This window comes from Peromyscus eremicus, chromosome 10 (genome assembly GCF_949786415.1).
Source record: "Peromyscus eremicus chromosome 10, PerEre_H2_v1, whole genome shotgun sequence".
Classification (NCBI taxonomy): domain Eukaryota; kingdom Metazoa; phylum Chordata; class Mammalia; order Rodentia; family Cricetidae; genus Peromyscus; species Peromyscus eremicus.
The window spans coordinates 17,529,238-17,601,326 of NC_081426.1; the positions used below are offsets into that span (position 1 = coordinate 17,529,238).

At 37.7% G+C, this 72,089-nt stretch overlaps 1 long non-coding RNA gene across 1 annotated transcript; it reads right to left on the minus strand.

Moving 5' to 3' along the window:
* Positions 1-7,334: 7,334 nt before the first annotated feature.
* On the minus strand, positions 7,335-52,914 carry LOC131920556 (uncharacterized). The gene is made up of 3 exons (XR_009381702.1): positions 52,840-52,914; positions 11,247-11,333; positions 7,335-7,485 (listed from the first exon to the last, which is right to left on the minus strand). It is a non-coding gene; the product is annotated as an uncharacterized LOC131920556 (long non-coding RNA).
* Positions 52,915-72,089: the final 19,175 nt, after the last annotated feature.

Here is a 72,089-nt window from a genome sequence, read left to right on the forward strand (position 1 = left end):
TCTCTGCTCACCTTTCTTTCCATCTTAAGTGACCATTTAAATTATATTATTGTACTAAAACATAAATTTTAAATTGGTATGTGTTATATATATATATATATATATATATATATATATATATATATATATATAATCTCTTAGCTTATATTAATTGTACGAAGTAACAGTAACAGGTTTCATTGTACCATCTTAATAAATTCATATAATATACTTTGGTTATACTCATTCTTCCTATAATTTTAACATTTTTCAACATGTGAAATGAACAGAATTTAGAGTTAAGAGGAAACTTAGAAATCTCACAGAATCCTTTGTAAATATAGAAATATTATGAAACCTGTGGACACATGACTGTTGCACTGGGTGGGGTCTAAAATGCCTAAAGAATATTCTTTGTGAAATATATATCTCCCCAAAGTTTTGAAAGAAATAAAAAGTCAAAAGTGTTGTTTGCAACTAATTGGAAAAAATTATGTTAAAATTACATACATACATATATATATATATATATATATAGTGATACACATGTATGCACACATTTATATGATTGAATAAGATGCAAAATTTATAGCAATAATTTAATCAGGGACTTTCAAAAATTTCTAATTGTATATTGGTTAACTTAATAGTCTGTCTTCTTTGAACTTTCATTCTTCTATGGATTTAAACACTAGAATGAAAGATACCGAGAAATAGTTATTTAATCTTTCCCATGCAGAGAAAAAGCATGCCTAAAGCAGTGTCAATTGTCTGAGATCTTTCAGTACTGTTGTGAGGGTGTTAGAGGGTGTTATTGTTACTGTTTGAGTTAGGCCTTACTATGTAGTCTGGCCTGGCTGAGTACTTGCTGTGTAACTCAGGCTGGCTTTGAGTTTATGATCATCCTTCTGCCTTAGCATCCTGCCTTCAGCACTTCTATGGCTCTAAGCTCCTTTCTCCATTTTCTCTTTCAACTTTTGGTAAATAACACAATGAAGGGAAAGCCCTGGGGAGCATACTTTTCCTCAGAGGTACCAGTCTTGTACCGTGTAAGTGTGTGGGATATGCTAGAGTATTACTCTTCCACATCAGGGTAGGGAAGATTGAAAATCAAAGCCCAAATGAATTTAGAATTTTGGAAAGATTAAAATGGTAATGAAGAGCTCAGATCCAAACACTCATTTATTTCAAGTGCCACACCTTGTTAGAAAGTCTTCTAGCCACAGCTACAATCTGTCCATAAAAACAGTGCGGTGGTGCTGCATGCCTTTAAATCTAGCACTTGGGAGGCAGAGCCAGGCAGATCTATGTGAGTTCAAAGCCAGCCTGGGCTACCAAGTGAGTTCCAGGAAAGGCGCAAAGCTACACAGAGAAACCCTATCTCGAAAAACCAAAAATAAATAAATAAATAAATAAATAAATAAATAAATAAATAAATAAATAAATAAATAAATAAAACAGTGACACACTCATCATTAACAATTCCAGTGTTCATAGTGTGACTCACAGGAGTCATTCTAGCTGGAATTCACCCAGGTTCATAACCAAGTGGCACTCAGAGATCACCTTCCCTTGGTGCCTTGCAGCTCCCCTCACAAGTGGAATCAGGAGGAGGCCTGGATACTTGTATATGGCACCCATGATAGGTCAGGTGAATGGTTCTGCTTGAAATTAGGGCATCTGCAACTGTCTTTATTTCCTTTTGCAACCTTAAAATAGTATTGAATGGCCTTTCACTATTCTCCCTATGATCCACTGGAATGTGATGAGCACAAGGCCACTGCAGATTTCTGAAACTGAATATGTTTAAAAATCTATAATTAAGTTGGCAATTAAAATATGTGAAGCTTTTTTTAAGTTGATTAAAAATAAACTCTCACTCCCATATAGCCACCAGTATTTTTATTAAAATAAGAAACTACTTAAATCATAGCTTAATTTGCAATTATGAATTCATTTATTTTTTAATGTTGTGAAACATACTAGGTTCTCCTAAAAAGATGCTCACAATTAACTCTAAAATGGTTTTGAAATGTTGCTTAATAAGCCCAAGTATAAGGTACCTTGACTGTTATATTTCTTTAAGGGATAGTAGTGCAGTTAGCTCTTCACAGGCAATCACATAGCTTTGAAAAGTCGTGAGATGCCATAAATTTAATGAACTTATATTTTAATTTGCATAACTTAAAAAGTCCAGAATGTGCCTGGAGTGGAATTTGCTAGAACTCCCTTAATTTACATAGTGCTCCTTCAAGGAATTGGAATGCTGTCAAAGTAACTCTCAAGTCAGTTTGTGAAAAAGAAAGCCCTGGGAGAAGGGACTCAAGACAAAGATTTATGTCCTGCTTTGCTATAACCAAGAAAACAAAATATTATAGGCCATACCTTTTCCCATTAGAAACTGGGTATGTCCACTGGAAAAATAGTACTTCTAACTCTTGCACTGTGGAGACTGTGGTTTCCTGCTAGACAGGGATTGGGTGTTGGGAACAATATACATCTTAGTTTCCCTGCTTAGTGCCACTGGAGCAGTCAAAACCAACTGAGAAAGGAGTATAAATATAGCAACTAGAGGATCCTCAACTGATGCCCTGAAATTTCCAAACTGTCTACATGAACCAAGGAGAGCAATTGCAAGAAGAAAAACGGAATTAGCTGGAAGGCCACAGGGAAAAATGTGGCCTTGTAGAAACCAAAGCCAGAATATACATCAGGCAGAGAGACTGGACAGCTATATCAAATGATGCCTCCAAGGGTTAATTAATCTTGGGGAAGAGAAATAATCATTGGCCTATGAAGTTAAAAGCTGTTGTAATGACAAAGGTATTCTGAGATAAATGAAAGTCATGTTAATAGGAACAATGTGACTGGAGGCACCACAGATGACCCTGCTTGGAAAGTATTTTATGATTAGAAATCATAAATAGTAGGACCTGAAAGCATTGTGGAGCCCAAAGAAGGCCAACAGCTCTTAATTTAGTAGACTTTGACTATGTAATCTGCAGTTCTTATATTCCAATTTGTGTTCTATTTGACCTCAAATAATTTATAGACTGACATAGAATATTATATATTCTTTGAATAAATAGAGAATATGAAAAAAATTAAGATGGTATAGATAAAGTTTCATGGGAGTATTTTAAGAGTGAAAACAGAGTGCCCAAGAATTTGTTCAAAGAAGTGAACCTTTAAGATGATCCCTAAAGGACTGACAGATTCATACTCTGGAGAAATAGAGAAATCTGTTTTCAAACACAGAACACCATACAAAATAATGTAGAGGTCTTAGGAATGTGCAGCATATTTGCTTGGATTTCTTCAGTGAATATAAGAGTTATTGGAAATGTGATGAAAAATGCAAGCTGGGAAGGAAGATTGTGCTGTATTGTGGATGATTTTGTATGTGTGAGAATTTAGAACTGAGAATAATCAGTTGAGGAAAACTTGAGTAAATGCTATAGTCTAGATAACTGCCCCAGAGAGGCTCATATGCTAAAGTTCTGTCCTAGTGCATGGTGGTGTAAGACATGTAACATTTAAGAGATGTGGCCTGGTGAAAGGAAGTAAGGTTTTTTAGCTACTTGCCCTTGAAGGAGATCCTGAAAGCTCAGCCACTTCTTCCTCTCTTCTACATCCTGGCAATGAGGTGAATGGTTTTGCCATACCACCACCAATGATTGATATGGCAGTTTAGAATATGATGGAAACTTTCATACTCCAGTTGGCCTAGTAGCTGGGCCATGACTCAAGGACCTAGTAGCTGAATGAACACTCATAGTCCCCATAAATCAACCTGGAACAGTGGCTTTCACCCCATTGTTATGTGACAATGACAATTAAAGAAAGACTCTCATGGATTACACAAGACAGGCAGAAAGAAATTATATTCAGAATTACAGAAAAGTGAGAAATTGAGGGAAAATGGGAGACATTCTAGAAATTTCTAGGGAAGAAAAAGACACTGTACTTCTTTTTTTTTTACATTTTGTATAGAGCTATGGCAAAAATAAGACAAAAACTACAGTAATTGCTAGGAGAATTGTTGACTTTCTAGGATATTATGGGCTGAGCCATGACAGGTCCACACACATATAGCATATTCCTCTGATCCAAAAAGGGAAATGATGTGTTGTCCACATGCTGCATGCACTATTAGAGGTAGCCCAAGGACAACGCCCCCATCCGTCTCTGATTCTCTTCATGCTAATTATTGATTTGACTGTCTGTACTCTGTCAGTTAATTTTCTGCAATTACTACCCTTCAACCTTGCAGATGCATTCCTTTTAATCACACCCTCTGTTTTCACCAAGGCCAGTTTCCTTTCCTACCTACAGAGAGCTGGTTCCTGCCACAGTGTGCTTCCACCACATGCCCAACCACAGGAAAACCAACTGCCCATGTGCTCAAACCTCTAGAATCATGAGCCAAACAAATCTTTACTCTTTCTGAGCTGTCTGACACAGACGTTTGCTACAGCAATGGAAAACTCACTACCAGAAGCCCCTCCCCCTACGTGCAACCCTTTAGCCATTACATGACAAATAGCCAAAGTGCTAAATAATCATGATAATGGCAATATTCCCAAATTCTTAAAAGATATCTATTACTTCCAATATGGATTTAAGGAACAATGGCTTTCCTGGAAAACTGTAAGAGGATCAACCAGGAAGACAATTAGGTCATGGTGACAAGAGAGTTTCAAATCAGCAAAATGAATTAGTACTAAATTTAGTAGGTATCAGGAAGCCATGATGAGTTTCAAGAGAATTTTAACCCAAAAGTGTTCTTTTCACAACAAAGTCCAGTAAAAACCCCTTTCTGTGGAGATTCCTTTAGGAACTCACACTATACAAAGAGAACACAGGAGAAGCAGGGAGAAATGCCAAAAACATGGGCTTCTGGACAATGAAAAATGATAAACGCAGAACATCTGTGCTACATAGGGCATTTAGGAGACATGTGTGCATGCATAGATGTTCATGCATATTTGCATGTATACACACACCATATACATATGGATGGTGATTGAAACAGGAAGAAATGGGCTTGGACAGCAACCCTGCAATCTCCTCTTTCCTTCTCTTGATGAACAGAAGTCTTATTAGCAACAGGTCCTCTTGATTTTAGAGCAGTGTAGTCCACACAAATCTCCCTTGTGGATAGGATGGTCTGTGTCTTAGGTGAGATACAAGGAGCTCTCCCTCATGTGGACACCAACAGCTTGGCCCTCAAGTAGGAAAACCATCTGTGGTTCCTGACTACACTTGTTCTTCTTGACTATGCCTAAGCCCTTATCCTAGAAGTATATCTTTACCCTAAACATTCTGACCTTTCAACTTCCTGGTTAGATGTTTAATCATTTTAATCTCACTCTAATTTAAGAATTTCATTATATCTTTCTTAAGACGAATTACTTTGTACCTTTCCTACACATTCCTCTATTATCATGACAGGATGAACAGTTCCTAAGAACTGAAGAGTGATGTCTGCATCCAGGTAACTAGCACTAAGTTCCTCATACAGTGAATGAATGAAATGGCATGAACACTAACCCGAATGCTCATTACCTCCATGCTGTGTTTCATATTCTCATTCATAAAGAAGTTTTATGGTAAGCTGTTAGTAACAATATATTGTGGGTGAAGAAACTGAGGAATAGTGCTATTCTACAACTAATCTACTATTACTAGATAAGAAAATTATGGAGTTTCTGTCATCAGACTCCAATGTGAGTTTTTCCAAGTTTATAAAGCTCTGTGTGTTCAAATGCCAGTTTTTCTGCTATGTTCCAGGCTGATGGGTATCTGTGGCACAACAGGTAGAGAGGATCGGCAACAAGCAGTCCTGAGAGCTCAGCAAAATCATCCAACAGCCATTTAACTTTCTCTCACACTGCTTGTCCTCCTAAATCCGCCGGGCACTGAATTTGTCAGACTTTTATTGTCATAAGAAAATATCTAAGAGGATGTAACGTATTTTTAACAAAGGTTTCTTTATTCTTTAGTTCACAGTTTGGGGTACTAAAATCTAACTTCCAGCTGACTCAGTTGAGTGTCTTCTGGTGAAGGCCTCATGGTAGATGGGCACAAGTGTGTAAGGCTAGGAAGGCAGGGAAAGCACAGAAGGCAGGCCAGGCTTGCTCCTTTATACAATCTGACTATCCTAACAATCTCGGTGCAGAGCAGAATGGGGTTCTTCTCAGAACAGAGATCCCTCCACCTCTTACACATGCCCAGCCAAAGGAGGCATCATGCTCACCAGTTGTTAATGTTTGGATACTGGAGTGCATTACAAGCAAGGCAGAGAAATAAACAGGAGCTTTACCTAAATATGGGAGCGATGGGAGGAACTTGGGAGTGATGCCTAACACACCTGCTCACAATTCCTTATACAACTTCATGTGGATGGATATTGAATTATCTCATGTTCCTCATATGAGGTGGAAACAGACATCAGTGTCCATATATATCAGTCTCCATAGTCAAAGATTTACTAAGAGCATACAATAAGTGGGTTGGTGACTGTGATTATAGATGAAGAAGCAAGACAGACAAGTACTGTCTACAAACCCCACAAGTAGAGGAGCTGTATTCAAACATATTGTCTTTCTTAGATGTGATGCTGGTATCTCTTGCACTTAGCATGTCTTCATTGATAATATATGTAATTTACCATGGAGGAATCATGTTTCAGGGCCAATAAAAGCATTTTAAATCTGAGCCAAAATTGATTATACCTGTTTTTATGGCAGTGCAATCATAAGACAAGGTATATAAATGCATACATGGAGTCATGTAATGTATATGTGCAATTGAGCACTTGTGTGTGTGTGTGTGTGTGTGTGTGCACGCGCGCACGTGTTAGTAGTAGTAAGAGCAGCTGCAGTAGTGATAGGGTGGTAGTGGTGGTTCTATTGAGGCAATAGTATGCAAAGACCACCAAATTCATAAAGCAGATTTTCTGTTCTGTATATTCTATTGTGTAACATAAGCAATCAAATGCATTTTACCCTTTAGGAAAGTGCCAGGACAAACCCAGAGTACTGGACTTGATCCAGTAGTGTAGATGGTCAGATCCATTTACAGTCTTCTATCAAGGAAGTGAGATGATAAATATTAGATCACAAGGTCACTTGGTCAATGCTGTATTCTCCACTCACTTCTGTAACTCCTGTTAGGGAGAACTCAATGACATGTGAACCTCACTTATAACTTGGAGTTCTATGTGGTAAACCTGGAGTTAATTTTATTCTTGCTAAAGATGAGGTAAACCTAGTAGAGCCTGACCCGAGAGCCTCTGTGATCCTAGCTTTTGTCTTTTCAAATATAATTAGTCACAAATGACAGTGTAGCAATTGAGTGATCAGTGAAAATCTTTATTACTGGAATGAGGTCCCAGCAGATCCAGAGGGAATGAGAAAACCTCAGCAGCAAAGAAGTCAGATGTCTCTTTTCCACTGAAGAGTCTGCTTCAAATGTCCTTGATTTTGGAGGTTCTCAAACCCACTGACAGGAAAATGAATGCATAGTTTTATTATTGAAATCCATTAAATATCACTGGATACTAAAGAAAAATTGATATTTTTTTCTGTATTACTGATTACATGTAGCTTTTGACTGATGGCTTCAAGCCACATTACTATGTCATGATCTTGGAGATGTTACTCTGGGGCTATCTTGCATATGTTTCATATTACCTGGACCACAATGCATTTTTCTTTTCAAATGAAAGATTAAAAATCAACACACACACACACACACACACACACACACACACACACACACACACCTCAGAATACACTGGTCTTATCCAGATCTGTCACTAGTAGAACAGTAAGACACCTTTAAGAGCATAGGTGAGCATTCAACACCAAGACTGATACCTGTAGGCTGGGGGATCTGCCCTGCAGAAAACAACAGCATATCCTTGGAGGCAAAAAACAGAGCCAGAATGGAAGAATGTGATGTTTCCATTTGCAAACAAGCTTGCACATCAGACAATTTAAGAAGGAAACACTTCTGGCAAAAAGAATGCAAAATACATCATAGAATGTGAACCTAGGGCCATCAGCTGGTCCTTTGGGGATCCCCCTGCATATGGAAAAGCAGACAAAGAAACACTCTTCTCAGTTAATGTGTAATCAACTCAGATTGCTTTGGGGAGTAAGGATTGCTGCTGCACTCCATGGGAAGGAAGGATTTCTTTCAGGCCTAAAGCATTGCCCAGACAGGTTCAGAAATTTTTGTTAAGGACAGAAAGAGATGGGCAACTGCAGCATTTGTGACCAGTATCAACATTTGCCCGAGGACCTCTTCCTCACTTTTCAGAAAAGAAGAAAATCTTGAAGCATTGTGTGATGAAACAGTAATCATAGCCATGCAGGCAACAGGAAGATTTGGGCAGCGCAAGCTGGGTCTTGTGCTCAATTAGTGCATTGATCCACCCAGCCTGGTCTCACTGATGTCCCTGAGACCTTCCTCAAATGCTCTGGCCCACTCACCAAAACACAGCCTGATGTGCCTCACTCAACTGTCCTCAAGTTCTAACTAGAGCCAGTAAATGTGCTTTTCTGCCCCGTGTGTTCACAAGACCTAAGAAGACACAGTTTGAAAGCTTTTGGATTTAAGTTATGGGAGAGGAGTTGATGACAGCTCCTTCCAGGTTTATCCATTTGGATATATGTCCCAATAAATCTCTCTGTTTGGATATATGTCCCCTCTGAACTTCTCACTGCCTCAGAATCAATGTCCATGATGAAGAAGCACCAGCGAAGTTCTGCAGAAGCCAAGTCAGGATGCCCTCTGATGTGGCCTGCTTTTGCCCCACAGTGAGTCACTGTCTGCTACACTCATTTCTTCCTGGAACTTATCCAACCTGGAAGTATATGTGCACATAATTGATTACAGAGACAAGGCCTCACTGGTTCTTGTGCTCCTCATTTCAATACACAGCGGAGCTTGCCAGCACATTGTTGGCACTCTGTAATGTATGTTGCATGTGATAAGGCTTCTTCCCACTGCACTGAAAAAGGGAAAAGGAGCTGTTTAGGAGAAATTCCTAATGCTCTGCACTGCCCCATTAGCCCTGGCCACCCCATCTCCTCTTACTGATCTTCTCTTTCAAGACTTCAGCCCCCATGTTGTTGCCCAGGAAAGCCCAAGTCCAGTTCAGCTGGTCATGGTAATAGGGAATTTTTGGTTCTCAGAGGTTCAGGTGGAGACAACTCAGGGAAAACCTTGACACCCTCTCTAGAATTGTGCCTGTACTCGATTAACAACCGAGGCAAAGACTGTTTAAAATTTTTCATTTCACTATGATTAAGTATTAAGTGGCTTGTCTTTAACTGACAATTAAAACTTTCCCTTTTTTGAGTGGTTTCAATAGTGAGCCTAGAAATTATTGTCTTATCCTTCAAATAGAAGGATGGATGACAGTTACTGCACAAGCCTGGTGGATGCAAACAATCAGAGGCAAACACGATTGCTGTCCCAAGCCATGAGAATTTCCAAGAATGAAGGAGAGATGGGATCGATGTATGGGAAGGTATAAAGAGCAGTCAGGGAAGGGAGGAATATTGTAATTAAGGTAAGATCACAAACAGGAAAAGAAAGAAATTCCAAGAAAATTCGGTACTTATGGTGTGAAATGGGCCTTAGAAGGTGCCCCGTGAAAATACTTGTGACACTCCATCACAGGCAGGGTGAGCTCTGCTCCCAGAGTCTCTGTGGTAATCAACACCCCACTGATCTCTAACCATTTCTCTCACTACTGCCTCCTGTGGAGAGGATCACCTGCAAAAACCAGGAGTTAGTGTATTTTAAACACATTGCTCTGGTCATTCCCTGATAAAGGAATGATAGACTTTACTCATAAAAAGGCTCATTTAATCCAACAAACAACCCCAAGGACTTTGGCCCAGAGACTGTCATTAAACTTGCTTTATCTACAAGGAAGCTGCTTCTGCAGAGGTGAAGTAGTGTACCTGAGGCTGATGGTCAGGGAACATCTGGAACAATGTTCTAGTCTGTGCCCAAGTCCCATGCCTGGTGCTGACCCACAATATCACTCTCAATGAGTCACATAACCTTCTGAATGTTAGCTTCTTGTGCAGAGGGGCAAAGCAAAGGCACAAGGTAACAGAGAAGATTTAGCATGACTGTGGCCTTCCCAAACCATAGAGCCATAAAATGCAATCTCTCCTCCCTACTTCTGACATGACTAACAGGGAAATCAGTTTTGTGAAGACTGAACTTCTTTCTCTGAGCTTGTGAGCCAAGCTGAGACTTCATTTCATACAAAACACTTGTCATCTGGGGATCAGCGTTCTCAATAGTAAATATATCTAAAGTAGCACTTAACCTAAGATCTATAGAACTAGTTTTAGGATTAAAAAAAACACTTGCAAGTAAAAGTTTGAAGCCAGGCGTCACATGACATAAGTACTAATAAATCTCAGTGTTTCCTGTGTTGAAACTTGAAATGTTCCATGTTTCCCAGAGGCATATGTAAACTTGAAAGTTCACACAATAGCCTTTTAAATCCCTTGTCCATGGCCCTCTTCTGGGACTGTTGCCTGGCAAGGTCTCTAGGCCCTGGGGACAGGGGGTGAGGAGACACAGAGACAACGACACAGACTCCAGAAGGTTGCAAGTAAGCTCTCATTTATTTTTCGGAAAGAGTAAGCCTTATATACCCTCCATTCCATGCCACGCTGAGGATAGGTCTGCCTTAGTGCTCATTGCTAAGTTGGTGCTTTCTGATAAGCTCTGGAATCTGCTGGCTGTTACTGGCCTCAAGGCCCCCCTTTTGGCTATTTTTGTAGGATGCCTAGTCATTGCAGAAGTAGTATAGCACATACTCTAGCTTATCTGAAATGTGCAGCAGTTCTGCTTGCCTCACAGGACCTCCACCATCTTCCTACAGCAAATCCACTTGTGAGGAGGCAGGTGCTATGGGACTTGATAGGACTTGACAATCATCTCTCCAGACTCACAGCTCAGCCACAGCCCCCTCTACCTCACATACTTCACACAGGGTTAGGTGCTGTGCTGCAGTGGGTTTGGTCTTGCCTGTTCCTCCTTCAGCCTGCCTTATTCCTCTTCAGTAAAGGATCCAGTGACTAATTAAAATTCTACTCAGTTACATAATGCCTGAGTGAGTCTGCTCTTGGGCATCTCTCTTGACTATTGCTATGTTTCAGGTCAGAACTATAGTTTCTCCAGAAAATGAGCTGTCCAATATCACATGTGAACATCATTCTCCTTACCTCGCTGCTTTCTCTGTGACATATGATGGAGTTGGAGGCACACTGTTTCTTCAACCACTGAGTCCCTCGTGTGCTGAAAAACATTGACTAAACATAGAATGAGAAGAGGCACACCCTTAAAGACTGAATGAATGTACTCAGAGTCAAGTTCACCTTCTCTAACTTAACTCTACCCAAATATGGTAGAATTCTACCCAAATAAGGTTCTCTGTTTCAGGAGAATATAGAGGAAATCTTCCCAGGGCTGTCTAGGATCTCCATGGTCATTGTGGATTTGGACCTTTCCATTTTGACATTCTTTATCCTGGCAGAGCACACAGCCTCAAGGTTGCCTCATAGTCTAAGAGGGCTGGAGTTGCCCACAAAGTTCTACATATTTGCCCACAGTTGCAACCAGTAAAATTTTTTATTATGGTCACATATAGAGAAACAAGTGAATCTGGGAAATCTGGTCTTTTAGAAACCAGAATAAAAGGTGGAGCTGTGAAAGAATGGATAACTAATACAGGAGACCAGCCTGTCTATGACTCATGATCTGTTGATCCATTTGCCATGTCTCTCACATATCGCCTTGCATTGGTTTTGGTTTCAAGATTGTGAGGCCCTTGAGGACAGGTATCATCTATTTAGCATTAGTGTCAGTATAATCTAGTTTAGTACCTTGGTAACTAGGAGACATTACATTTGTTGAAGTATTGATTAAAAGAATGAATAAATAATTTAATCAACAAACAAACAGATGTTTGAAATTAAGAGGTACAGCTTGTAAATCCACTTCAGTAGTCTCTTTCTATTTGAGTATTTTTCAATTATTAAATCTAATATGTATTACCATTTAAAGTTTAACAAATTGCTTAACAGGAGATCTGAGATTATTCTGACATTTCAAATTAGAGAGGTTTTTTCTTTTCTTGGCAAACATTAGAGGGCTATAAATTTTCATTAGTTGAGTTTGCCTATTCCCTAATGCAATAGGGCTTATTTTTCTTTCCAAAGGTTAATTGTGTTTTTCAAATGTCTACTCTTTCCTTAACTCACATTGGGTATAATATTTAAACACAGTGACCTCATTCCTTTTTCATATTTTGTTAGCGATTATTCCAATTTTATTATAAAAGTGTTTTGAGCATAATATTCAGAAAAGCTAACTTGGTGGCTTTCAAACATTGCTGATTTAAATTTATATTGCAATTCTAAAGGTTTTTCAAAAGTATCTAAATTATGGCTTCTCTAACAAAAACAGGTATATTTAAATGAAACAAACAGATGCAAATAAAATAGGTGGGCAACACATAGATTTCTCTGAGTCTTTTAGGTTTAGAAAATAGAAGTTTAGTGTGCTGAATTTTAAATATGTTTTGATTTGAAATTAATAGCTGATTTGGATCTCAGGGTTTTGTCGTTTATGCCTACTTAATTAGAAATGTACTTGGAAATGTAACACACTCCATGCATCATTAAGCACTTTAAATAATTAATAGTTGATTATTTTCCCTTTTAAGATGGCCTCGTTTATAATTCTGCCTCAATGATAAGACTGACCTTTACGTAGAAATTAAGTTGTGCTTCTATTTAGAAAATAGAACTTTGCTTGGAGTGTATAAAAAGTGACACCCAGACATGATGCTCTGTAAAATGTGAAAGTCTTGGCCAGTGCCATGCCAGTATTAAGTGAAGAGATCAATAATCATCATAATGTGATGCTTACATCGATGTTTCTTATGGTCTGATCCCTGGGACCTTTTGCTGACCCCATGATTGAATCAACAAAACAGACTGTGGGTACATGCTCTCTCTATGACAAGGGACATAGAGACAGCTGCAGTACAGCCAAGCCAAGACAAGGACCATCTTCTCACCACTATTCTGAAAACAGAGCATTGGACATCTGCTGTGGATGACTGATTGATAAAGTGCTGACTGGCCAGTAACCAGGCAGGAAGTATAGGCGGGACAAGGAGAGAGGAGAATTCTATGAAGTGGAAGGTTGGGGCACAGAGATGCTGCCAGCCACCACAATGAAAAGCATGATGTAAGATAACGGTAAGCCATGAGCCACATGGCAAGGTATAAATTTATAGAAATGGGTTAATTTAAGACATAAGAACTAGATAGCAAGAAGCCTGAGCCATTAGGCCAAACAGTTTAAATAATATAGGCGTCTCTGCTTGTTTACTTGGCTGCAGGACTGGCAGGTGAGAGAGATTTGTCCTGACCATGGGCTAGAAAGGACCAGGAAAACTTCAACTGCAGAAATTCTTTCTTTGAGCCTTCATTATTTTAGTTTTGAGCAGAACATGGTGATCTTGGGGAGTAGAATCGCATAGACAGGTCTACATGTCATCATACCAAAATATTTCTCCACATTAATTTTCCAAGTCAATATCCACCCCAAAAAAACACTGCAGGAAAATGTAGTTTGAGCCAGTATGATCCACTGAGTCAGCTCATGGAAGAAAGACTGAGAACATAGGTCATCTCTAAAGAGAAGAGGTAATTCAGCATCAACAGATAAGATGCCATGGCTCCCCTAAGGCAAATTCACTCCTCTCTACCACTGTCCCTTAAAGAAAGCACTTACTCAAGCAGATATAACCTTGGTTTGTGTTCTCTCAGATCAAAAAGGGATGATCAAACAACCTCTCTTCCCATAAGCATGGTAATGGTAATCTTCCCATAAGTTTGACTTTTGCTTTTTCCTATAAAGGATTTGCCCATTGTCTTTCAACTAAATCCAAATATGTTGTTTAGGGACCATTATAATATGCATTATGGGTTATAGTGACCTTGGGTCCCCTTAATCAATGAAGAAAAATGTCCTGGAATTGATGTCTAGGGTGGTGAGAAAGCATCCTGTAGTCAGATGTTTCTCGGGTCCCACCAAACCCCCACAGTCCCATGGCCTGCTTATAGAATAATCACTCAAAAGCTTATATGGATTATGACTGCTTGGCCTTAGCTCAGGCTTAATGCTGACTAGCTCTTACACTTTAATTAACCCATAATTCTTTTCTATGGTTAGCTCATAAATGAAGAGAAAAACTGGCTTTCAAATTCAACATTGTAGGACTGTTACCAGATACTCATATCCATAATCTGTTGCCCAGTCTTCAAAAAGAAATCAGAAAGAAGATATTAGTCAAAAACAAAAGATTGATTTCTAATTTCTCCAAACTAAGGTAAGAAAGAACCTAGTTTCTCTCCACCTCCACTGTTCCTGGGTAGTCTCACAAGTTATAGAAAACCATGTGACAAAAGCCAGAAGAAATGTGAACTTAGCTGTGTGATAGTTTACACGGCTATCCTTCCTTGGGTCGCCTCCATTACCCCACTCTTTGCTGCCAGCTTCAAGCTTGGGAGTTATGTTATCATAGGTTATACAGTTATAGGAAGTATTTTGTTCAAACTGGGGGCTTAAGAAAGGGACCAGACATTGTCTCAAAGACCTCCTGTGTTAAAAATAGAAAATAAATGCAAAGGTTTTATGAGATGGTAAGTGGAAGATTCCTATCAGTTCTGGGTCTGAAAGAGTTTGTTATCCCTGGAATCCTCTCATAGGTACAAGCTAAAGGCTATGTATATACATAGAGGAAGAATGTTCATACACATCTTTGGATATCTTCAACTTTTTAGTCCCGCATGTCTGCTATGCAAACACTAAAGTTGCAAGTGAAAAAGGACTTCCTAGCTGAAGTGAGGAGAACAAGTAGAATTCTTCCTATGTCCCTCCCGCATCCTAACCAATTCTCTTTTAGCATGGGATCACTATTACAGTGAGTTCATTAGAATCTCTTATTAACCATATAGGATAAGTATCAATATTTGATAGTTTTAAAATTATAACATGAGCCAGGCAGTGGTGGTACATGCCTTTAATCTCAGCACTCAGGAGGCAGAGCCAGGTGGATCTCTGTGAGTTTGAGGCCAGCCTGATCTACAGAGCGAGATCCAGGATAGGCACCAAAGCAACACAGAGAAATCCTGTCTCAAAAAAACAACAAAAAAAACTATGACAAGATGATTTAAATATATTAGCAATTTAAAATCCAGGAGATATAATATCCTGCAGTTTTAGAAATGAAAGAGAAAGAAAATAAATAATATTAAATAATTACGACAAAATTTTTCACATTATATTTCTTATTAAAAAGCATATGATGGGATGATGAGAGCTGCATAATAAAGGCATGAAATGCAGATTTTTTTTTTTGCTTCTTAGGACGAAATCTTGGCTTGCTCATTCCAGAAACTGAATATGTTTGTACACACTTCCATAACAATGCTATTTTTGAAACTCCATTATAATAGTGCAAAGGTTGAAATTCTTGCATGTGAAATTTTTAAGCTGCTTAACTATACAGTTAATAGAAATGTCAACTGTGCTTCAGACTTGTCCCCTTCCCCAAGACCTTCAGGAGTCATGTTCAATAGGTGAACTAACCTTCCCCATGTTGTGTAGTAAACATATAAATCTTAGTGGAGTAAAGTAGCCTTCAGGGAGTTATTGACTTCTTTGTGGTTAATTATTTTATGAATGATCTTGATGTTTTGTGCCTCAGAGTGATTTTTCATGGTGAGTTACAGTTTCAATGCATTCACATTTTCACAGATATTTTATTTAACCAAAAAGTTTCAAGTCAGAGTGATCAGGGATCACAACCGTTGGACTAAGAAGACAGCCATAGATTTCAGATCACAGGAACTGTTAAAAAAATACTGCAGATATTTTTACCTTGTATTAATCCAACTCTAGCTTTGAAAGGAGGAGAATCATCTGGAGGGGTTGTTTTAATTTTATTATAATTGTACCCAAATACCTGAGAGAAAAATTTAGAGAGGAAAAGTTTTATTTTGGCTTGCAATTCCAAAAGATTTTTGCCATGGTCAGTTAGCACTGTGTACTGGTGTAGAACATCATGGTGACAGAAAGGGACAGTGGAGGAGACCTGCTAACTTCAGGGCATGCAGGAAGCAGAGAGGAAGCAAGGGACCGGGAGTAATATATCCTAAGTATCCATGTCTAGTGACCTACTTCTTTCAGATAATTTCCACATCCTAGAGGAAAGTAGATGGAGGACTTGAAGCAGAGTCCATGGAGGAATGCTGCTTATAGGCTTGAGTTCCTATCATTTGCTCTGTTTGCTTTCTTATACAACTCAGGACCACCTGCTCGTGGGTGACACAGCCCACAGTGAGCTGGATCTTTCTACATTAATAATTAATCAAGAAACTGTCCCACGGACTGGCTTCCAGGTCAGTCCAAGAGAGGTATTTTCTCAGTTGAGGTTTTCTCTTTCCAGATGGCTGTCACTTGAGTCAAATGGAGCACACACAATCACACACACACACACACACACACACACACACAAAAAAAAAAAATCCAGCCCAACCTTTGTTTCCACTTATCACCTAGAAAAGTATTTCAATATGATAGGTTTGAAAATTTATGAATCTCAAATTTTATACACACACATATATATGTATATATAATTATCATTTAGCTAATGCCACATTGTGAATCAAAAAGTGAACTACCCTATGCTCAGCAGCTGAAAGCTACTTTGATTCTATACTCCAATGGATTGCTGAGTAAGGCAAAGGTGTCCTTGCGGTGTTCCTCATAGTCTGTCCTTCAGGTGTCTGCCCGCTGGCAGGTGGGTGGAGGGACACTGTCTGTGCTCAGTCTCTTCATCTAGCTACTGCAATGGGGAATGTTCTCTGGACTCAGTGTTATAAGAAAGAAAGGGGCAGTTGGGAAGTTTGGGGTCTCTTGAAGTATTACATAAGCTCAGAACAACACACCCAGTATCTGCTTTCACCTCTATTGACTGAGGCAAGCAGCAGCCTGCCCAAGATTCCAAAAGAGATAGTGAGATGGTGTATAAATGGCCCAGACCCGGGGAGGAGCAGGAAAATTGGGCCAGTTTTGCCATCAGTACACCAGGACATAAACAAATCAAAATGAAAATTTCAAAAGGATTTATTGTAAGAAATAAACCAGGAAAAGCACTTGCTTGTTCTCTGAAGAAATAGAAAGAAAATACGGATCATTTGAGAATAAAAATAGATGAATGATGAAGTTTTTAAGTCAAGACACAAGTGATTTATATAGTGAAGACTGACAAGAAGAAAACTGGATATCGCCATGCTATAATTTAAAATGCCTGTGGAAGTACTACTGGTTAGAATTGATAAAGCACATAGCTCAGTCTGAGCGGGCAAGTAAAGAAAAACATTAGGAATGCATTGAAAAAGAACAGATGTAAATAAATAAAGCTGGAAGGGAAATAATTAAAAATAACACCAACATCATCTCTCCATCATCCAACGGTGCTCCTGAAAATAAATGACACAACTGGAGAGAAATTCTGTCACAAGAGTAAACAAAAGAAAATATTGAATTTCTACATTTATTATTATTTCATTTTGAGGCAGTATCTTGCTTTGCAGCTAAGGCAGACCTCAAACTCACAGTGTAGCCAACATTGGCCTCAGGCTTGTGATTCTCCTGCCTCAGTCTCTCAGTGCTGGGATTACATATGTGGAACAGCAGATCCCATGAAGAACACATGAAGAAGAAATATTTAGTCATGCCAGTAACTTATAATTCACTAAATGTCAACAAAATATAATGTAAATAAACCTAAAATTAAGATAGTAAAGAACATTTTAATGTTGAGAATTTCTAACTAAAAGATCAATTCTATACTTTTAAGATGATAATGTCATATGGAAATCACTAGGAAAACTGGGGCACAAACATGATATGAAAGGCTGTAAGTCTATAATGAAGTCAAAGACAAATGTTTACAAATAAATTGAATTGATACTTGCAATTTCAGAACATGTAGCAGAACAGAAAACTAACTACCAACTATTTTTCATTCTCTTTCATAAGTACTATTAAGAATTTAAGTAATTCCTGTGGCACAATGTATATTAATTTGAGATTATATGCAGAAAACCTGGATATGATTTTTGTATATTTTGCACTATACTAAAATAATAGTGTATGATGACAAAGATGTAAAAATTTAGAACAACTGAATATCAGCTGAAAATTAAAAGTGGGCATCCTCTCTAGAAATAATTGAGTTGAAAAGTACATATTTTGAATAATTCTGAGAAGTATATCATAAATTTCTCTGCCTATTACTAAGAAATGTTGCTACTAAGCAAGTAATATATTTTTTACAATACAAACACAATGAAGAAAAATTATTTAAATGCAATAAAATTATAATTAATGAAAGTATTTTCTACCTGTCTTAGACAATACCAAAATGATTTCTATTTTTTTTTGGTCATGCAGTATGGATTTAAATGCCTATCTATGCAGAATAAGTATAAAATGCATAGATATAAAAGAGAAGAAACCATTACTTTTAAAGATTTATGAATGCCTACTGAATATATGGCAAATATCCTGGAAATAACAATCAGGAATAAGGCCAAATAAAATTTAAATAATAAAGTAACTTCTGAATTACAGCAATATATCTTTTTCATAAAGAAAAGAAAAATGTTTTCAAATGGATTCAAAATTATGAAATACTTTCATTTGTAGGATATTTACAAAATCTATGTCAGCAAAACTATGCACTCAAGGAAATAAAAGTACATTGAGGGGGTAGAGATACATCCAGCACTTGAAAGGAGTCATCCCATATAGGGATCATTTTATATCTCACTCTGATATGTTAACAGTTACAGTTGTGTTCAATTACCTTGGTATAGTACTAGAACACTGGTTCTCAGCCTTCCTAATGCTGCAACCCTTTACATCAGTTCCTTGAGTTCTGGTGACTCCCAACAATAAAATTATTTTGTTGCTACTTCATAATTGTAATTTTGCTACTGTTATCAATTGTAATGTAAATATCTGTGTTTCCTGATGGCCTTAGGCGAACCCTGTGAAAGGGTCTTTCAACCCCAAAGAGGTAGTGACCCACAGATTGAGAACCGCTGCTCTAGAAGTTATTGAGACAGCTATGCTTAATTATAGGAAGAAACAGGTTGATGGAATGAGAATCAGGCTTTACTTATACAGAATGTATCAGAGGTAGGCACACCTTCATTTCACACAAAATTACAAAATGCTAAAAGGAAGCCAATGGCAAGACTGATTAAAACTTGTAAATCAGTTTAAATGAAAGCTTAAAACAATAGTAGTAAGTCAAGCAGTGTTCACATGATAATTTGCCATGGTGATATTGAAATGTGAATGACATAAAGTTTCAAAATATAGTGCCTCATCTCAGAAAAAAAAGTTCAAAGTTTGGAGAAACCCACACACTGATTTTGGAAATATTAAAGCGACTGTGCTCTGTGTGCGGTGGAACTGCCAAAGCACTTCCTGCAAAGCTTTCTTTTATACCTGCTGTATACAGCAAGAGAGTCTGTGGGGCAGCTTGTGCAAGCCGAGAAAGCATTGGAATCAATTTCCTTTCCTACAACCGGGCAAGATTTATCGGAGAGAACTCACTCTGCAATTATAGCGACGTGAGCAATTTGGAGGAAGGTAACAAGGTTTCCATAAAGAGAAATGTGGGGTATTAATCTACCCCCCGGATCTCTCTGAAAATGAGTAAATAAGCAAGTGGCACAAATCATTTCCCTCCCTTTGGCAAAATTTCAACGGGGAAGCTATGAAATGAATTATCATTAAGGTTTAGAGCAACGTTTTATCATGAATAAGGAACTGGGAATTGAAATATGCCCCTGTCAGTAGATTAATCTTTCCTTGGTATTCTGTTTTATTCCTCTACTCAAAAATCAATGAATTCCAGCCCACCTGGAAAGTATTGTATGACTTATATAGCTGGGAGTCTAATGTCCTTGATGCACTCACTCTACTTAACTCTTGTCTTCCTACAAGGACCTCATATTCTGGCCAACTCCACCCAGTGGAAATACAATATACATTATAAAAACATAGGAAGTTGGATGGGTAGGGAAGAGGGTTGGATCTGGGAGAGTTGAAGGTGTAAAAACTCATTGTATGGAATTCTGAAGGAACTAATAAGATTACTTAAATAAATGGGACTCAGTGGTATAAGACTAGCCTAATATTTGTGAGATGGTTGGTTCAATCTTCAGGAGCACAAACATGAAAATAAAATATAAAGTTGTGAGATTAATTTTAATACTTTTTATTTAACATGTTAAAATGTTATTATTTCAACACTCAAGAAAAATAAAAATTTAGTGACTGTTTTAGACTCCTTGTTTTTCTGTCTGATAAGCCAACATGTGTCTTACAGTTGAAGCATGCCTCAACCCAGGGCGGCCACACTCAGGTGAGCGAGAAGCACCAATCAGGAGACCAGGCTGTGAGAGAGGCAGCTCTAGGGAGCTGAAGGACTGCTTTGATCTCCAGAGCCAGCCCAGCCACAACAGGCTCATCCATTTCTAGATTTCAGACTTCTGGCTTGCATGAAGAACCCTTTCTGCAATGCTGAAAGGCTCTTAAGTTCAAACATACATAGACATACAGGACTGTGTTTCATGTTCATTTATACATATAGATACAGATTCAGACAGAGATCCATGTTGATAGCCTCTCCTGAAACATTTTTACCTCACATCTCTGGTCCCAGTAGTTTAGCCAACAATCATATTCTTTGATAATCCTTGGTTTTATTTTTCAAAGGCAAAGATTCTATATATTTTCCCTTTATATCTATCTATAACTCCCTCATTCTTTCCTCACTATCTCACTTTTCTAGTAGAACATATCTACATTTTTTAAACTGACTTTTCTTATTGATCACATGTTGAAACAGCAAGATACCAAAATGTTAGTCCTATTGACAGTTTCATATGTAGTGAAGGATGAGATACACCACGAAATACTTTATATGTTGTAGATTTCAGGGTTAGTGAAATGCCAAGAAATGGCTAGGATTAATTTCATTGAAAAGAACTCTGAGTTTGGCGCGTGATCAGAAGTCTGACAATCTCCAGCACAGAGAAAGGAGGGATAATGCATCTAAGGAGAAAATCTGCCCTATTTATAAAATGATGTGCTCATTTCCAAAGCCAGTAATGGAGGTTGAAATGGGCAGCCTGCTTCTTAAGCACAACAGGACAGTGAGCCACCAAGTCAGCTGGGGTAATAACAGAGAAACGAAAACCTTATTAGTGAAGAATCTGAGAAGTTCAGTTTAATGGAACAAAGGCTACCGTTAAACTTGTGACCCAGTTGACAGCTCAGAGTTCACAGAAATGTTCACAGGAGAATGAACAGCTTGAAACCTAGAAGCGGATGTTCCTACCTGGTGGAACTGTCCTGGAGTGCAGGGGAGTGAAGATAATGGCAGAAATCTGCCAGTTATCCCAAGAAGAAAAGGGCATCAGTCACAGGAGGTGGTCCAGAATAGACCAGAAGCTACTGGCTTCCTGGTGAGCATGAGACCCAGAAAACATTAGAGGTACTGGGATTCCCACAGAGCTGCCAGGATGAAGACTGTGCTTAGGCCACCAGGGCAGAAATAGTTTGCAGTGAGCATGAGAGACCTAAAAAAACACACAATACTTCTCTCTTTTAAGCTCTCCATCTAAGAATTTCTCATCATTGAGAAAGATCACACCTGTGGAAGCAGAATGGGATCCAAATTTATAGTCAAACACACAATAAAAATTTGAATTATTAAGCAACAAGCAGGTCTGGAAAGATGATCCAATGAATTAAGGGACTTTGCTGCCAAGATTGCTGACCTGAGTTCAATCATAGGAACCCAGAGGATGGAAGGAAATATTTGATTCCTGCAATTTTTCCCTCAGCTCTCCACATGTGTGAGTTCACAAGCAAACACACACACACACACACATGAAACATTTCAATAAAAAGGCACAAGAATAGTCAGAAAAAAAGAGCTAATAGGTACTTGGAAGTAAAGCCATATCAGTTAATGACATGGATAGTTAAACTGTATAAATATAAATCTATTTAGAAACAGTGAGAAACTGCAGGCTGTGTCTATTTGCTTATGAGAGCTCAGGGTTTACTGGACATGAAGAATCAGACATGTTAGTAGGAAAGATTGTCTGTAATCAGAATGTTCCATTTCTAAACAAAGTAATCATACTTTGTATTTAGGCTGTTTTTCAACAGGATGCATTCAAAGTCTGTAATTTGATAATTTTATCATTGTACAAATATCAGAAACTATACTTGGTGTGTATACTGTATGCAGTTGCTTTGCTTACATTGCGTTGCATGAAAACAGTGTGTGGCTCCATCACAATGACTATGATGCTAAGGAAAGGAAGAAAATTTCCAGCTTAATTATAATTTTATGGAGCCCATTACATGTGCAGTCTGTCAGTGACCAAAACACTTCTGAAGTGCGCAATGATACTCACCAATGGAAGCAATGAAAATACCTTTCAGATATTCTGTGATTAAATTGCATCTTGCCACAGTCAAATAACTCCACCTTGGCTATTTCTTTTTCTAGTAGCAAAAATATCACTTAAATCTCCCAGTTTTGAAGGCAAAATCAAGGAATAATTCAGGGGAAGTGCAAAATATTCAGAGCAGCACTCTGTGTGGGGTGAAATCTGAAAGCAACTGCGCTGTGGGAAGGATCTTAGCAGCACCAAGAAGGAGGCCATATGATAGGGCCGCTCAATAAGACATTAGGAAGCTTGTGTGCAAAGATAGTTCAGTGCAGCCACCCTGGAAGCAACACACAAAAGCCAGTCTAAATACAGAATGCAGAACAAAAATCAAGTTTCTAGTGTGCCTGCAGCAAATAAAAAAAAAATGAATTGCATAGATATGATTATCTTCTAGGAAAATGTATTTCTGGCTTTATCTCTAATACCATTAAAATGAGAGATGACTAAACAGATGGCATAAATTTAATTCAATTATCTTTTCAGCTAAAACGTAAGAAAATGTATTGAAAGGACTTAAATTGGCAATAAAGGAATCTGAGAAGAATATGCTCTCTCTTCTCATAACTTTCCTCTTTTCTTTACTTTCTGTATCCACTTATATAATGAAACATGATTGAATCAGACCCCTCATTTCCTTCCTCAAATGCCCACCACAGGTCCCCTAACGTGTCCTCTCTTAACTTCATTTCTTGTGTGTGTGTGTGTGTGTGCATGTGCGTGTGCGTGTGCGTGTGCGTGTGCGTGTGTGTGTGTGTGTGTGTGTGTGTGTGTGTGCGTGTGTGTTTTGATAACCCACTAAGTCTTATTAGTGCTACCTATATGTCCATGAGTATGAGGCCAGCCTCTGGAGCATGAAAAATTACCATAAGGAACATACTTTAAAAACAATGATTTCTCCCTTCCCTAACACCTATTAACTACATACTAATAGCTTGTCAGTAATGGGTGTGACACATCCTTCATCCCTGGAAGAATTTTGACTGGCTTCTTTTTGTAGATGTTCTGTTTGATTAAGCACAGCTACTATGAATTCATGAATTCAATAGGCATTTTTGTCCAAAAGACAGTCTTTTGCAGAAAGTTTTCCCATCTAGAAGCTCTTATATTTTCCCCCCTCTTTTTCTGTGATGTTTCCTGAGCCTTTGTAGGAGGTTGTTTGTTAAAGATATCCTGTTTATGGGTGTGCACTCTGTTTAGTTTCTTATTCTCATCACTAACCAGCTATGAATCTTTATATTTATGGCTGACCACTGAAAGGGGAGCTTCTTACCAAGGTTAAGTGCATCCCAGGTCTATGACATTAACAAAAATTTTTAGAAGGCAGTCTTATGATATGATCATGAAGCAAATAACAAAACACAGTAACTCCATGCCCTACAGCCAAAGAATGTGAAATCTACAATGATACTGTCTTAATATAGTTTTGAAAAACTAGGGATGTTAGCGGGGTGATTTTAGAGACACCTGGAGTCTTTATATCAAATAACTCATAGATTTTGGGTAAAATAAGAGCAGAGGTATAGAATACTTGATGTGGAAAGGTTTAAATAGGGAGGGGTGTTACATTAGAGCAGAAATCAAGGGGTAGAAAGCAGGTATAACCCAAAGAAAGGGCATATGAAGAGTTGTATGGAAACACAACACAATTAGAAATAAAACTGGAGGTCTCTGCCTCCATCTCCAGCTGTTCACACAGATCTCCTCTTCCAAACTTCCTTCCTAACCATTTATCCATTTATTTCATCCCCAAATTCCAGGAGACATTGCCTGGAAACCTGACAGCTAAACCTGCCAGAGACGCAAATAGGCCAGTGAAGCAGGTAGGGAAACCAGCTCTTCACTCTCCCTTCTTTCTTCCAAATTGAATCCCCAGCTTCATCTCCAGTTCTCTAGCAAGCTGTCTGTTGGGACCTCTTCTCACTTTCTACCACCATTTCCAAGAGATCAAGCAGATCTTGGTAGAACACTCTGCTATCCTCCCTACTACAGAATTCCCTCAACCCACACACCCCCTCCTAGCCCATCCTCATGCCTAAAAGTCAGTTCCTGTCAGGGACAAGGACAGAATCTCTAGTTAGTGGAAAAATACAGACCCCCGATAAGACAGGGAACTAGATCATCTTACAGTCAGGTTGCCTAGCAACAGGACATTGAGTAGAGCCCTTGACCCTTTCACCCTGTAAACATCCCATACAAACATCCTGTTAGCTTGCCCCACCTTATGCAGATAACAGTTTCTTGCTCCCCCCACCCTGCAGGAACTATATAAATCCTTCTGGAGGAAAATAAAGTTGCACCTTGATCAGAATCTTGCCTTGGTGTATTTCCTTTGTCTCCTGTCCCTATCTTTCCGTCCTTAGGGTGGTTGAGAACCCATTGAAGCCCTGCTGGTCCGGGCAAGTTCCCAATAACCAGAAACACATTGTGCCCAGAACCCCCAGTAGTCATACCTAGGGGCAAAAGACATCTACCACACTCTCCTGAGACTAGAGAGGACAGCAGAACCAAGCAACAAAAGCAGCAGAAAAAATCCACTCAACATAGACAGAACCAGAGATGAGCACCTAGAATTACAATATTCCCAAACCCCAATGCCTAGAGGCAGTGTAAAAGCACAATCAATAATAGCTAAGGCAATATACCCCTAGAGGCCAACAACCTTACAAACAATAAGCCCTGAGAAATGCAACAGAGCTGAAACACCAAAAAAGGATGTTAACAGCCTTAATAAATATAGTGGTGCTCCTTAAAAAGGAAATGAATAAATCCATTAAGAAAGCTATGAAATATAAACCAAGAATGGAAAGAAATGAATAAGGTATTTCAAAGCTTGAAAGTAGAAATAGAACATAGAAAGCCCAAACTGAAGTGAAAATTTAGGAACTCCAACAGAAACCTCAAAAGCAAGCCTCATAAACAGAGTTCAAGAGATGGAAGGGAGAATCTCAAGAGTGAAGACGAAATAGAAGAAATGATATCCTGGTCAAAGAAAATGGCTAAAAAGATTGGGTACAAATTATCCAGAAAATCTGGGACACTACATAAGGACCAAATCTAAGAATAATAGGAATAAATAAAGGAGAAGAAACCCAGGTTAAAAGAACAGAAAATATTTTCAACAAAATTATAGGAGAAAAATTTTCCTAACCTAAAGAAGGAAAGTGCTAATCAAGGTTCAAGAAGCCTACAGAACGCCAAGTAGACTTAACCAGAAAAGAAATTCCCCCATGGCACATAATAATTAAAACACTAAATATACATAACAAAGAAAGAACATTAAAAGTTGAAAGAGGGCTGGAGAGATAGCTCCGTGGTTAAGAGCACTGACTGCTCTTCCAGACGTCCTAAGTTCAATTCTCAGCAACCGCATGATGGCTCACAACCATCTGTAATGAGATCTGGTGCTCTCTTCTGGCCTGCAGGGACACATGCAGGTATAACATTGTACACATAATAAATAATTTTTAAAAAATGCCAGGCGGCGGTGGCCCATGCCTTCAATCCCAGCACTCGGGAGGCAGAGGCAGAGAGAGAGGATGTGGACCCTGTCCTCTCTCTCTGCTCTCTCTGCTCTGCTCCTGCCATCTCTCTCTCTCTCCAGGCCTGGCTCTCCTCTCTCCTGTTTCCTCCTTCCTCCCAATAAAGCTCTCTGTAACTCTGGTAGTCGTGGCCGTGGCTTGTTACTTTTCCATCGGTAACCAACATCACCACCAGTGCCATTTATCATCCTTTCATTGGCGCCATAACTCAGGTAGGAAATTCTGTGCACTCTGAGTCCAGGGCTGAGCGTTGTCGGAAACCTATACCAAGGACCTGCGACTGCCCACTATTCATTTGCCCAGCTGCCACTGCCACCTCCGCCGCCACCGTGGTAGCCACAACTGCCACCATCACTGCTGCTTCTGCTGCTGCTGCTTCTGCGTCTCCCCCCACAACCTGTGCTGCCAAGATTGGTGAGTCCTCCGCCATTTCTCGAAGCTGCAGCCTGAGCTATATTCCTCATGCCGGACCCCCTCCCCCCGGGGAGGGGTCCTCAGTTGCATACCACAACATATTCTATCTTGACAAATATAGGATGCTGTCCAGGCCCCCAGGTGTTCCTCCAGGATGTATGCCCCAGTCCTTACCCTTATCATGATGACAGTTCAGGTAATTTGTGCTGTTAATGCTGGTCTGTAGACTGACTGTTCTCAAGGATGCTTGAAATAGGAGCCTGGGGTGCCATTTGTTATTTTAATTTTTTATTTTTCTCTCTTAGCACTGAAGCCATAGGACACAGGGGTGGATAACAATAAATTTGGCCATTTCAACCCCAATATTTCACAGGAATTATCTAACCTTCGCCAGTGAATGGGCAAATGAAGAGTTACCTTATCCCCAAGCTTTCTACTGAAGTTCTGAACCCTTCTCCTTCTCTATTTCTGATTCTTTCTCTGCCATTTGCAACCACTTCTGTCTATCTCAATTTCCTTCTCTGCTCTCTGGTATTGGGTGGGCTTTAGCTCACCTTAACTCCTCCTACTCATTCTCAAGCTGCCCTGAGAAGCACAGACAGGTCTGAAAGCAGGCCATGATCCATGTAAATAAGTTTACAGTAATGAGGACGGCTTTTTAACTAGAGATCAGTTTATAGCCTGCCTCCTGGCAGGTCTTCCTAAAGCTATCCCCAGACCAGCAGACATAAACAAAAAAAAAAAAAAAATCAAGACACAGAGTAAAATCCATCACTTGTCCCCTAGACCTCCCTGACATAGGGCTAAAACTTAAGCATCTAGAGAGCAAGGCTCCTGAACCCACAGGCTAAGATGTACCAGGGCAGAGATGAAAAAAGCCCCAAAACAGAATTGCCAAGTGCTGGCACACACTGGCACCCAAAATCCATTGGGTCCCTGTTTTAATTGAAAAAAAAGAAAAAGGGCCATGTGGGCTAGTGCATGCCCTGCCAGGCCATCAACTGAGCCTTGTTCAGAGTGCCACCTGGATAGGCAACTGGTCAGTTGACTGCACCCAGGAACCAAGGGGCAGGGGGACAGACAAAGACCTCCAGCAGACCTGTAGGCTTGGCCACAGACTTGCTTGCAGGGAAACCAGAACAGAGCATGGAAGTGGTCCATTTATTTCCTTCTGGACACCGGAGCCACTAACCCAGTCCTGGGAGTTTTGGGGTCTCACCTCTCATTGTTTCCCTATTGTTAGGGTAGGAAGGACAGCCTTATCCCCCTCACCAGACTTAATTGCACTTTCAGGGTTACTTAAGTGGGAAAAGATTTTCCAGCTAGGATAGGTGCTTTCATTTCATTGCTCCCTCCATGTGCCTCACTCCAGACTTGTCAAAGTGCTTCTCCTCCTCATGCACACAGACAGAGCCCTGATCTCTGCCTTGTCCTAATTCCGAAGAAATAAGTTCTCATGTACCACAAGCTTTTCTCTTCCCAGTTCCCTCTTCTAATTAACTGCTCAGCTAATGGCTGCTTTGGACCACCACAGAACTGGAGTCCAAGGATCATCAAGTAAGAAACTGTAACAGCTAAAAGGTATTTACACCCCCAGACCCAAAAGTGTCTGGGCTCTACAAAACAGAATTTAATATAACCATCTATTACTGTTAAATGCTCTCAACAGTTGATCACCTGTGTCTCCTGGATGCTAAACTAGTAAAGGAAACAGGTGCCTTCAAATAATCTGTCTCTGATAAAGCTTAAAAACATGTTCCAACCTCTCTGTCTCTCTCATTAACACAAACCAATATAAGAAGAGTACAATGGTCATTAATTTTCTCATGGCTGATTCTTAACATGTTCAAATTTTTCCCAAGCTTAAGAAACCAGCTTAAATCCATCTGGACAGGTCGGATCAACTTCAGGCTTTTCCTGTCTCACCAGCATCCTGTCAGACAAAAAAGCAGCCAGAGTGCCGAGCCAAGAGGCATGGAAGGCTCCAGGGCAGCAGGACAGCCCACCAAACCAGGATGCCTGTCTACCTCAGAAGACGCCCTTTCCCTACCCCCCTAAGAGCCAACTAACACCCACCAAGTCAGCTGGAAACAGTTTTTCTGGAATTTCTATTCCTATTCACTTGCTTTTTTATAATAAGCAAAAAGTCTAGAATGTTGGGATCCTGCTCTCACTCCTGCACATTTGCAGCTTGGGGTCTTGCGTCTTATGTCATCAGGGGGTGCTGGCAACTATGTATACATGGCATGGTCACACAATCTGCATCTTAAAAAGCCAGACACGGACCCCACCCTCTCTCCCTGCTCTCTGCTCTCTCTGCTCTGCTCCAGCCATCTTTCACTCTCTCCAGGCCTGGCTCTCCTCTCTCCTCTCCCTTCCTTCCTCCCAGTAAAGCTCTCTGTAACTCTGGTAGTCTTGGCCATGGCTTATGACTTTTCCGCCAGTAACCAGTGCCTCTACCAGCGCCATTTATCATCCTTTCAAAGACCAAGTAACATAAAGAGACAGACTTATTAGAAAAATACTTGACTTCTCAATGGGGACTTCTAAAGTCAGAAAGGTCTGGACAGATGTTCTATAAACTCTAAGAGACCACAGATGCCAGCCCAGAATATTACAGCTTTCAATTACAATAGATGGAGAAAAAAGACATTCCAAAGTAAGACCAAATTTAGGCAATATCTATCTACAAATCCAGCATTACAGAAGGCCTTAGAAGGAAAACTTCAACCTGAAGAGGTTAACCACACCCAAGAAAACACAAGGAATAAATAATCTCAGACCAGCAAGTCAAAAGAGGGAACATGAAACCATAAACCACAAGAACAAAATAACAAGAATCAATAACAAACACTGAACACAGATATCTCACAACATCAATGATCTCAACTTCCTAATAAAAGGACACAGACTAACATAATGGATGTGAAAACAGGATCCATCCTTCTGCCATGTCCAAGAAACACAACTTAAAATCAAGGACACATATTACATGAAGGTAAAGAATAGAAAAGGATAATCCAATTAAACATATCTAAGAAGCAAGCCAGTATAGTCATTTCAGTATCTGAAAAAAATAGATTTAAACCAAAACTAATCAAAAGAGATAAGAAATGACACTACACAGTCATCAAAGGAAAAACCACCAAGAAACACTACTACAGATTAAATCATATATTGACCCTCACATACTGATACTAGAAGCTTTCATACCCCACTCTGGCCAATAAACAGGCCATCCAGACCAAAACTAAACAGAGAAATACTGGATCAACAGACATTGTAAACCAAATGGACCTAATGGATATCTACAATATATTCCACTTAAACGACAACAAAAAAAAAACCACCTTCTTCTCAGCACCTCATGGAAATTTCTCCAAAACTGACCACATTCCCAGACATGAACCAAGTTTCAACATATATGAAAAAAATTGAAATAACACTCTGAATACTCTCTAACCACCACAGATTTAAGCTGAATATAAACAACAGAAACAAGGGAAAGCTTACAAAATCATGGGAAATGAACTTAAATGAAAACTTGGTCAAAATTAAAAATTTGATAGAAACAAAAGAGAGAAAGAAAGAAAGAAAGAAAGAAAGAAAGAAAGAAAGAAAGAAAGGAAGGAAGAAAGAAAGAAAGAAAGAAAGAAAGAAAGAAAGAAAGAAAGAAAGAAAGAGAGAAAGAATAAATTAATGAAAAACTGTACCCAAACTTGTGGGACACAATGAATGCAATTCTGAGTCAAGTTCATAGCTCTAAGTGCTTTCATGAAAAATGTGAAGAAACTTCATATTAGTAAGTTCACAGCACACATGAAATCTCTAGAACAAAAAGAAGAAATCTCAGCTAAAGGGATTAGACAAAAATATTTGAGCCCAGGGTTGAAATCAGTAAAATAGAAACAAAACCAAAACACACACACACACTATAACAAATCAATGTAAAAAAGTTGGTTCTTTGAGAAAATCAGTAAGACTGACAAACCCTTAGCCAAACTAAATAAAGATGCAGAGAGAAGATATAAATTAAAAAAAAAATAAAATGAAAGAGGAGACATAACAACAGATACCAAGAAAATCATAAGCCTAGACTTTAAAACCTGTACTCTACCAAATTGGAAAATCTTTTTTTAAAAAATAGATAATTTTCTCAATTCATACCACCTACTTAAGTTAAAAACCCATGGCCAGGTGGTATTAGGACAGAATTCTACCATATTTTAAAGAAGAGTTATTGCCAATACTCCCCAAATTATCCATAAAATAGGAAGACATGCCTATGAAGGTACAAGAACCATACAGAACAACAAATAGACTGGACCACACAAAAAGTTCCCTCACCACATAATAGTTAAAACACTAAACATACAGAATAAAGAAATAATATTAAGAGCAGCAAAGTAAAAAGATAAAGTAACATATAAAGGCAGACATATTAGAATTACACCCAGCTTCTCAATGGAAACTCTGAAAGCTAGAAGGTCCTGGACTGATGTGCTGCAGATACTAAGAGACCAAGGATGACAGGCCAGACTACTCAGAAAAGCTTTCAATTGCCGTAGATGAAAAAGACAAGATATTCCATGACAAAACCAGATTTAAACATTACGTATCCACAAATCCAGCCCTACAGAAAGTACTAGAAGGAAAATTCCAACCCAAGGAAATTAGCTGCAACCACCAAAACACAGGCAATAGATAACCTCACACCAGCAAATCTTAAAGAAGGGAAACACACACACTACCACCAAAAAATGACAGAAATTAACAATCTCTGGTCATTAATATCCCTTAAAGTCAATGGACTCAATTCTCCTATAAAAAGACACAGGCTAACAGAATGGATATAAAAACAGGATCCATCCTTCTGCTGCACACAAGAAACACACCTCAACCTCAAAGATAGACACTTCTTCAGATCAGAGTAAAGGACTAAGAAAAATACTGTGGTGATATTTTACCTGTGTCCCCCAGTAAAGTTTATCTGAGGATCAGAGGAAAAAGCCAGCCATTATAGTAAACATAAAGGTCAGGCAATGGATCTCTGTGAGTTCAAAGCCACACTGGGAACAGAGCCAGGTGTTGTAGTACATACCTTTATTCCCAGCACTAATCATAAAGGTCTGGAGGTCTGTACAGACAGACAGGAAGTGACAGAGCTAGGCAGGAAGAGGAATGATATAGCTGGACAGAGAGAGGAAATGAGTTGGCAGAACAGAAAGGCATATAGGTGTGGGTATACAGGATATAGGTCTCTTTGGAAGCTGCAGAGCTGTGAGATGAGGTTAGCTGTGGCTTTTCCTATACCTCTGATCTTTCATGTTTTAACCCTGATATCTGGCTTTGGGTTTTTTATTAATAAGACCTTTAACATTTTGTTCTACAAAAAATATTCTAATCAAATGGACCTAAGAAACAAACTGGTGTTGTTAATATCTCACAAAATAGACTTCAAACTAAAATCAATCAGAAGAGATGAAGAAGAGCATTTCATATTCATCACAGAGAAAATGCATCAAGAGGGAGTCTCAGTTCTGAACATTTATGCTCTAAATACAAGGGCACCTTCATTTGTAAAAGAAACATTACTAAAGCACAAATCACACATCAAATCCCACACACTAATAGTGGGAGACTTCAAAACCCCTCTCTTATCACTGGAAAGGTCTGCCAGACAGAAACTTAACAGAGGAATAAGGGAACTAATAGATGCTATGTTTCAAATGGACCTAACAGACATCTATAAAACATTTCACCCAAACACAAAAGAATATGCATTCTTCTCAGCACCCTGTGGAACCTTCTCCAAAATTGACCACATACTCAATAACAAAACAAATCTGAACAGATACAGAAAAATTGGAATAACCCCTTGTATCTTATCAGACCACCATAACTTAAAGTTAGCATTCAACAAGAACACAAAATGCAGAAAGCCTACAAACTGATGGAAACTGAACAATGCTCAACTGAATCACCCCTGGGTCAAGAGAGAGAGAGAGAGAGAGAGAGAGAGAGAGAGAGAGAGAGAGAGAGAGAGAGAGAGAGGAGGGAGGAAGGAAGGAAGGAAGGAAGGAAGGAAGGAAGGAAGAAAAGAAGGAAGGAAGAAAAGAAGGAAGGAAGAAAAGAAGGAAGGAAGGAAGAAGGAAATTAAAGACTTCCTAGAATTTAATGACAGTGAAAGCACAACATACCCAAACTTACAGGACACAGTGAAAGTGGTGCTAAGAGGAAAATTCATGGCACTAAATGCCTGCATAAAGAAATTAGAGAAATCTCACACTACCAACTTAACACCACACTTAAAAGCTCTAGAACAAAAAGAAGCAAATTCACCCAGGAGGAATAGATGCCAGGAAATAATCAAATTGAGGGCTGAAATCAATAAAATAGAAATGAAGGGAACAATACAAAGAACCAATGAAACAAAAAGTTGGTTCTTTGAGAAAATTAGTAAGATATACAAACCCTTACCTAAATTAAGCAAAAAGCAGAGAGAGAATATCTAAATTAACAAAATCAGAAATGAAAAGAGGCGTGTAACAACAGGAACTAAGGAAATCCAGAGAATCATTAGGTAATACTTCAAAAACCTGTGCTCACAAAATTGGAAAATGTAAAAGAAATGCACAATTTTTTCAATAGGTACCACATACCAAAATTAAATCAAGATCAGATAAACAATTTAAATAGACCTATAACCCCCCAGGAAATACAAGCAGTCATCAAAAGTTTCCCAACCGAAAAAAGCCCAGGGCCAGATGGTTTCAGCACAGAATTCTACCAGAATTTCAAAAAAGGGCTAATACCAATAGTCCTGAAATTATTCCAAACAATAGAAAAAGGAGCATTGCTAAACTCTTTTTACAAAGCTAAGTTACCCTGATACCCAAACCACATAAAGATGCAACAAAGAAAAAAATTACAGACCAATCTTCCTCATGAACATTGATGCAAAAATTCTCAATAAAATACTAGCAAACCAAATCCAAGAACACATCAAAAAAATCATCCACCATGATCAAGTAAGCTTCATCCCAGAGATGCAGGGATGGTTAAATATATGAAAATCTGTCAATGAAATACACAATATAAACAAACCAGAAAAAAAAAATGATCATCTCATTGAATGCTGAAAGAGCCTTTGACAAAATCCAACACCTCTTCGTGATAAAGGTCTTGGAGAGATCAGGGATACAAGGAACATACATAAACATAATAAATGCAATATATAGCAAGCCAATAGCCAACATCAAACTAAATGGCAAGAAACTCAAAACTAAAATCAGGAACAAGACGAGACTGTCCACTCTCTCCATATCTATTTAATAGAGTACTTGAAGTTCTAGCTAAAGCAATAAGACAACAAAGGAAGATCAAGGGAATACAAATTGGAAAGGAAGAAGTCAAATTTTAACTATTTACAGATGATATGATAGTATACATAAGTGACCCCAAAAATTCTACCAAGGAGCTCCTATAGCTGATAAATGCCTTCAGTAATGTGGCAGGATACAAGATCAACTTGAAAAAAAAATCATTAGCCCTCCTATATACAAATGATAAATGGTCTGAGAAAGAAGTTAGAGAAGCATCACCCTTTACGATAGCCACAAATAATATAAAATACCTTGGGATAACACTAACCAAACAAGTGAAAGACCTGTGTGACAAGAACTTTAAGTCTTTGAAGAAAGAAATTGAAGAAGATGTCAGAAAATGGAAAGATCTCCCATGTTCTTGGATAGGTAGGATCAACACAGTAAAAATGGCAATCTTACCACAAGTAATCTACAGATTCAATGCAATCCCCATCAAAATCCCAATGCAATTCTTCACAGACCTTGAACGAATAATACTCAACTTCCTATGTTAAAACAAAAACAAACAAACAAAAACCAAGATAGCCAAAATAATCCTAAACAATAAAGGAACTTCCAGAGGCATCACCATTCCTGACTTCAAGCTCTACTATAGAGCTATAATAATAAAAACAGCTTGATATAGGCATAAAAATAAACACGTTGATCAGTGGAATCAAATCGAAGACACTGACATTAATCCACATACTTACGAACACCTGATTTTTGACAGAGAAGTCAAATTATACAATGGAAAAAAAGAAAGCATCTTCAACAAATTGTGCTGGCATAACTGTATAGCTACATGTAGAAGAATGCAAATAGATCCTTATCTATCATCATGCACAAAACTCAAGTCCAAATGGATCAAAGATGTCAACTTAAATCCAGTTACACTGAACCTCATAGAAGAGAAAGTGGGAGGTAGCCTTGAATGTGTTGACACAGAAGACAACTTCCTAAATATAACACCAGTAGCACAGACACTGAGAGCAACAATTAATAAATAGGACCTTCTGAAACTGAGAAGCTTCTGTAATGTGAAGGACACTGTCAATAAGACAAAATGGGAGCCTATAGAATGGGAAAAGATCTTTACCAACCCCATATCTGATAGAGGGCTGATCTCCAAAATATATAAAGAACTCAAGAAACTAGACATCAAAATACCAAATAATCCAATTAAAAAAATTGGCTACAGAGTTAAACAGAATTCTCAACAGAAGAATTTCAAATGGCCAAAAGACATTTAAGGAAATGTTCAACATCCTTAGCCATCAGGGAAATGCAAATCAAAGCAACTCTGAGATACCATCTTACACCTGTCAGAATGGCTAAAATCAAAAGCACAGATGACAGCTTATGTTGGAGAGGATGTGGAGGAAGGGGAACAATCTTCCACTGCTAGTGGGAATGCAAACTTGCACAGCCACTCTGGAAATCAGCATGGCAATATCTCAGAAAACTGGGAATCAACCTATCTCAAGACCCAGCAATACACCTCCTGGGCATATACCCAAGAAATGCTCAACCACACCACAAGGACATTTGCTCAACTATGTTCATAGCATCATTATTCATAATAGCCAGAACCTGGAGACATCCTAGATGTCCTTCAACCAAAGAATGGATAAAGAAAATATGGTACATTTACACAGTGGAGTATTCCACAGTGAAAAAAAAAACATTGTCATCATGAAATTTGTAGGCAAATGGATGGATCTAGAAAAAATCATCCTGAGTGAGGTAATCCAAACTCAGAAAGAAAAACATGGTGTGTACTCACTCATAAGGGAGTATTAGATGTAAAGCAAAGGATAAGCAAGCTACAATCCACAAACCCAGAGAAGCTAAGTAAAGAGGAGTACACTAAGAGGGACATACATGAATTACCCCAGGAAGAAGAAAGGGGTTAAGATCTCCTGGGTAAACTGGGAGAAGGGAGTAGAGGGGAGGGGAGGGGAGGTGGGAACATGAAGACTCAAGATTGCTGAGTTGGGAGAGAGACTGCAAGGGAGAGCAATGAAAGATATATCTTGACAGAGTGTACTATTAAGGGGATAGGGAGAAATCTGCAGATAGGGAAAACTCTAGGAACTCATAATATTGTCCCCAGCTAAGGTTCATAGCAATGGTAGAGAGAGTACTTGAACTAGCCTTCCCCTGCACTCAGATTGGTGTCTACCCTAATTGTCATCATAGAACCTACATCCAGTGACTGATGGAAACAGATGCAGAGACTCACAGCCAAGCACTTGGCCAACATCCTGGAGTTCAGTTGAAGAGAGGGAGGAAAGATTGTAATAGCAAGGAGTGTCAGAATCATGATGGGAAAAACCAGAGATAGGTGACCCAAGCTAATGGGAGCTCATGGACTCTGGACTGACAGCTGGGGAGCCTGCATGGGACTGAACTAGGCCCTCTGAATGTGGGTGAAAGTTGTGTGGCTTGATGTGTTTGTGGGTCCCCTGGTAATGGGACCAGGACTTATCCTGGGTACATGTACTGGCTTTTTAGAGCCTATTACCTATGGTGGAATGCTTTCCTCAGCCTTGATGCAAGGAAGACGGGCTAGGTCTGGCCCCAACTTGGTAAGACAGCCTGTGTTGACTACCCAAGGGAGGCCTTACATTCTATAAGGAGGGGGTAGGTGTGGGAAGGTGGTAGGTGGGGGGAGCTGGAGAAGGGGAGGGAAGTGGAACAGAGGTTGGTATGTAAAAGGAAAGAAAAAAATTTAATAAAAAAATACTTGTAAACCAAATCCAAGAACACATCAAAAAGATCATCCATCATGATCAAGTAGGCTTCATTCCAGAGCTTTAGGAATTATTCAACATAAGTAAACCTATAAATGTAATCCACCATATCAATAGACTGAAAAACAAAAAAACACATGATCTCATTACATGTAGAAAATGCCTTTGACAAAATCAAATACACCTTCATGATAAAAGTCCTGGAGAGACTTGAGATACAAGGGGCATATATCAACATAATAAAGACAGTTTAGGGCAAGCCTATAGCCAACATCAAATTAAACAAGGGCTCCAAATGACATCTCTCATTACCAATGAAGCTTCAGCACTCAGAGTGGGTCACATCTAGCTGAGTTGTTGCTTCCCTCCCTCATATAATCCAGGATGTTGAAAAGGCTGTAGCCTGCTCTTCACAAACTGATGCATGCTATCAAAGGAGAAAGGTAAACATCAACCCAGCTACAAACTCTTTGATTTACAGTGGTATCCCGCCTGTAAGATACGCTAGTGCAATTGTGCCACAAAGCTTATGAAAGGAACTTACCGATAGCTGATTTTAATGCCTACTTCATGAGATGAATCCCATACTCTACACTGCTTTGCTGAACAAGAACCTGAGACCAGATATCCAGGAACCTAGGGGAAAATCAAATTCTACTGTTCTAGAAAAAAAAATGTATCAACAAAGTGACTCCCAAATGACATTCTGCTATACTTATAGATTGGTGCCTTGTTCAGCCATCATCACAAATGCTTCCTCCTGAGGAAATTAGGAACAAATACCGAGACCCATAACTAGACAATAGCCAGAGACTGTGAGACCTCAGAACATTCAGCCCTACAGGAATGTCTTTATCAAATCCCTCCCATCAGGGCTCAGGGAACTCCAGGGAAGAGACAGAGGAAAGAGTGTAAGATCCTTAGAGGATAGAGGACACTGAGGAAATAAGGCTTTCTAAACACAGCAGGACTGACACAATTATGAACTCACAGAGACTGAGGAACCATGTACAGGGCCTACACAGGCCTGTCTCTCATAGGGTCCCAGAGCTGAAAGGAAAAGTAGACATATGTCCCCATCCCTAACCCAAAAAGTATCTTCAGTTGATACCTACATGCAAATGAAAAATTAGCTTTCTACAAGAGAGTCTCATAGGGGAAACAAACTACTCTTAAAGGTAGGCCATGTGTCCAGCAGATGGTCAACAAAAATGAACTCAGTGACATCTTTGTAGGTTCGTTGTCTCATAATGTTGCTGTTTATGGTTTTATTTTTACTTCTTTAATTATTTTTTACCTTACAGGTTTTGCATATATATTATGGCTTCTGGTTTTATGTTTTATGGAATTCTTAAATGTGTAAACAATTGTGTCTCTGTATCTATGTCTGTTTCTACCGCCTTTTCTTGGGCTCTTTCATTTCTGTTGCTTTGTTCTGTCCTAATGCAATTTATTTGGTTTTATTTTGTCTTATTTATTTTATTATTATCCCTTAGATGCCTGTCTGTATTCTAATGAAAGGAAGAAAGGAGATGAATTTGGATAGCAGGGAAATGGGGAGGAACTGAGAGGAATACAGGGAAAAGAAATTGTAATCAGAACATATTGCATGAAAAAAGTCTATTTTCAACAAAAGAAAAAGTGGAGAGATATTAAAATAAAGTTGATATGGAAGAAGAGCGGATATAGTAGGGGTTAAAGATTTAGCAGCAGTGTGTGTAGAAGTAAAGAAGAAATCAATGAAACAAAAGAGATTTAAAATTGACCACACAAGGCCAGTTGAATTTTAACAAAGGTGCAAATTCAATTCATTAAAGAAACTATAGATCTCTTTTCAACAAATGGTGTCCAAAATTTCAGACTTGTCATCTTCAAAAACATAATTCAGAGTTCATTCATTATAATCTGAATTTTAGGAACAAAGTCCCAACTCTATTAGTACCAACAAGCTAAACTATTTAATCACTGTCCTAATACACTAACTAAAATTGTAGTGAAAAGCAAGAAAGAAGATGTAATCAGTCTGTTGAGAAGATGATCTAATAAAAGGGTCCAGTGACCCTGATGACATACTGATAAGAGCTTTGTGTTTAAATAGAGGAAGAACTGGAGTGAGAGTGGGAGAAGTTTCCATGTTCAAGCAGTTGTGGTCAAAGATGGTACCAACCATCATCATCTCTACTGTAGTTCTTGTAAGAAGGTCCCATAAATTGCAAACAATTTAATTTATGTTATTTTCTGAGGGGATCAATTTTATTCTTTCAAAATTGTTTGCTCTAAAAAGTAGCCTCTCCATTATAGATCATTAGATAATCCTAGGTGCTTATAACTTTGGGGCTATGACTCATCTTTGGCCTTTAGCCTTGAAGAAAGTTAAGCTGGGCAAAGTTGAAGCACACTTTGGTGATTATCATGTGAATTCCAAGGACTTGAGCCAATGTTAAAGAGTCAGACACAAAATGAAGGCAAAAATGTCAGGATTTAATCCTGCTATTGATCAATTGAGTAGCTAGTACATTTTAACAAAAGAAGCTATACAATGATTTCTTTGCCATTCATTAACAAACAAAATCCATGCACAAATATTAAAGAACAAATGGGGAACCTGAACCAAGTCACAAGCCAGTGATTACAGCTGAGGTCACTTGCTCCTCCCTTGAAAGGCCTGCCCCTTCTCTTGGTCACATTCATCCTCAATGTAAAACCTGCCTCTCTGACTAAAACACTTTTCAATTGGATTGAATTGAACAGTATTCACATAATATCTCCCCCTTTTTGTCTAATTAAGAAGGAAAGGTTCTAACTTTAACATAGTAAAAACTATATACAATAAGAATTATTATCAAATACTGTTCAAATATAAAGGAAAGACAACAACCTTAATGAAAATAAAGCTACACACAACAAGAGCAATTATCAAGTAATAAATGCATTCTCAATGTCCAGTCCATAAGTAATTGACAAATTTATAGAGATTTATTCTATTTATTTTTCATATTTATTTAAAAATTTATAGAAATTTATTCCATTAGCTGTTTTCTCCTGAAGAATCCAAAGTTTTGTACCTAATATGCCTTTTGCCAAGATTTGGGAAAACTATAACTATAACTGTCTGGTCTTCAACCCCATCAAAGACCTGAGAAGGAAATAATATTACCTGAATAAATAGGAAATGTAAGCAAGAGACTTGCAAAAAAATGTGAGAAATAACAGAAATAGCTGGCTGCCTAGTCACTCGAGGTTCCTCTGCAAAGTTGAGGTATCCATCTTTGGCCTAAAGGACTAGCATATCTGACTGACCTCTTTTAGAGGTAGGAAATTTTGAAGGACTGTCCTAACCTGTCTGGCACAGTTCAACAGTCACCTTTCTTTGTGTCCTGCTTGTCCAGTTTGGACAGCTTACTGTTAGCAGTTGAGGCAAGGGCAGTTTCTGGCCCTAATGGCTAGCTTTTGCCACAAAGAAAGCAAACTCCATATGGAGTTTTTTCAATACCCATTCTCCTTCTAGAGGTAGATTGGTACTGCCAGGAACAAATGTGTCTCATGTTGAGAAAAGTCTAAGTTATTACAACATTTTAAATGCCATATTCTGTAAGTCTTTGAAATGTTTGAAGATTTCCTATCTAAAATATATCTCTGTATACCTAGAAAACCTAACTAACATGACTATAAGTTTGATTGTTATGAGTGACTATTAGCCTGTATTTCTTTATTATCTTAAATAGCTTTTAAGGGCTAAAACTTCACATTGCATAATTAAACAAGCTGTATAGGTAATATCTTAAGCAAAATAGAAACAGATGTATAGTACAAGGATAATGACCTCACACTTGTAACAATATACAAAAATATCTTAAACTGAAGTAGAAACATATATACAGTATAACAAAAATAACCTTAAATTTGTATCAATATATAAAAATCCGTACCAATGTAAATTATTTAAGACTAGTAGTTCCTTTTTTAGTTTGAAAGTAGATTCAATATTCTAACTTTTTAGCCTATTATATCTATTCCCTCTTTTTTTGACCACACACAATAACAATTTGTAACCAATGTCTACCCACATGATGACAAACATCCATAGTCCAGTGAAAGACCAAAAACCACCCACTCCACCTCTTGGGAATGTGGGTGTTATTTTCTTAAAATTACTTCCTGTTCTCTTGCTGGGCAGCAGTGGTGCATATCTTTAATTCCAGCACTTGGGAGGAAAAGCCAGGCAGATCTCTGTGAGTTCAAGGCCAGCCTGGTCTATAGAGTGAGATCCAGGACAGACACCAAAACTACACAGAGAAATCCTGTCTCGAAAAAACAAAACAAAAAAAAGTTACTTCCTGTTCTCTTGGGGAACGTGCAACAGCATTTCTAGGAGACCCTGGAAACAGTAATTGTTATGTCCTGGAAGAGCTAGCTGTATCATTTGTTGCCAGCCATTGAGTAAAGGGAAAGGGTAGAGTTTATCTGAACTCCTGGCTGAAGTAGTGTGTGAGGGTAGGTCATTTCAGTTAGCCACCTTGGAATTATCCTGAGAAGTATGTAGTCCAAAACTGATCTTTGGGTGGTGTTTATGGGCTTAATAGCATTATCACAATCCAAGTAAAATTGTCATTGTGGGGCCCCATCATCCTTTTGGGGACTTTAGAGATCACTGTCAAGAATGTTTATTGTTCATTGTAGAAAACTTAAACATATTAAATGCAATATGCTGTAAATCTTATGGAGTTTAAAAGGATGATGATCTATTAAATACATCTGGGATATCCGGGCTTAATTCCTAAACATCTGTTTAAACTCAAGCCTGAAATCATGTACAGAAAGCTACAAGAGGCCTAAGGTAAGAATTAGTATTTTATAATATCACTGATATCAAAACAAAGTTAATAAATTAGAGGGATCTGAGATTATGACAATATAGTAGCCCCTAGATTTTGGTTTTCTTCTGTCCCATACCATGTGGCTCTTCTGATATGAGACAGAAACTTTGAATTTTCTTTTAACAAACATGCTTAGGTTTAGAGAAGGTGAAAGCCATACTCCAACTCCAAAGCTAGCTTTAGTTTTTAATTGAGTCAGGATTACATAAAGACTACCTGTTTAATACGCCTGTGGAGACCAGCAAAAACAGACATTTTTAAAGGTTTATGAAATTTTACCCTGTAGGAAGTATTTGTTACCATTAGGCAAGAGTATACCTTTTCTTGGTAATTTTTCAGGATGGTTCTCCCTTCTTTTTTAGATGCTTCATTTATTCAAAGGTCTTTAGATTTCTCAGTTGGATGTTTTTATTTTCCTGGAAAGATAAAAACAAAACCCTGTCCTGACCCTAATTTGGTGAGTTTTCCTTTTCTTCAGGTTTAATTGCCATGTCAGTTGATGAACTATCACCTCTCCTAATCAGGAAGTCTCTCCTGTTCAAATTGAATCTTTATCAACTTTGATGGTATCCATAGTTTTTCTTCTCCTATAGAAACAAAAGCAAAACCTCTTTTCCAATGTAACACATACCCTGATTTCCATTCTGAGGTCAACACATCTTCAAAGTATACTGACTGATTTATTTCAGTGTGTTTTTTTTTCCTATTATCCAATGTCTCTCTGAAGTTGTTGTTCCCTTTTCATTAGCATTTTAAAAATTTAAAGTCAATAAAGCATTGTGTAATCTGTCTCTAGGGATCATTATTACCCCTTTCTGTTTGTTAAGCACATCTTTTAAAGCGAAATTAGGTCTTTCTATAACTACTTGTCCTGTAAGATTGTATGGTATACCTGTAATATGTTTTATGTTGTAATATACAAAAAAACTGTTTTAGTTTACTAGAGACATATGCTGGAGCATTGTCAGTCTTAATTTGTACAGGTGCTTCCATGATGGCCATAACTTCTAATAGATGTTTAATTATAGGACCAGCCTTGTCAGAACTCAAAGCAGTTGCCCATTGAAATCCTGAATATGCATCTATGCTATGGTGTGCATATTTTAATTTTCCAAACTCTGTAAAATGAAACATATTCATTTGCAATTTTCAGTTCTTTGAGTACCATTTGGGTTAATCCCTGTGGGAGGCCAGCTCCAATCTTTTAAAAGGGTTCCTATGAGGAAGAGAGAGGGATAAAAAACTTTTAGATAGAAAGATAGTGAAGAGGAGAAAGACAGAAACACAGAATCGCTTCAGGAAGACCTGGTTCAAAACCCAACAGCCTCTTCTGCCTCTTTAAAAGGGCTTTTTATAACAATGTCAAGGGGGAGGGCAAAAGACATCCCCCCTGCTAGATCAAAGCACACTGCACAGTCAAGTGTAGACCCTTCCAAACTCCTGGTAACCATGACCATGGTCAAATCATCCCCTTATGCAGCCCTGCTAGGTAAACCAAGCTCAGATCTCAGACCTTGAGTAAGTTCTCACTAGGAAACCTCTGTGGGTCTCTACAGCTCCCCCTTTTGAATATATTAAAGGGCCCTTCAGACACCTCAGATAGATGGTGCCTAACTTAGGTCATCCTTCTTCCCTAATCATCCTTACCTGTCATGGAGATATACTTTCCATCAAGCATATTCTGTCTTAGGTTGGCAGCTAGCAAGAAGAGCTTTACCCATCTCTCACTACCAGCCTCAAGCAGGGGAAAGCACAGAGCTTAACTCAGCTCTGACTCAGGTTCGTACTAAAATCTTGCAGGTAGCTGGAACAACCACAGCAATCCCTATGGCTGCCACACCCTCCAGTAAAAGAGTAGAGGACTAAAGAACTAAGATGGAATGTCCTTTTTGAATAGATCTAAGATGTCTATAACAGCCTTAGCTGTGCCAAGCCCTTTTTGAAAATCAATAAATTCTTGATGTAAACATATCAAATAAATCAATAAACTCCTGATGCAACTGTATCAAACTTAAAGATTTCCTTAGTTTTACCAAACCATGGTTCATTAATACCTACAGATTAACGTAATTCTAGTATGAATATACTATACATATTTACAACTAGCATGAATAGTACTATACATATTTACAACTCTTACAAACTTACAATCTCTATCAGACTATTTACACTTTACAAACTTTAGCAAACATTCTGAAGAGATCTCTTAACAGAAATACTGACATTTTCTTCCAACAAGACAGAGGGTACATGAACTCTGAGTCACTACAGTTAAAACTGTAGGTGAACTCAAAACTGTTTCATTTCTGAGGTTTGCAAAAACTCAAAAAAGTCAGTTCTGTTAATAGTCTTAAAGTTCCCCTGAAAGTTTGAAATCAGAGCCTAATTCATCAGCAGCTCTGGAGTCTTTGTGTCTGGCTCCCTTGTCCCTGGGATTCAGCAAGCACTGCTGCCAGGAAGCTGTAACACTCAAGGTGGCACCACCACCACCCCCAGCCACCTTCCATGCCAGGCCCTCCCAGCCATCCTGGAGCTGGTCGCAGTGCACCACCATGGTGAAAGTGTGCCCAGCAGTGGCCAGTCACCAGCCAGGGGGTGGCTTCTTTACCCAAATTCATTGCAACTCTCCTGAATGCAACTATTCAACTAAATTCAAACAAGCAGCTCTGAAGGTTTACTCTCAGCCACAGAGGCACTTTCAGTTAGCTTTCCCTAGGAGAGCTGCCCTAGGGCAAAGGTGGTTGCCATAGTAACTGAGTGGCTACAGAGCTCTTTGGAAAGCTTTCTGCTCAGTCAGCAAACAGAAACTGTGTGACTTTGGCTGCTGGCTTCATACATCTTTTACAATCTCAGTCTATCTGCACTTCCTGTCTCCAAGCCTGCCCACCTAGAGACCCTGGCATCTTGAGGCTCTGAGGACTCTCTTGTGCCTTGTGCTGCACAACTGAATGCCACCCCACTGCTGTGAGCTATAGTTCCCAAGTAGCCCTTCCAGGTCTGTGAGGAAACCTAGTCAAGGTTAGTTGAAGCCACTGCACCCCTGATTCCATTCACATTCACTCCCACTATATTACCCTGGGCATCTGGCTGTTCAATTACAGGGAACATTTGAAATCTTTTTATTTCCTCCCCTCTGCTAGCTGCTTCTCTAATACTAGCTTGAAGGGGAGATGCAAGACTAGTATCAAAGATTTGCCATGTTCCAGGAGGTTTTTGCACCAGGGCAATTATGGGTGACTTTGCCATTCTGATAGACAACCACCCCCAGGTGAGTCTATTTCCATCCCTACAGAAGAAATAGGATACTCTTCTGAGAAGGAGAGACCTGAAGAGCCTCCAGTTATTAGGAAAGGAAACTACTAAGTCTTTCAAGCACTTTAGTTCCTCCCTTGTCTCATCCCAATGCTTCTGTTCCATAAACTCAGCTTCATGGCCAGGAGGGAACTGATCCTGATTGAACAATGTTGTAAAAGCATTCTCATCTAGCAGCAGCTCTGGCAGAGTGGAGGGTTTTATTCTGCCCATATCCACCTCAGGGAAAATTCCACACACACAAACACACATACACACACACACACACACACACACACACACACACACACACACACCGCTCAGGACTTAGATCTAAGCTCTCTCAAATTAGTGCCCACAGGCCAAAAGCTTCCACTGGAATCTTTTCCAGCCCATTTTCCTCATAATATTGTTGTATTTTGACTCTGATTCTCCTCTAGGAGTCTGTGTCCAAAGTCCCATAGTCAGAAAACCAAGGACACAGTTCCTCTATAAACTCCAAGAACCTCTGCACTTGTTGGTGTTCTACCTTAGCTCCCCTAGTCTCCCCTAGTTTTCAAACTTTCTACAAGTGAATATACAAACATCTGCTTACTGTTTCCTGCCCCATATCAGCTTTTCTTTCAGAGAATGCTAAGTCTGCAGTGGCTGCTTGTTCCTGGATGTTGTTTTCAGATCCAGCACTAGGGAAATTCTACTCTTATCCTAAGTTTCTTCCTATTAAGGCTACACATTATCCATATACCTAACCCTATATTTTTTTTACCTAATTTAACAGATAGAAATTTAGAGAATGAGAGAGACCTAGACAGAGAAAGATACTTGCTGCAGCCTGTCTTTTATTACTTGCTTCATCTATATACAGTTTTTGCTCCTAAATAATAAAATACCCCCACCTTAACATTAACACAAAACCAAACATGTCCAACTGCTTCTGCTGTGCTCCCTCTACCACTTCCTCTGTATCCAAGTCCCCAGTTCTGGTGCCATCTAAGTTAATTCTGGACCATCAGGAGTAAGTTCAGTGTTTTCAGTGTGTAAAACAACTGTATCTGCATATTGAAAGTCAGTAACTATATTAAGAGGTTCTGGAAAAATCTAATAATACCATGAGGATAACATGTGATTCTGACTTTTGAACGGAATCATAAGGGATTTGCACCACTGTACTTAAATTTCCTGATTCATAGCCTGATTTTTTTTATTTATTTGCATCAGTATAGAATGTAGGGGCTCAAGATATTGATGACTCCCTTACAATGTGAAGAAGGACCTAACTGGTTCTTTTTATAAATTAAAGTCTCTTGCTTTTTGGATATTTGTTGTTAATCCCTCCCCAAAAATATTACTACAAGCTCTTTGCCAATGTTCATTTTCTGTCCATAAAGAGGAAATTTCAGCATTATTAAAAGGTACTACAATTTCTGTTGGGTCAATTCTTGTTGATTGGTGAAGTCATGATTTTCCTTTTAGAATCAATTCAGAAAACTTTTCTTCATAGGTCTTTAATTTTTTTTCTCTGTTTGCATGGCAAAAATATCCATTACAGAACATTATCTCCTCTCTGCCTAAGAATTCCAGTAAGAGATTGGGTAGAAAGTAATATAACTAAAATACAATCAAGCTATGGATATAAGCAATCCACATGTGCATCCTGTAATTTTTTTTCTCTACCAGAGCTAATTTTCTTTCAGCTTCAACTGATAATTTTCTGGAACTGTTTAAGTCCTTGGTACCTTGAAAGGTTTGAAATAAATTACTTAGTTCTTGAGCTGTTCATCCGATTGTTGACCATAGCCAGTTAACATCTCCCAGTTGTTTTTGAAAGTCATTAAGAGTACAAAATAAATATCTCTTGATTTGTAGTTGATTTTTTTGTAAACCTATTTTATATCCTAGGTAATTAATAGAATCTTCTCTTTGTATTTTTTTCAGGAGCAATTTGTAATCCCCAGTAAGGCAAATATTTTCTTTACTTCCTTAAACATTTCTTCTAAGGTATCTACATTTGAATCAGCTAGTAAGATATGGTCCATATAATGGTAAAACATGGATTGAGGAAATTGTTTATTTCCATGCTGTTGTACAAAACTGGTACAGGGCGGGGCTGTTTAACATCCCTTGTTGGAGAACTTTCCACTAATATCTAATAGGCTGAGAATTATTATAAATAGGCACAGTGAAGGCAAATTTTTTCTATCCTGTTCTCATAACGGTATAGTAAAGAAACAGCCTTTTAAACCAATCACTATAACAGACCATCATTTAGGTAATAGAAAAGACAGGAAAATTCCAGGCTGCAGAGAGACCATTGGAAGAATTACTTTATTTATGGCTCTCAAATCTGTTAACATTCTCTATTTTCCAGATTTCTTTTTAATGACAAATGTAGGAGAATTACAAGCATTGGTTGATTCTTCAATATGTTGAGCATTTAGCAGCCAACGTGTCATCATCAAATGTAGTTTGTCTTCCCATATCAGCATAATGGCTGCCACCAAGGATTTGCTCTTCTGAACTCTCATAACACCTAACCCTACCTTGTTGTTTGATTGCCCTAGCTTCATCTCTCCATCAGGTAGTTCTTTGTAACTGGGGACCAGATTCCAATACTGCTGTAACTAAATCTTTCCAGCATTGTAGAATAATTCTATTCTGAGTGGCCCATGATTTTAACATCTGCTTCACAAAAGGTGAATGCATACCATGTGAAACTACTTCTTCCTTAAATATTTTCAAATCTAACATTTCTATAGGATCCCAGTTAACTTATGAATAGCCTTGAGAATACTTATCATCTTGTGGTCATTTTTTAATGGTAACTGGATAAATTAAGGTTGGTTTGCTAATAATCTGTTCCTCTCTAATTTCATAATGTAATAGTGAGGTTGTTCCTCCTCTAACTCCTTCTGTTTGCATCTGAATATTTTTATCTGATTTAATAAATATTTTAAGGCTTGTAGCTTGTCAATCAAAATTATATTATTTTCTTTAGTAATTATTTGTAGTGCTTGCATATTATCAGTAGTGGCTTTTTCTAAGGCTTGTATGTTTTGAATACCAGTTTTTTTAAGGTTTGAATATTAACAGTCACCTTTTTACAATCATCATCAGTAAATATTTCTAAATCTTCTATCTCACTGGTCAAGATTGCATTAATTTCTTCAGTAATTATTTTTAGGTTTTGCGTATTATCAGTAGTAACCTTTTCTAAGGATTGTATCTTGGAATAGTACGTTTTTTCAAGTCTTGCATATTATCAATAGTAGCTTTTCCTAAGGCTCATAGCTCATCAGTCAATTTCTCATATTTGGCCCAGTTATCAAACAATTTTAAGGATAAAATATGAATTACCAGACTGGTAATAATTATGATTAACATTGTATCAATCCTAGCTAAGCTGTTTATCTTCTCATTAAGTTTTTCTATTTGCATCCCATCCATAGTAGCAGTGAACAGGATCGTAATTCCCTGCATTGTGATATTTCCAATTTTTAACATGGGAAAGGTTTTAAGATTTTCCTTTCCCCTTATTCTTTTATCTTTTTTGTAAATTTATTTATTTATTTGTTTGTTTGTCCATTTGTTTATTTAATTTACTGTTTAAAACTTCCCAAGTATCTTACCAATTGTGATGCTTCCCCGTGGAGGGTTGAGTTGTGTGGTGTGCCCTGCAGGCATGGGTTGTGTGAAAGGTATTTAGATGTCCGTGACAATGTTTGACCAGCAGGTGGAACATGAGTGGCACCAAGGCAGCAGTGGGAGGTCCAGGTGTAGAGAAGATGCAAGAAGGCACAATCTAGGAATTGACTGCTCTGTGGCCAGTGTCCACCCATTGTGACCACGTTGGGGAGGTTGGGCCAAACAACTCTGCATGACTATGCTAGAAGAGCCCTAATTTCCTGCCCACTGCCAGTGGCTTGGCAAACACAGCTGCAAAGTTTCAAGTCCCGAGCAGGTCTCAAGAACAGCTGAGCTGCCTGGGTTGACAGCCTGGAGAGAGGTTTGGAAAACTTCTGAATGCAGGAAAGCAGTCCAGAAGGGTGAATGAAGCCAAAAATGTCAGACTTTATCCTGCTATTGATAAACTGAGTAGCTAGTAAATTTTAAGAAAAGAAGCTGTATAATTATTTCTTTACCATTTATTAACAAACAAAATCCGTGCACAAATATTAAAGAAAAAATGGGGAACCTGAACCAAGTCACAAGCCCCCGCTTTTACCCGCCATCCTGCGCTCCTCACTTAAAAGGTCTGCCCCTTCTCTTGGTCATGTCCTTCCCATGTAAAACCCATCTCTCAGACTGAAACACTCTTTTCAATTGGATAGCAGAGTGGTAACAGAATTCCCACAACGAGAAGCTTCTAAAATTTAGGCATTATTACATTATATAACGATTTTTTCATCTAATCGAGAAATGCAAAAATATAAAATTTGTGTACAAAAAACCTGGAAATATCTTCATGATATAGGATTAGGCCAAGTATTCATGTATAAAAAAAGCAAAAAGAATACATTCAAGAAAAGAAACCATCAGAAAACAGGATTGCATCAAAATGTAGAAAATGTCCCCTTAAGGACATGGTTACAAGAGTAAAGCATTTAAGGCTCCCCAACACAGGAATAGTGACAACTCAATGCATTTTTACATTGAGATAGTTCTTACAAATTAAAAATTAGGGGAATAAAAAGGGAAAACCTTCAGAGCTGAATTATGCCATAGATCAACTGTACTCAATAGACACCTATGGAACATTCTTTCCCAAGTAAGATAAGGAGCACATATACTTCTTAGAAGTGTCTGGGACTTCTCTAAAATTGATTGGGTAGTATCTCACAAAACAAGCCTGAGTAAGCACAGAAAGAAGTTGGAGCAATTCTCTGCATCTTATCAGACCACAGTGGAACAAAACTAGAACTCAGTCATAAAAATGACTGGTAAAAATTCCAGGAAAGGCACAAAGCTACACAGAGAAACCCTGTCTCGACAAACCAAAAAAAAATTTTAAAAAAATATTAGATACAAACATTACACTTTTGAATGAACATCACTGAAGAATCCATGAAAAAAAAAATGCCCAGAAAAGTGAAAATGAGAGCGCAGTCTACTAGTGCCTCTGCAGTACCTCAAAAGCTGTCTCAAGAGGAAAATCTAAAGCTTTAAGTACTCATATTTAAAAACAATAACCAAGATATTAAATGAATAAACAAATGATGCACTCCAAGTTTCTTGATAAACAAAAAGAAACCAAACCTGAATACAGAGAATAAGAAGACTGGGTAATAAATGACTGAACTAGACACTAAAGAGGCAATGTCTAGAATTAATTGAACAAATAGTTGGTGCTTTGAAATAATTAACAAAACTGACAAATCCTTAGCAAAATTAACAAAATAAGAAAGAGAAGACACAAATTAATAAGATTCCAAATGAGTGGGGTGCTTTTACAGTAGACTCCAGTGAAATCCAAGAGATTATTAGGAAATGCAAGTCTAGGAAAATCTAGAGTAAATGGATTGATTTCTAAATGCACATTACCTACCAATATTAAAGCCAGATAATATAGACCATTCAAACAAACCCATAACAAAATACAAAATTGAGTAAGTAAAAATTTTCCCACAAGGAAAAGCTCAGAACTAAATGAATTCTACTAAACTTTAAAGGGAAATCTTAATTCAGGATTTCTATATGTATTCTAGAAGTTAAAAAGAGGAAGGAATGCTACCAAATTTGTTATATGAAGCTGTTATCATGCTAATACCAACACCAGATAAAGGTACAATACCAACAAAGGAACTACATACAAATTTTCCTGTTGAACATTAATGGAAAATTATTTCAGCAAAATAGTGAATTCAAGAACACATGAAGAAGATAACACACTGGAGAACTCATTTCTGGTACTATAATACTGGCCAAGAGCTGGTGGCTAGTAAACTCATAGACCCAGGGAACCTCACTACTACTGTTTTGCAAAATGGACATATAGTCAAATCATCTCATCAATAATCGTATTTGTGCTCATAGATTAGGGAAATGCTCAGCTTTATCAGAGAGGCTTCTTAATGCAGCAGGCTACAGTTAATGCTAAGAGACTCATAACTGGCCGAAGTGCTTATTATCTGTATATTGTTCAGTTGTGAGTCTTGATATTAATTATGTATTGCCCAAGGAATCCTCCATGGTTTGAAGGATGTCCTAATACATAACTACATGAGTAAGAACTTAACATGCAGTTTATTGCTATGCCATTCAGCTGAATAATAGGTTCTCCCCTACAATATATGTTGCCACAGGTTTTGGCCAAGTTAATGGTACCAGGCATGAGTTTGTGGAGTGGGCTTTAAATCCAAACTAAATACTGTACCTGAAAACTCCTACAGATTATTACTTCATTTGACAAAGTAGAATAATATAAAACACCACATACACACACACACAACAACAACAACAAACCATCAGAAGCCTTCCTACATACCAAGAAAAACTATACTGAGAGAGAAACCATGGAAACAATCCCACTCATGAGAACACCAAAATAAAATGTTTGGATAAAGCTAACTAAGAAAGCAAAAACCTTATACAAAGAAAGCTTTAAGACAATGAAGAAAGAAACTGAGTAAGATACCAGAAGATAGAAAGACATACAGTGTTCATGCCTGGTACTAGTAAATCTATTCACCTTCCTGGATCTTAGAAGAGTATCTACTACTGCCACTTTGGTAGACCAACATGTTTTCACTATATTCTGAATGTTATCCTTGTAGCCACAGGTAAGTGTAGCTATCATCCCTTGTCAAAAAAGTCTCTCCTTATAGCAAATGAAGACCATCACAGACAACCAAAACTCAACACAGTGCAGAGATGCACAGATCCTGAATAGCTCAGCCCCAGTGGATAAATCTCCGTCACATTTCGTACATGACAGAAGGGGGGCAGAAAGATTTTGAGAACCAGAAAACCAGGAAGTCTGCTGTGAAACTTCTGCTGACAGAATCTTCTAAAAATGTCATACATACCAGAAGTTAGAGTAATAATGTTAATGTGGAAAGGAGCAAATTTCATGGGGTTCCACCCAAAGACAAAGAACTACAAGCAACTACTGACTATTAGGAAAAAAAGAATTAGCCTTTCCTAGGGTTGAGTCCCCTTAGTGACTATTCAGTACAAAGTGGTCAGCCCTGAAATTCTATTAAACAAACAAAACTAATTCATAAGGTTGTGTTTATATATTTGTGCATGTTCATATATATATATGTGTGTGTGTGTGTGTGTGTGTGTGTGTGTGTGTGTGTGTGTGTGCATGTAACAATAATGAAGCTATCAAATTGAGAGTGGGAGTATGGGAAGAGCTGGATGGAGAATAGAGAAGGGGGAAGTGATGTAATTCTATTTTAATTAAAAATATATTTTAAGATCTAGAAAAAGATTGGATACCCTTGGCACACAAACTTGACCGAATCTCAAAGGAACTATGCTTAATGAAAACTATCTAATGATGCTTCATATTATTTGAATCTGTTTATTAGATATTCTGGAAACAGCAAAACTTCAGGGGTATTAAACAATGATTTGCCAAGGGCATGGGTGTCTAATAATTCTTAAAGAAATTGCCTGCTGTGCTGGATAGTTTCTGTCAACTTGAAAAAAAGATAACATCACCTGAGAAGACAGAACCTCAATTGAGAAAATGACTCATCAAATCTGCCTGCAGGGAAGTCTTCAGGGCATTATCTTGATGGATTAATGTGGGAGGACCCAGCCCACTGAGAGTGGTGCCACCCTAGGCAGAAAGTCCTGAGTTCTATGAGCAAGCTGGCTGAAAAAACCATGGGAACCAAGCCAAGAAGCAGAACACTCCATGGTCTTTGATTCAGTTGTTTCCTACAGGTTCCTAAAATAAGCTCCTGCCCTGAATAACCTTCATGATAAACACTTACCTGGAAGAGTTAGTTAAATAAACCTTTTCCCTCTAAGTTGCTTTCGGTCATGATGTTTATCCTAGCAGTAGAAAGCAAACCAGGATACCATGGTAATGGAATAGTTCTTTATTCTGGTTCTATCATGGCTGTACTAATCCTCTCACATGGTACAATGTATTTCTCTGCAACAAAACAATGTTTTATGAACTTTATGGTATATAGTTTTAAGTGTTTCCAGCTTATTAGCTATTCTCTGAAATGCACATAACTGACTTAGATGTAGAAAGTAAATGTTTCTTAGACACAGAAAGCAAATGTTATATCTTTACCAAATACAACAGAGCAGTCTCATGAATGGCAGACGGCTAAGTACTTGTGCAGTCCCCACTAACTAGATTATGATAGAAAACTAGAAAATAACAACCCTGTGGATGTGCTCCAGTGTAGTTCCCAGATGGCATATTAAAATCTTGACTCTGGTAAGCATAGCACACTGGCCAGCCGCACATATTAATAGCAATAACTTGATACCCAATCAATGATGCTGAATACAAGGTCCTGCTTTCCTGCAAAAAGGAGAACATTCACAACATCCAAACATGTGTGACTCATTGTCACAGTCCTCTTCAAAGCTCTCATCAAGGCTCTTGGTGCCCTCCCTGATTCCAGGCTGTGACTAGAGCAGTAAGGACAACGAAGGAGTAATTTGGAAATATTTAGGACCTCACAGCCATTCAAGAATCTCTTGCCAAAATTGTAAATGAAGAGCTATGCAATGGTAATTATTAGCAATATTCAAAGCATCTGGAGTGATATTTCAGTTCAAGAAATTGAAAAAAGACCAACATAGCAAAACTTAAATAAACATCAACAGGAAAATAATACATTTAAATGGAATTACTTAGGAAATAATAAACCAACTCAGTAGTGAAAGCTCAGGATTCTAAAGGATGATTTTTTAAAAAACTCATTTAGACATTCATAAATATAAGACATCAATAAAATGAACAATAAAATGAAAAGTACAGGTATAAAATTACATGAGAACTAATCTGCATAAGTATTTCAAAATAATGATATGTATAAAGGTTGCAGGAAAAAGAATTACCTATTTGAAATAAGTAGAAATAGACCATTTAATAGGAAACTTAAATAGTTAAACTTAAATTTGAGATAATCACTTTAAATAAATTTACAAAGATAGAGACGCTTTCAAAAATATTGGAAGGAACTGAGAAAAATTAGAAATGTAAAGAAATTCAACTTATTTTGCCAGGCAAGAATGAATGGATAACAAATTTTTACATTAAATTAGAAAATTTAAAATAATTATTTTGAGAAAACTAACATTACTTTATGTGAGTAGCAAAAGGTTTAATGAAGGTAGTAGCTAAATGAATCTAACATTACTTAAAAATACAGTATATTTTGCTCATGAATACATCAATGATTATTGAAAAAATTTCTAAACATATTTATGTTTTACTAAAAAAATACATCCACATTTGTTTATCTTTGGTCTTTACCCATTGATACATTCCTATGTCACTTAGTTACACCCACAATAAAAGTTTGGAAATACAAATGTAGTTCCACTAACAGTCTTATAAGTAAAGAGCATTTGTTAGAATACTGTATATATTAACACTCTGTAGAAGTTCTAACCTGCAGAATGAATAACAACTTTCTGAGCTATCTGAAAGATAACCAACCTCCTGTAGGGAGCACATTCAATAGGAGGCTTAGTTATTTCACTTTCCTTTTTTCAAATATTGTTATTTTCTCACAAGCTTTAAGTCAGTTTCCTCAAATAGTATTCATTTCATCAGCTACTGACATTTCTCAAATAACTTTCAATTTACAGTTTATTTTTGTTGCATTTTAAAGGAATACTATTCTTCATATTTAAAACAATTTTAGATTTGGTGAGAAAAAAAAGAGAAGAAAATTAACCAAAGTATAATGCTACCCATAAACCTCGGGGCCCTTTTAATCTTTAATGTCTCCTGTTACTGTTGTATATTTGTAACAGTTGAGAAAAGCCCATATCTATAAATTATTAATTAAAAAACACTGTTTTCCTTGGGCCTTGGGTCATTCTTCTTGTGGTACATAGGATGGGTTTGATCAACATTTAAAGTTGTATATTCACTTAAACTATCTTACAGAATATTTCCTCATTATAAAAATCTATGTTTTACTCATGCCTCTCTATGGTTTCTTACTAAATCCCCAGTAAGTACTAATCCTTTTATGTTGCCATGGGATTCCAGAATGTAATATAGTTGGAATTTTACTTCATATAGAATTTTCAGATTGCCTTCTTTTACCTATTAGAATTATTTTCATTCCCCCCAAGTGTTTTCATGGTTTAATACTCTTGGACCCATTGTTGATGATCCTCTGCAACATTATTTCTATGTCAAAACATAAATCATCAATATGATGATATTGGAGATGAAGCCTTCTGGAAGTTATTGGGTTATGAGGAGGTCACGAGGGTGGGACCCCGAAGTATAAGTCCTCTTATGAGAAGAAAGGAGCAGAGCTTCTTCACTCTTCACGTGCACACAGTCAAGAGAAGTATTCTTCAGCCAAACCAGGATCTTGTACCAGTTGGTGACCTTCTGGCAGCCAAACTGCTCAATATAACAGTTATTTTTATTGCTGTATAATATCCCATCAAATAGATATAGTATAATTTGTTTATTTCTTCATCCATAAAAAAGACATCATAGCTTACACACTGTGGAGGCTGAGTAAAATTTCAGTCGAAAGTAGGCTTTTGTAGAGACATGACCAGAAATTAAAAGTGGGTTTAGTGTTCTTCAAAAATGGCTACAAAGCTTCTCAAATCAATTGTTCAATTTTGCTTTTCCACAAGCCACAGGTTAAGATTGTAGTTTTCCCACTGAGTGAGCTCCTTTGTTGGTGCATAGAATGTGAATGTCCACGTGGCAGAGAGGAGAGTGTATTACACAGAGCAATGATGGGCAAGTTGACACCAAGATGCCTCTGTGAAGGGCTGGTGGTCAGCCCTGTCATCAGTCACCGCTAGAAGGTATGGCTTCCTGAAGCCTGCTTGGATCTGGTTAATGAAGGTCCCAGGCATGAATCAGCCAGCAACTGGAATGGCTCTGTGTCAGCAGCAAACTTCAGCTGCTGGCCAGAGTTCCTGGAGGAGATGCAGAGTGGTCCTGAGCTGCTCTGTTAACACCTGGGCAAAGGAGGAAAAGGTGGAAGGAAAATTAATTTCCTAAAAGCTGAAAAGAAAGACTCCTGTTGTCCCCCATCTCACTTTGTTTTGATGGCAGTGTTCAGGGTTTAACCTTATAAAAAGTGTTCAATAATAGCTGGTTGACTTAATCAGCAATTCTATGGTAACAAATTATATTCATTATCCTTTCATGAGCTCATTTATAAGCTGTATATCCTTTCATGAGATTTGTATTGTGTTTGTTCACTTTTAATTAATGTTTATTTTCTTGTTTTTGTGTTTTAAATAAGTTTCTACATTTTTGTATACACTTATTTACTTTGTTTTGCATTATTTTGATAGAAGGTAGATAGAAATAGAGAAATAGATGTAGACAGATTAATATAATAGATTACAGATAGATGATAAATACTGTCAATTATCTTTACATTGTAATAACATTGTCTATCATTTTTATGCTCTTCTTTAATCTTAGGTGTTCTACAGGCCTATAATAGAGGAGAAAAGTTTAATTTTGGTAAAGTTAAGGTTAGCATTATTTTCCACTCACAAATCACAGTTTTATATTAATAAAAACATGAAAATTATCACAAGCTCAAGATATGCTAGATTTTCTTTGTATTGTCTTCTGAGAGATCATTTTCAACATTTTACAAAAAGATCTTTGATCCATTTTAAGTTTACTATATTGAAACTTACTCTATATCTAAATTCACTTTATTATTTCTAAGTTGTGGCTATTAGCATCTTTCTACCTACTTTTCTGCAGTGATCCCCAAACTTTGGGCATAGAGTTATGATGTAGATTTGTCATTTAGAGCTGAGCAGTCCACAGCCTCTTATTCTCATCACATTGTATTAAATATCATGGACTGCTAAAAGCAACTTCTCTTATGAGGATTGAAAGAAGTTATGATCTACTTGTATAAGGATAAGAACTTAGGAAATAATTTATTACACAGTTTTTGGCCTGGTCAACGGTCCTAAAAATGAGTTTCGCCTTATGAAGCATGCCTGAAATCCAATGAGAAAGTGGTTAGTTACTTTCATAACATTCATGACACTGTTGCATGTGGCATGGGCATATGGGCACATCTTGCTAGTCCACTCATTATTGTGAACTAAAGGGTTCACATATGGATAAGACTGCTCAATACTTTCCTCTTCCTATTGGTGAAATTATTAAGGCCACTCCACGTAGTTAAAAGGGAGATTTATTTAGTGGCGTAACTTACAAATGAAGGGATAGGTAGGTTGCAGGGTCTGGGAAAGACGCAACGCAGTCTGGCAGTGTTCTCTGGAGAACTCTGCTCAGTCTACCTCCAGCGTCCAGGGTCCAGGAAACAAGAGAAGGCGGTGCATCCAGATCTCGGGTCTTCAGGGCCCTCTCTTGGACCCGCCTTGTAGGCGTGATAGTTACTGAAGCCTCAATGGGGGTTAGAACTTCCAGATCAAAGCTGGAATGGCTTTGTACATACAATGTTCCAACATTGTGAAAGCTAACCAGTAGGGATAAAATTTCTAAGTCAGTACCAGCTTTAATGTGCTGTGTCCTATAACTCAAGTATATGTTGTCTTTAGCTATAGAATTTCACTCTTAAGTTCTGGAAAGTAATCAAGAGAAATAACAAGAGCATGTAATATTTGTGTGGTCTATTAATGTCATTGACCAACAGCTTGAAAAGTATCCCTCATCTGCTTGTAGTTTACTAGCCAATTGTCCCCTGTTATGGGATAATCTAATTTAAACTCTTTCTATAAGTATTTATGTGTGTATTTCATGAAGCTTCTTCAGTGGTAGGTCTTCAAATGGCATTCTCAAATGTCTGTAGTATTTGTTATCCTTCAACTATACTGCTCTTTTCATCCCCAATCTATTTAAGTCTTCCTGTTCTCTCATTCTTCATTTATTTCTGTTTTAACTTGGTTTGAATTAACAGAAACATAGATTACTGATTTCAGCTTTTATTTCTTCCCTATTATACATTAAATAATAACTATGAACTTTAAGCACTACTTTCGTTAGAGCTCAAAAAATATGATAAGTAATTTTAATTTTATTTTAGATCAACATATTTAAATTTTTAGGTTAATATCACTTCGTTAGTAATCCACGTTATTTACAGCTGGCTATTTCTTAGTCAGTCTTAGGTGATTTTTTTGTTTTGTTTTGTTTCTTTGTTTTTTGTTTGAGGAGTTCTTTGTTTGTTTGTTTTAAAATGTGATCTTAACTATAGCTCAGTTTGGCCTAGATCTCACTATGTAGCTTAATTTCATACACACATCAATTCTCTTACTATCGTATTTGTTACTGTTACCTATTTATTTTCCATGATCTCTAAAGGGACACGCGTACAGCTGCTGAATGAGACAATAAAGCGCCCTGGAATCACTGAGTGTAGTACAAGAGGCCACACATACCAATGTGAAAAAAATTAAATACTTGAAATTCTCATAATGCACACACAATTAAAACCAATCATAGAAACATGCAAGCTTTTCACAGTCTCATTGGTAAGGCAAGGACAGGTGTGCTACCATAAATAGTGAAATACAAAAGTTTCTTTGTATCAACAGTAGCAGATAAGAACTGTGCACTGAGGAATGGAGTTACACTCCAGAGGAGATTCCTAAAACCCAATTAGAAAACAAGAAGAAAAAAAAAGACAGAAAAACAAATGCATCATTTAATTCTAAATCTTCTATAAATTTAAAATTTAATAAAATGATATGTAAAACTAATTTGTTTTCTCAAGTGTTCAACAAAATTGTTCTTTAATTATGTGAGGGAATAAAGATTCTTGAATATTATTGCCAATAAAATAAGACAGAAATACCATAAAGGAATTTAAGATTCAATATAATGTATAATGCAAATGTTAATAATAAACCTTCAGTACTGCTGTGCCAATCAAAGTGGAAGCTCCTTTGTAGCAGAACACAAACTCATAAATTAAACCTCAGAAAGAATACAATTTGATATGTAATAAATGTGGCACTAGTAAACCAGTAATAAAAATAAAACTAATTGCTTGTTTAGATGATGGCCTTACAAGAAATAAAATGCTGGATTTGTACCTTAATTAATTACATTGTGTAACATTAAAGATTTAAATGTGAAAGTTAAACGAAGAGCTGAAAATACACTATAATATCTTTTTATCTAAAAGTAAGAAATTCCCTCAAGAAACACTAAGGACTCAGAAACTATTAAGATTTTTTTAAAGTTATAGGAAATGACTCTATTAAAATTTAAAATATTCCTTCAACCAGTAAATATAAATATGGGTGAATGACTTGGAAAAGATAATTGAAATTTTAAATTTTGACATATTAATATTCCTATGACAAAATACATTTCTGAAGCACAATTCCAGGAATCCTAAATAAGTAAAATTCATCAAAGACAGAAAAAGATACAAATAATAAGGGAAACTAATAAAATTCACTAATTCACTTCAGGAAAAATGTTGAGATTCATTAGCAATTAGATAATTTTGAAGAAAAATGAGGTTAAATACACAGTAAGTCCCCAAAATGATCAGTTTGTTAATGGTAAGGAAAGTATGTTAGATTTAGGGGAATAGGAACATCCTTATATTTGGGACAAGAGTGTAATCTTGCATATCACTTTTGAGAGGTAACTTGGTATTAGCTATGGAAATCATGCATTCACATGACTGGTACTTAAATTTCCTAGTCATAGATACTCCTACAGTGGAAATTCTAAGTCTATCATGTCACATTTACAGTGCTTTTCTTAGTATTATCCATAGTAGAAGGCAATGTAACTGTTGAACTCTAATAAAATGAGCAAATAAGGGGCTGCTGTATAGCTCAGCAGATGAAGTGTTTACTACACATATTTTGCATCTACATATATATGCAACAATAATAATCAAAGAAAAAGATGCCACTAGTTTTAGGAGGAATTGGGGTGTGGGAGGAGGAGTTGAAAAAAGGAATGGCAAGGGAGAACTGGTTTTATTTTAATTCAAAATATATTTAAAATAAAAATAAAAACAGAACTGCCTTCATTCAGCAAAGCATTGAACAATTATTATGCATCACATATTTTTTTATATGCTGAAGCTTCTCAAGAACGAAGAGAAACATCCCCATCCTGGCAGCACATACACTGTGGAGATCAGCCATGGAGTAACTAATGTATACAATAATAGAAAGTAAATAACCCTGGGGAGCAACAAAATGGGAAAGAGCTTGGCAGCAAATATTTACTGCATCATCTAGTGAAATGGTGAAATGTGGAAGGTCCACGAACTGAGATGACAGTTTTTCCAGAAAAAGATGGGGCCAATTGCGCAAATGCAGCTGAGTTTGAACAGAAGAACCAGAGAAGTGGCATCGGGCTGTGTAACATGGTATTAAGATCCATTTCAAGAACAGATTTACCGGTGCTAAGGGGCCTATGTTTCAGAGCAGGGAGCTATGAAGCCACAGAGTATATAGAAAGAGCTGTAATAAATGTCTTCAGACCTTGAGGAAGCTCTTCTGTGAGGCAAAAGAAAAAGGCAATAACTGCTGAGGAACCTGTGTGCTAGAATGAAATTTGTGGATATAAAGGAAGCAAGAGTAATAGTAGATACACAGTGTTCAGAAAGAGGTCTGCTGTCCCAATTAAGAGAGCAGAAATGCAGGAGTAGGCTGTAGAGAAAGGCCACTTTGACCGTAAGACAGAAGCCACCGCCTGTACATATGGATACAAAGGGGTTAGCAGATTTTGGTCAGGGCCCTAGTCTTACATCTTTGTGTTAAGGGATGTTTTTTTAGCATGGGAATGGAATGATAAGTGTTGCCACTTCTCCTATGTCTCAAATGTTATACACATGTGTGAAAATTCAATCATTATTGTGTGCTAATTGATTAATGATAATAAAAGCTATTAAATAATTTAAAAGTAAGAATTCTTTTTTAATCCTCCACTTAAACTGATATACCATAGGTCAATTGTCACAGCATTTGCTGGAAAAGTCACTGGGGTGGGAAGCACCCTTCATCCAGAGCTGCTTAGTAACAGTGAGCAGACAACAATGGCAACAGACAGTGTTGGATTCATGCACAAGAAGTTCACAGAGAATGCCATGGAGGGACAGCTGGCCATCCTTATCAATTCTAATTTCTTTTTCATCTGTGTTCTCCAAAGTGTGGAAGTTTCCAGGTGGGAACATATCCAAAGTAAGTTATGTAATTGCAGCCTCTACTTAGCTGGAGCCTTTGGGAAGTTTAAAGAGATCACTATACATATGGCATGGAAAACTTAAGCTTCATCCAAAGCTGTGTTTTCTCTGTCTCCTCTGGTACAAATGGGGAGGTTCTCCAGCTTGTGTACTTTCCAGTTATTTACGTACTTAGCATTTCTGATGATCAGTCAAATGATATTCAACTGCTTCTGTAAACAGAACATTGGCTTGATGTTGTTTAAAAGCAAAGAAGAGACCTATTTAATAGATTGAAAGAGAAAGAGCGGACCCCATATAGACTTTGATTCCTGGAATGTAATCTAACAGACAGACTACCTAGATGTAATTCTGCAATGGAGAAACTGAGTATCATGACTTAGGACTGACTGGGAAAAAGAAATCTGTCAGCAGGAGGTGGGGATAGGATACAGAGAAAGTGGCTGGAGGGGAGGAATTGAGTGTGATCACAAAAACCATGTGTCTAAGTATAAAATTGTCAACAATTTTTAAAAATAATAGGAATCTATTAAAATTAAAAAAATAAAAACACGAACACCTTCTGATAGAGAGAGATGACAGGTTCTCAAGGTGTTCACTTACCCCAGAGTCCCGAAAAGCCCCCCACACCTATTTCAGAATGCAAGAGCTGGCTACACTCATGATTCCACCCTCAATAACTCCTGTGATGGATGATAACAGATGGAACACTTGCAATAATGGGCACAGCTGTGGCAGGGCCAGCACAAAAGAGGAGAGAAATCATTACATTCCAAGTAAGCACTTCTAATTATCTGTTTCTTTTTAATATGAGAAATGGTACTGCATCCAGCCTTCTAAAACACTGAACACAAAGCAGATTTATTTTTCATTTATGACCTCAAGATGCTATCTATCCCGCATGCAGAGTCCCCCCGATTTCCCAGTATTATCAGTGTATTTTTATCATTACAATGTGCCTAGTTTCTAGAACACATGGTCACAATGTACCTTATTAGAGCCATTTCTTCTAAAGCTGTGACTCCATGGATAGAACAGAAATAGAAGTTTGAAGGAAGCAGTTATTCTCCCCAGATAATTTTCATTCTTTTCCTTTGATTTGGCACCATTATTCCAACCACTGAAGCAAAGTAGGGTAGTGGGAAAAAAATCAGAAAATTGTGGATTTTAAAGCAAGTTCTGCCATAAGATCCTGAAGGGTGTTTATTTAACCTCTTCAGAGATGCACTTTGAAGAATATCAATTTAGAGTTCTTTAGAACTTTAGTTTGGGGACTTAAGTGACTTCTTGTTAAACTACCACCAATGGGACGGATGGAAAATGCGTGTGCACACAATGCTTTTCACACATAGGAATCAATATTCTTTTTGATGATGATAGATTTTTGTCATCGTCTGTTTCTGTTAAAAATGTATTTTAGGAAATAAGTGGCTCTTTCTTTCTTGTAGCTTATTGCCTCATGGGCTAGACCTATGACATTGTGCAGTCAATGGCCATAGGCCTGAGCTAGACCTCAGTGAGGGCAAGCTTAGGTCCAGATCAAGGAAGAACAGAAGCTGCAACACTTTTCCTTCCTTTTGATGTTTGGAATCCTGCTTCTAAGCTAAGAGAGAGGAGCACACAGCCTATCAAGGTAGCTCTCGCTAATTGAAAGACTTCTCTGTAGGGTCAAATAAACCTTGCTATACATGCCAGCTTCTGCTGCTCACTGCAGAAGGTCCTCCCTGTCGACAAAAGCTCTCCAATTCTGTTTCTCAACCATAACTGGGGACCACGGAAATGAATGCACAGCGCTGCATACAGATTCCATCATGGTGCTGGTTCAGGGCCACCAATCCATGCCAGCCATTGTTATTAGTGTCTTTACCTGGTCTTTGATTTTGTAATCAAAGGTGTCAGCTTCATCAATGCTTACTATATGTGAATCTGTAGAAGCACAACATGCACATGAAATGTATGCTGCACATATATATACAACATAAGATGTACACAAGTAACACAACCATACATCACATATCTACTTCACACTACATACAACATGTACAAATTAACTATACATAAACAAAATGCATACACATAACACCACCACACATGCATATCCAAGAATGTGTGGCACATGTAGCACTCCCATCTGAGAAACCTACAAAAACACTCACATGTCTGTGATGGTTTATGCATGGAGCTCTCCATAGTCGATGCTGATCTTCTGGTATAATGAGTTACTCTGTCAACATCGAATCGAGGGTATAATGTCTCAGGAGCACTTATGGTGTATAGGAGACCTCAGATTACATTGGGTCTTAAGACATGTTTTAGACACCCATGTCCCCCAAGTTTATAATCACATCTTGGACTTCTAAGCCCCAAGTAGAATGGTGTATATATTTTCCACAGGATTCACTGAGCCTTGTCCCCACACATTCCCGCGTGCTTAGTCTTTCTCTAAGGCTCAGACTTCAGTCCTGGGGCCGCAAACATCATGATACTTTGGCAGATATTGATGACCCCCTTAGCACTGGGATGCCTACCCCAGCACTTTGGTTAAAGATTTGGAATTCTGCCTTCTTAGATAATCCCCTGGGTAGAGGTCTCATTAGCTTGAGATGATGCCCTCTCCCTGAGAACTCCTGTTGGTCCTCTCTTAACTGCTGACTACTGGGATCACCAGTGACCCTCCACAAAGTCCAAGGACTGTCATTCTAAATCTTGTGGGAACTCCTAGTATAAAAGGTATTGAGAGTAGACAGGAGGATGACATGTTATTGATGAAATTCCTCTATTTCGAACAAGGATGCATGCTCACTTTTCTCTTGGTTACTCCTTCTAGAAATGTTGATTTTACTAGTAGGGATTTACTTAAATTACTTATTTACATGTAAAAATTGTTAAGTTGTAGTTGCCTTTTTATCTCTAGCTAAGGTACCATTGATTTTAATACATACCCTAGTATTTTCCTAAATGTGTCTATCCTCAGAATCAAAGCATAGTGACTGAAGTATAAGATAACCATTTCTACACCTGTATCTCACTTTCCTTCAGTGTTATTTACTGTGTCTCAACCAGGAAAATTCTAAGTTTTACACAAATCACTTTTCTTTTATTCCTCATAAGAAGTACATAAGATGGATAAAAATTAAGATCCCTATTTTTCTCCATGAAGATATGATTGGTTTTTTATTAATAATTTTTTATTACCATACTAAGTAATAGGATTCAGTGTGACATTTTTATTTTCACACATACATATTATTAAACTTAGTTCTTCTTTGTCCCACCTCCCTTCACTATTCTCCCTGCCTGTTACTGGGACCATTTCTCACCCCAAACAGACATTTCTTTTTCTTTTCATGCCATGTATCTATTACCCTCATTCTGCTCCCACCAACTTTCTATTTAGAATTTGCTCTTCCCTCATTCTCTTGAGAAACAATACAGACCTTCCTTGTGGCCACCAGATGGATGATATGGGGGCTCCTCTTTCCTCACATCCTCTCAGCATTTACTGCCATCTTTCTTCTTGTTGACAGCCATTCTGACTGAGGTTGAAATGGAATCTCAATGCAGTTTTAATTTACATTTCCTTGCTGGCTAAGTGCATTGAGCACTTTTTCAAATATTTATTGGACATTTATGTCTCTTCCTTTGAGAATTATCCAATCAACTATTGATCACATTTATTAACTGGACACTTTTTGCTTAAGTTTGGAATTCTTTTTACAGGCTTCTGATAACAATGGCCATTTGATACACAGGTGGCAAAGGTTTTCTCACATTCTGTAGCTGTGGCCTCACTCTGGTGATTGTCTCCTTTGATGGAAAAGTTTCTTTACTTTCATCCAATCCCATTTGTCAATTCTCGGGGTCAGTTCCAGTGTTAGTGAAGTCCCTTCTGTGCCCACGTCTTGAACTGTCTTGCCTGTTTCCCTCTAGAAGTTCCACAGTTTCGGTTCTAACATTCTAATTTTATTTTTGTGCATTAATGAGAGATACAGAGGCAATTTTACTCTTCTATGTGAGCATATCTCCTTTGCCCAGCAACATTTGTTGAAAATCTAACTTTTTTCTATCTGTTCTGGATATCTTTGTGAAAGATCAGGTGGCTACAGATGTGGATATGTCTGGATCTATACTTCTATTTTTCTGCTGTTATGTTAAATTATCTCAATGAGAAAACCTAAGAACAGTGTTGTTATGTTTCACACAATGTTCTTTCCATTTAGGATTGCTTTGGCTATTCAGGTCCTTTATATTTTCATGTGGATTTTCGAATTGTTTTATTCTACTCTTGTGAAGAATGCAAGTGGAGGTTTGAAGGGGATTGCACTGAATTAATTTTAAAATGCTTTCAGAAATAAAGCCATATTCACAGTATTAGTTACATCATTCCACGAACATGCGAGGGCATTGCATAGTCTAATATCTTCTTCTATTTAATTCTTCAACTAATTAAAGTTTTCATCTTAGAAAATTTTCATCTCCTTGGTTAGGTTTATTTGTATGTATTGAAACTATTATGAATGGCGATTTTTTTCTTGCTTTCCCCCAAAAATGTATTACTGATATATACAAAAGCTCTTTATTCACATGTTGATTTTTTTTTCCTGATACTTTGGTGAATGAGTTTGTCAGGTCTGAGAGTTTTCTGATCAAGTCTCTTCTAAGATCTTTTCAGTATAGCATTCTGTTATCTGTAAATAATGATAACCTATTTTTTTCTTCTCTGAGTGGTTTTTATTTTGTTTCTTCCTCTTATTTTATTGCTGAAGGCTTCAAATACTACTACACTGAGTAAACTAAGAAAGAATGGACATATTTGCATCATTCTTGACTTTATAGATGGTTTCAGTTTTTTCCTCACTTGATATAGTATTGGCATACAGGTTTGTCGTGTATATCTTTTATTGTGTTGAAATATATTCCTTCTAATTATATCTCTTTGAAGATTTTATCAAGAAGAGATGTTGGGCTTTCTCAAAAGCCTTCTATGTATCTATTGAAATGATCAGGTAGTCTCTATCTTTAAGCTTATTTACATGCTGCACTATATTTATTGATTTGTGTATGTTAAAACTTCTTAGTACAGACAAGATGAAAGAAAGTTAGTCATGATATATGTTCTTATGATTTTTTTTGTTTAGTTTGTAAGAATTTTATGGAGAAATTTTCCATTATCAGTCATCAAGTAAAGTGGCCTGGTTTTTGTTTTGTTTTGTTTTGTTTTTTCTTCCTGTCTGTATCCAGTTTGGGTATGAAAGTAATAGTGGTTTCACTGAGCAAATCGGTGGAACTCATTCCACCTCTAGTTTATAGTTTGGAGAACATGGGTGTTCACTCTTAAATGGCTGTTCAAATTTAGAAGTCAGTCTGTCCAATGGTAGACATGTCTATGTTGGGAAACTTTACTCCTGTTTCCATCTCTTGCTTGTTATGAATCTATCCGTAGGTTGTTTGTATCTCCTTCAGGTAACACTGGTAGGTTATGGAATCTGTTTTCAAGTCATTCCCAGATGATCTTCTACATTTCATTATGGTATTGCCCTTTTAAAACTATAATTTTATTAATTTTGGCTTTCTGTTTATTTTGGTTAGTTTGGATAGGGTGTTTAAATCTTGTTTTTTCAAAACATGAGTCCCTGTTTGATTGTTTTCATGTATTGTTCTTTTAGTCTTAATTTCATTCATTTCTGCCTTGATGCTAATTATTTGTTTCTTGTCACCTACTTCTTTGGGGCTTGGCTTGTTCTTGTTTTTCTACGATTTTGATATAAGCAATGTACTGGTTAGTTTTATGTCAACTTGACACAAGCTCAGGTAATGTTGTAGGAGAGAACCTCAATTAAGAAAATGCCCCCATAATGTAAGGCTGTAGGCAAGCCTGTAGGGCATTTTCTTAATTAGTGATTGTGGGGGAAGGGCCTAGTCCATTATGGGTGGTGCTATCCTGGGTTGGTGGTTCTGGTTTCTATAAGAAAGCACTCTAATTAAGACAAGCAGTAAGTTATTTCCTTGAGGTATCCTTACTTTTTAGTATAAACCATGATTGTGAACTTGCCTTTTAACTCCCTTGGCTATAGAATAGAGGTTCTGGGAAGTTGTATAATTATTTCTCTTGATTATAAGATTTTTTTTTTAAATTTCCTATCTGATTTCTTCAGTGACACACTGTTCATTGGAGATCTTGTTGTTTGACCCAGCATGGTGTCAAATGCCTTAAATCCCAGCATGCAGTAGGCCGAGGCATGAGGGTCTTTGTTAGCTCAAAGCCAGCTTAGTCTATATAATGAGTTCCAAGCTAACCAGTGCTAAAAAGAAAAACAAATGCACTATTGTTGAATGCAGTACCTGAGTTTCTGTAGTTTGTCTTGCTCTTGGTTTCTAATTTTATTCTGTTATAATATGATATAATATAAGTAATTATCTTCATTCATATCCATTTGTTAAGATGTTTTATGTGGACAGTGAGTAACCTTTGCTAGTTTTAATTATATATTTTGTGTTTTATACATAATTTTCTACATTGTGTTCAATATAAAAATACTTATTCCATTACTGTAGTACTGTATTTCTCTAAATGCTGATGCTTATGGAAATAGATAAAAATATATAAGCCTTGCAAAAAGTATACTTTGCTCTTGAGCCAAAATATTATTCTTACTCTCTAGCTAAGGGTGCTTGAATCATAGACTTGTAAGACTATCCCACGTGCCTATTTCAATGTGTTTGCAATATGCAGTATAAAGTGTGCATTGTTCTGCTACCATTAGTATGATAACAACAAACTGGACCATACAGAAATTGGAGTAAATGAGTTTGAAGTGTGAGCAAGAGAACAGTGAAGGACTTGGACATCCATATGCTCTAAGGCTGAGTCCACCAACCAATCTGGTCTGCCCTTGACATGTTTTAGCCGAGTCATGTTGGGTATAATAAGGGTCAGAAATACCTTGAGACAATATGCGGAGGATAAAGAACCAATGCACAAAGACAATGTGTCCATTTTCCTTTGTTTCCAGAAAGACCCTGCAGTCTGGATGACAATAAAGGAAATGGGAAGTGAACAAAAGTTATAAAGATTATGTCACTAGAATTTGTTATTTGGGCTGGCTTTAGATGCAGGAATGAATAGCCTCTCATGGGCAGAAATCTCACAAAAACATGCCAAAGTTGGCTCACTAGAGACTACCTGATTTTAACCAGTAGTTTGAAACATGAACTTTAGTATTATAGCAGGGGAAATAAAGCTGCAGTAAATCAACAAAGCCAGATGAAACAGACTTCATCCTTTGAGAAATATAAATAAAATATGAGAGATCCCCAGTATTCTAGCAGTATTCTAGACAAAGACAGGATGCATGGTTGAGACTCACGATGTCCAAGATCCCATGTACTGCTCTGCAGTGAAGGACTTCACAACAAAACAATGAAATCTCACGGGAAGCCCTAGAGCACAGGAGGGGGGCTTGTAGAATGGACAGAGTCATAAGGCTGAGGACAGAAATGGGGGTGGAATATGTTTTCATTTAAAAGTCACAATCCTTCCAAAAGGTAGAAAACTGATTCCATACACCAAACCACAGCTAAGTATGGAAATGCACGATCTGGAATTGTCTCCCTTTGTAGGAAGATAAAAGAACAGTTGGGCCTGGCATAAACTATACCATAGGTTGAGGCAAAGTTTGGCCAATTTTTGCTGTTCTGTGTTTTGGGTTTTGTGAGCCTTGGGAACTTGGTTTAATAAAAACTCCATCAGCAACTTAATACTGAATGCCTCCAGGCTCTTCACCAGTCCAACTCTTCCTTCAGGTTTCAGGCTAGAATTAGATCATTTCTGTAAGAAAAAGGGGCCCCTAAAGGAAGAGAAGCAGAAAATCCCTTTCCTTTTCATTCTTTCCTGGGCCTTCCCTTCTAGCCAAGACACTGGTTTCTGTTTTTAAATCATAACCTCCTAACTTAATGTAGTACAAGACACACTTTGACTCTTCCTTGCTCATGATGTGTGGCTGCCATAGAAACCCATCATTATCTCTACCCACCTTCTCTTCCTCCATTCCCTAGGGGTGTCCTGCATCTTTGCAGCCTCCAGGGAAGGTGCAATCAAGGCCTAGCCACTCCTGTGGAAAGCACAACAGGGGTCCATCTCCTTAGCTTGGCATCCAGATAAACTAGAATATTCAGTGGAGGAAAAGCAGGACCAAGTCCATTAGAAGAGAACACAATGAGAGGTCTCAGGAGTGCCGCAAAAGAAACCAAGAGCCTCAATACATTTGAAAACTAAAGTGCAGTGTAAATCAATACTTTTGAGCTTACAGCTCAAGGTTATTCATTCAGCCGAGACCTCTCGCACATTTCAAGTTTCTTTGCTTTAAGTTCAAAGAGTTCATGCATTTGAAATTTGGAAGAAGGAAAAAAAGGTCAAATTTTACATTTTCACAGAAGGTGGTATACCTTTGGAGTAATCGTTATTTAGGATTGTATGTTTTGTACCATTTCTTCTGAACTTTATTTTTATTCTGCTTTATCCCAGAATTGGTGGGAAAATTGCAATGTTTCACTGTGATCCAGAGCTCATAATGGTTATGCATATTTGTCTCTTTGGGATGCCTGAGCCCCATCTTTCTTGTAATAAGTCAATTTTACATCATATGCTTTATTTGATTTATCATGACTTGCTCTTTCAAGTGAAAGGTGCCTTGAGAACATGGGTAGAATAAATATTCTTCTTTGGATAGGGACAAAGATTTCCCAGGCCAGAAATCAGCCCTCCCCAGGAGCCTTTCTGATAACTGGAAATGCACTTTCTGGGATAATCACATACTAGCATATTTCACTGGCTAACATCTCAGCACAGATGAGGTTTTCAGAATAGCAATAACTGGAAAAAGAGCTGCTCCATAACGAGACCACGAGAGCTTTGTCTTAAAGACAGAGGGCCAGGGATTAACTGTGGTTTTGGCTGACTCTGAGAGAAGATGAGCTCTGCAGGAAATGAGCTCAGTAGCTTTCTATAAAGAAGCAGGGATTGATGGCTGGGGCTGTGCCTCCTGGACTTAGGTTGGCAGTGAATCAATGAATTGGCTGGACCTCAGTTTCTTTATCTGTAAAAGTATGGATGTTGCATCTGCCTTGTAGCGTTTTGTATGGTGACTAAGTTGCAAGGAAGTGAAAGCAGTAATTGGTAACTAGTGCCTGAATATCGTCATCATTCTGCTTATTATCATCTACATCTGCATCCAAGACAGAAAGACACTGTACAGCAAAAATTTTAATGTGGGTATAAAACTGAGAAAGATTTGGCAACCAAAAACAAAAATGACAATGGTCCAAGAGAAATAAGAACTTAAGTAATGGGAAATCTACCCTGTCAAAAACTAGATTTAACTTTTACTTAAAACACTTCTATACTGGTGGTTGGGAAACCTGAGGAGTCAGCCCTGTGTTACCAGAGTTTGATGAATAACAATAGCCTTATTTTGTCAATCTGATTATCTATTAAATATCATCCTGTATTCTAGAATTTTTATAAGGATTTAACAATTTAATAAATAGTAAGTACTCTGACACTTCTAACACACAGTGAAAATAATTACAATAACATATTTATTAGTAGTTTAATTTTTAAAGAACCTGGTAATTTTTACAAACTCTTTCCCATACAAATAAATTTATCATTTGGAATATCGATATAAAATAATATCATAATTCCTCAACATGAAACAGACAATTCCTCAGTTAAATGTCATGTAGAAGGCCATGGAGGTAATGAGCTTGCATTCCAATGTACACAGTCTGTCCCCAAAGCCTAGACTTTATACCTTCTCTAATTTGCTTATAAGGGATGAACTCACTGTTTGGTTCATAGCAAAATATGTGCTGAGCTGAAATACTGTAGTGCTACATGTCAGCCAAAACAATGGAGATTCAACTCTGAACATGAACAACAGTATCAGTACAGTTGCCCTGTAGGTTCCCTTTTGTACTTTGGAAGAATAACAAACAACTACCAAGTCAGATGATAGAAGGGGAAGGCAGTAAAATAGCACAGACTCTTCATTATGCATTTCAGGATTCAACCAGCCACAGACAAAAAATGTGCAGGGAAAACTTTGCGTCTGTACTAAATATGCAGCAAGCTTTTCTTTTCTTTATCCCTTCAGCAACAATGTGACAATTATTTTCAGAGTGCTTCATTGTATTCGATGTTATAAACATTTGAGAGATGACTTAAAGTGCACAGGAGATTATATAGATTATATATAAATACTGTCATGATTATATAACAGGCTTGTGTTCTCACAAACTTAGGTACCACCAGAAAGATTGAACCCTGCTATTCCAGGTGATCTCAGTTCACCTAGTAACCAGCCTTTAGTTGACACTTCATTATCCAAAAATTCTCAACACTTGTCTGTAAAAATAGAGATTCAAGCCGTGATTGAAGTTTTAATGTGTCTTTTCTAAAACTGTTTGGAGACAGTCATGGGAATTGCAGATTGTTAGTGAATTAAATTTTTTTTCTGGTTTTCTAATGTATGTAGCTGTCAAGTGAGACTAGCCTGTAATTTATCAAAGCCCCAGATAATGTTTCCAATATAATAGATTTACCTTCTCAATAAGAAAGGTCAGTGTCCTTGGATTCTAACAACATCTGAAAGTATCCATCTAATTAGACCTTTAAAAATCTATGAGAATAATGCATGCTACCTACCTGTCATCTGAGTTTTGGTTGTTGAACTTTCCCACAAATAAAGAAACAATTATACATTTACTCAGAAAACAAAAACACAAAATGTTGAATCCATTATTTGGAAGCAGCAGAAGAAACCAAGGAATTCAGCAGTTTTTCAGTGTGTCTC